The sequence below is a fragment of the Oncorhynchus masou genome, chromosome 24, assembly GCF_036934945.1.
Source record: "Oncorhynchus masou masou isolate Uvic2021 chromosome 24, UVic_Omas_1.1, whole genome shotgun sequence".
NCBI lineage: Eukaryota > Metazoa > Chordata > Actinopteri > Salmoniformes > Salmonidae > Oncorhynchus > Oncorhynchus masou.
This window is the reverse complement of record NC_088235.1, coordinates 20,846,383-20,907,330: the sequence shown is the minus strand read 5'-3', so window position 1 is coordinate 20,907,330 and position 60,948 is coordinate 20,846,383. Positions and strand designations below refer to the sequence as shown.

General features: G+C 41.3%; 1 protein-coding gene across 1 annotated transcript; it reads left to right on the top strand.

Moving 5' to 3' along the window:
- The first annotated feature begins 3,600 nt into the window (after nt 1–3,600).
- On the top strand, nt 3,601–41,051 carry LOC135511888 (mitogen-activated protein kinase kinase kinase 21-like). The gene is given in 12 exon segments (XM_064933396.1): nt 3,601–5,374; nt 17,503–17,683; nt 22,536–22,684; nt 22,922–22,933; nt 22,936–23,096; nt 25,182–25,422; nt 32,942–33,052; nt 35,530–35,634; nt 36,356–36,506; nt 36,609–36,706; nt 36,809–37,558; nt 37,696–41,051. Coding segments are annotated over 12 exon segments (3,132 nt in total). The 5' UTR covers nt 3,601–4,599; the 3' UTR covers nt 38,094–41,051.
- The last annotated feature ends 19,897 nt before the right edge of the window (nt 41,052–60,948 follow it).

Here is a 60,948-nt window from a genome sequence, read left to right as displayed (position 1 = left end):
AGCCTTGTTAAAATCCCCAGCAACAATGAATGCAGCCTCCGGATAAATGGTTTCCAGTTTGCAAAGAGTTAAATAAAGTTTGTTCAGAGCCATCAATGTGTCTGCTTGGGGGGGGATATATACGGCTGTGATTATAATCGAAGAGAATTCTCTTGGTAGATAATGCGGTCTACATTTGATTGTGAGGAATTCTAAATCAGGTGAACAGAAGGATTTGAGTTCCTGTATGTTTCTTTCATCGCACCATGCCTCGTTAGCCATAAGGCATGCACCCCCACCCCTCTTCTTACCAGAAAGGTGTTTGTTTCTGTCGGCGCGACGCGTGGAGAAACCCGTTGGCTGCACCGCTTCGGATAGCGTCACTCCAGTGAGCCATGTTTCCGTGAAGCACAGAACGTTACAGTCTCTGATGTCCCTCTAGAATGCTACCCTATCACTCCAGTGTTAATCTGCAAAATTGTAATTATTCGCCTACCTCCTCATGCCTTTTGCACACAATGTATATAGACTCTCTTTTTTTTCTGTGTTATTGACTTGTTAATTGTTTACTCCATGTGTAACTCTTTGTTGTCTGTTCACACTGCTATGCTTTATCTTGGCCAGGTCGCAGTTGCAAATGAGAACTTGTTCTCAACTAGCCTACCTGGTTAAATAAAGGTGAAAAAAAGGTAAATAGTCCATTGTTCAGCAGTCTTGTGGCTTGGGGGTAGAACCTGTTAAGGAGCTATCACGACTTCTACCGAAGTCGAAGCCTATCCTTGTTCAGGCGGTGCTCGGCGGTCGACATCACCGGTCTTCTAGCCATCATTGATCCATTTTTCATTTTCCATTGGTTTTGTCTTGTCTTCCTATACACCTGGTTTCAATCCCATTCATTACCTGTTGTGTATTTAATCCTTTGTTTCCCCTCATGTCTTTGTCAGAGATTGTTTGTATTTCAGTGTTGTGTTGGTGCGTGACGGGTCCTCGTACCCACTTTATTTTTTGTTACATTTAGTGTTTGGAGTATGTTTTTTTTATTTGTTTATTAAAAACTCAATTTCACTCAGTTTGATTCTCTTGCGCCTGACTTCCCTGCCACCTATACACACGACTATGACAAGAGCCTTTTGGACCTTGACGGTACCGCTTGCTGTGCAGTAGCCGAGAGAACAGTCTATGACTTGGGTGACTGGAGTCTTTGACAAGTCACCCAAATCCCATGAGATATGCCTAAAATATATAATTGTATGTATGCTGTTTTGAAGCCATTTGTAGGTATGATTGTCTAGGTTAAACTCCAGGTACAGTATGTCAAATAAAATTGTATTTGTCACATGCTTCATAAACAACAGTTGTAGACTAGTGAAATGCTTACTTATGGGTCCTTTTCCAATAATGCATTTTTATTTTATTTTGTACTTTTACCACTTTTTTTCTCTCCAATTGGTAGTTAGAGTCTTGTCCCATCCCTGCCACTCCCCTACGGACTTGGGAAAGGTGAAGGTCGAGAACCAATCGTCCTTTGAAACACGACCGCAGTGCTTCTTGACACACTGCTCACTTAACCCAGAAGCCAGCCGCACCAATGTGTCGGAGGAAACACCTTCCAGCTGGCGACCGAAATCAGCTTGCAGGCACCCGACCAGCCACAAGGAGTCACTAGAGCGCAATGTGACAAGGAAATTTCGCCCCTTTATGTGTTTCTGGAAACGGCCGGTTGTGACACAGCCTGGGATCAAACCCGGGTCTGTAGTGACGTCTTTAAGCGCTGCGATGCAGTGTCTTAGACCACTGCGTCACTCGGGTGGCCCCCAACAATGCATGGTTAAGATAAAGATATAAAATAGAAATGTGCACGAGGAATAAATACACAGTGAATAATGAATAATTGAGGGAGCTATGTACATATGGAGAGAGGTAAAATGGCTCGGCAACAGGATAGATAATAGAGAGTAGCAGTAGCATATGTGATGAGTGGGAATGTGTCTGTGGTGCGTGTGCGTGAGTATGGCGTCAGTATACATGTCTGCACGTGCTGGGCATATGTAGTGTATGTGTATGTTGGGGTGTCAGTGTAACTATGTGTGAGTGTGTGGGTAGAGTCCAGTGTGTGTTAATAGAGGCAGTACAAGAGAGAGAGAGTGCAAAAAAGGTCAATACAGGTAGTCCGGGTATCCATTTGTTGATTAGCTCTTTAGCAGTCTTGTTAGTAGTTTTATGGCTTGGGGGTAGAAGCTGTTCAGGGTCCGGTTGGTTCCAGATTTGGTGCACCGGTAATGCTTGCTGTGCAGTAGTGGAGAGAACAGTCTATGGGAAACAGTCTATGGTTGGGTGGCTGGAGTCTTTGACAATTTGGGCCTTCCTCTGACATCGCCTGGTGTAGAGGTCTTGGATGGCAGGGAGATTGGCCCCAGTGATGGGGCGGCAGGGTAGCCTAGTGGTTAGAGCGTTGGACTAGTAAAGGTTGCAAGTTCTTATCCCCGAGTTGACAAGGTACAAATCTGTCTCCTGCCCCTGAACAGGCATTTAACCCACTGTTCCTAGGCCGTCATTGAAAATAAGATTTTTTTAAAACTCATTTGCCTCGTTCTTAACTGACTTGCCTCGTTAAATAAAGGTAAAATAAAAATGTACTGGGCCGTACTCACCACCCTCTGTGGCGCCTTGTGGATAGGTGCCTTGCAGTTGCCGTACCAAGCGGTGATGCAGCCAGTCAAAATGCTCTCAATGGTGCAGCTATAGAACTTATAGAATATCTGAGGACCCATGCCAAATATTTTCGGAAAAGAGGAACTGACGTGCCCGCTTCACAACTGTGTGGGTGTACAGTGTATGCGGACCATGTTAATTCCTTAGTGATGTTGATACCGAGGAACTTGAAGCTCTCAATCCGCTCCACTACAGCCCCATCGATGTGGATGGGGACGTGCTCTCCCTTCCATTTCCTGTTGTCAACGATCAGGTCCTTTGTTTTGCTGATGTTGAGGGAGAGGTTGTCCTGGCACCACATTGCCTCATCGCCGTAGGTGATCAGTCCTACCACCACTGTGTTGTCAGCAAATGTGTGCCACAGGCCTGTGTTAGCTTTCTGAGCTAAAGCCTAGCTCTTGGCCCTACTTATAACTGGTCATTTTTGGTGGTTATAAAACACTAATATATAAATACTTGATATTCAATGTATTTTTTTACAAGGCTATTAGAACCAACTAAGCTATTTCAGGTCTTAGCCATATTCTTTAAAACCCACGAAAAAAACTTCTTACTGACCCTAAAAAGTACATGCAATTGCTGAAAAGTATAGTCTAAAATGGTTAATAAATAGGCCTAGACAGTTAATTACTGGCCTAAATTATAGGCCAATTAATGTAGGCGAGTTTATGAATCATTAAACAGTTATTACTCGTTGGTTTATGATGTGATTGTCGTGTTGGTGCTTGTCAAATAATGAGTTTACGCACGGCTGCACAGTAATTAATTATTAGCCTACTATTGCTATCATCGATAATATTGCATAATTGTCCATCACAGCGCGCCCTCTTCTGCACACGGAGGCTACTCTCCCAACTGCTCCTCCTCGTTTTCCTATAGGGACAGGCATGTCACGTCAGGCTGAATTCACCAATCTGCGTGTAGTACAGAACAGCTCGAGCAGCGTTCGCAAACTTCCCAGGACCTGCCAGACGCTGAATAGTGTGTCAGACAGTTCGGACGAGTCTAGTTGGAGCGATGGCGGTGCCGTACGGGTTGTTTTGAGGGAAGTTGCTGAAACGTTTGATATCTTTCGGATCCGAGCGAATCATTTCAGCGCAACAAAACGTTCCATTGTTTGTTACACGACAATACATTAGCAGAATGTATGCTCCAAATGTTCAAGTGTCAGTGCAGTCAATGGGCTGACCTAACGTTAGCTAGCTACTATAGTAGTACAGCGAATGGGTTAGCTATCCAGCTAAAGGTTTTGGAGAGCGATTCAACTAACGTTAGCTAAACTTGCCAGCTAAAAGCTAACTGAAACGTAGCTTGGCAATAGCATAGTTACCAACAATAATATAGCTAATCCTGATGTTGGTGTGTGTTTCTGGTGTTTAACCCAAGTTTATTTCGATAATGTGACTGCAGGTACTGTTTTGGCACTTGATAAACGTCAGCCTGAAAATTCAGGAGCTAACGTTTGCACGTTCAGCTATGCCCTTTTTTGCTAGCTACTAAATTAGGTAGTTGCTAACGTTAGCACATTTAGCTATGCACCTTTTGCTAGCTATTAAGTTAAGTAGATGTAATGGGCTTATTTTTCACTCTGTCCGAGTTGGGACTGGGTAAACTTTCATGTACACTTTCTGATAAGTAGCTCGTTAGCTACATAAATATGCATTGTTTTTTCCAACTAGCGTAACTTTATCAAAAGTTGACCCACAAAGAAACTCCCTGTGGCAACGCGGAGAGATGAAAGTAGCAAACGCGTTTTACCAGGACTTTGGAATACCATGCTGGAACCGTCTTGCCCATTTGTGATATCGTTCTGAACGATTCACGAGCATTCCAGTTAGAGGTCCTTTGATCGTTTGCTTTTTCGTCAACAGTTTGCACCCTATATGGTACGGCTACAGCCACCGAGAAATGGATGTTTCCAAGGGCGGTTTCCCAAACGGTGAGGGGCAACCGAAAGACACGGGAGAGCATGCCTGGACAGATTCCCCCACTGCAAGAGCTTGGGCTCATTCCGCTCCCCTGTCCCGATCGCTGTGGACGGCAGTGTTTGACTATGGAAGTACTGGAGAAGACGAACTTAGTCTGCGGCGGGGGGACGTTGTTGAGGTCCTCTCGAAGGATGCTGCCATCTCGGGAGATGAAGGATGGTGGACGGGTAAAATTAACCATCGAGTCGGGATTTTCCCTGCAAATTATGTTACCTATCAACCTGCCATTTACAGACTTCCAGGCGGTAGCACGGTAGGGGTGAGGGAGCGTCCGAGTACTCCCATCCAAATAGATTTTAGCGAACTCGTTTTAGAGGAAATAATCGGTGTCGGGGGATTTGGTAAAGTTTACCGAGGGACATGGAAAGACCAAGAGGTCGCTGTGAAGGCAGCGCGACAGGATCCTGACGAAGACATCACTGCAACTTCGGATGGTGTTAAGCAAGAGGCCAAGCTCTTCTCTATGCTACAACATCCCAATATAATAAAACTTGAAGGTGTTTGTCTTGAGGAGCCAAACCTGTGCTTGGTGATGGAATATGCTCGTGGAGGGACTCTTACCCGGGCTTTGACTGGTCGGAGGATACCCCCACACATTCTTGTCAACTGGGCTGTTCAAATCGCCAGGGGCATGCACTACCTACACGAGGAGGCTGTTGTGCCTATTATTCACCGGGACCTGAAATCCTGCAACAGTAAGAAACATTAATATTACCATCTGCTACAAAATAACCTTGCTTCACTTTTAGAACAGATTAAAACAGAGCATGGCCATAGGTGCACTTGTTTCCAAAAATGCACCTGTGCATGCACTTATTACCTTTGAGCACACCCCTCTTGAAACAGTGTGAAGGATGCCGGATCTAGAATGGTCCACAATGTCCTCTACCAACTAAAAACTAATCCTAAAGCTTATTAATACACTTTTACTATTACTAAACTAATGCATGAGGATACAGTTGATATTCTACACAACTGAAACATCCATCACTAAGTAATGTGTTCTGCACATTGGGTAAGCTGCCATATATTAGCCTAGAATGCAAGTGCAGGATAGTGGGTTCAATTCCCGGGACTACCCATATATAAAATGTATGCACCTATGACTAAGTTGCTTTCAACAGAAGCATCTACTAAATGGCATCTATTATATGACATTGCATGCATGTTGTTGATAGGCCCACTAGCAACTGAGTGTTGAGGTTGGCATTTGAAGGAATGATTAAGAGTGAGGGCTTCTCTGCCATGATTTTTAAACTATCACTGAAACCCTCTTGGGCTAGCCTCACATTAGTGATATGCTATATATATTCATCAGTCACCTGGCCCAGTGGCATGTTGAAAGAGAACTACTTCATTTAACTAGGCAAGTCAGTAAAGAACAAATTCTTATTTTAAATGATGGCCTAGGAACAGTGGGTTAACGACCTTGTTCAGGGGCAGAACTACTCTTTTTTTAAATTTATTTTTTATAAATATAAACCTCGTCAGCTCTGGGACTCGATCTTGCAAATTTCAGTTAGTAGTCCAACGCTCTAACCACTAGGCTGCTGCTGCCTAGGTATTGTTGACATATCTGTCCCATCTTGCCTGATTGCGTGACAGTACATTTAAGTTTGCAAAGCAGTGATGTTTGACATTTTGGGAAGTGAGGATTCAATTTTGAGAAGTGCAGATTCATTGTGACTGAGATGAAATTGCACCATCTGCATTCCGTTCCTTTCCACAGTCATTCAGCACAGACAACATTCCCTCTTTCAACTCTGTTGTTTTTCGGTCTCCCGTATAAACTCCAGAGGCCTGTACAAGCAGCTGAGACTGAGCTCTCCTCCATCTGTTTGTCGGTCTGTTTGGCATGTGGCTGATCCCCACAAACACAGATCCCCTTCAGGGTATTTGAAAACCAGGCAGGACCCTAGAGAAGGATCTGTGTATGCAGGGGGGACCCTCGAAAGGATGTGAAATAAGGTCTATGTTTGCTCAGCTGGGTTCCATAACCCCCACCACCCTGAAATGTTGTCTCAAATATAGCCCCTGCTTTACTAAACACTCAACTTCAAACCATGTCATCAGTGTAGGCTATGTGCTCCTGAATTTCCCAAAGCATCTCATATTAGGCCTATATGGCCCATGTGGAAATCAAGCCCACAATGTCGGTGTTGCAAGAACCAACCGAATGGGCCACTGGAAAAAATCCTTACGATTTTAGAACTGAAACATGCTACAGTTAACTTTTAGGCCTGTTTCAATAGGTGATAAGATTTCCGGACTCAAATTTTTATGTGGCGTTGTTTACTGCCTTGGAGTCGTCCCTCTGAATAATGCATGAGAAGGTTTCAGAGTGGACTATGACTGTGGCTACATACTTCAAAGTGTGACCTTTGTGTTGTGTGAAACATGATTTTGGCGACTGTCTGTTCTCTGGTGTGTCTCATCAGGCTCTGCTTTCACCGAAGGTGAACCTTGTTCGGCAATCCATCTGGCTGCATTTTATTTTTCACCAGGGAATCGTTCACATGTCTACATAATCACTGTCAGATGGGGGTGTGGGCTAACCAAACAAACCCAGCCTCTTTTTATTGAACAGGGTAATTCCATGGTAAGTTTTTTTTTTTTTTCCCTCACTTTATAATGTATGCCAAATAAAACCATTAATTTCAAAGTTTAACAAACCATGCAACTCTATGTACAAGGACTACTTTGAACAATTCACACAGAATATTTCTCAAAAACACATTTACTGGTAGAACTGTGCAGGTGCAATGTTTGGTAACAGAATTATGGTCAAATCTTCCTCTGTTTTTTCATGCGACCACTCGTTCCAAAAACGGTTAAATATTAAGATTCAAAGATGTCTGCAGAAAGAATGGGGTGTCAGCTATGACATGACACCTTGAGTTAGAAATTATATTTTTTGGTTATTGAACTACAGTAGGTGAAGTGGATTTATATCCGGTAACATAATTAGCGTAACTGCACTGCTAACACAATGTAGTGTGTTTTATTTTTCCACATTGAGTCAAATAACACTTGTAGCTGACTTTAATTGGAAAATATAACATGTTTTTTTTAGGTGTGCACTGAATTGACTGACCTCCCCCACCCACCGGGAACTATACACTTTCTCTTGTTTCATACTTTTAAACCAGTTACTCAGGACACCAGCCACAAATAAGGCAGCCTAAAGGGCAATTCATCTGTGGGATATTATTGTGAAGGTTTCTCTGGAGCATGCATTGTGAGAGGAGGGCTAATGCAGTGCACAAACTTTCACAACCGACGGACTACCTATTATACCTTCAGAAGTGATCAACCCACAATTGACTTAGTGTAGTATAACACACACTGATTTGGTCAATGATTATCTTAAGGGAATATCAAAAAGTCAGTGAAATTGTGTCTTTGTGTTCCCGAATCTTTTAATACCTCGCGGTCGAATGAGGAATGCTGCTAATGAGGGGCAAAAGCTTAACATAAGTTTGCACAATGGAGTGGTCAAGCACTAGTTGCTAGGTGATGGCAGCCACAAGAATGCCCAGACTCCTGGGTCTGAAAGGCTTATTTTGATTAGATTTAATCTCCACAACAGCCTCAACTCTCTATTTTTATTTTAACACAATAGCTTGTTCCTTCCTGCTGATTGGAGCTGTAGAGTCGGGAGGTATTGTAGGTGGAAGCAATGTTCATTTGACAGACAGGGCACAGCACATTGAAACGTGGCCTCTTGCCAGCCCTCCTAACACTTTCATTTTGTAGTTTCGGCTACAGAGATGTGAAGGTTAAAGAATTTCAAGATTCTCGCTCCAGAAGGTATGCACTTGAAATGAAACCAGGGAACCATAGTGCTATCCTGTGGATCCAAGTCATGGTTATTGTGTCTAGCTCTCATGTTTACACCCCAACCGATAAAATGGGTAGTGAAAATATATAGGCCCATTCAGAGGAGGGCATAACCATAGATTGCAAGGCAACATTTTCTGTCCCTTCATTGAAATGAACCACATTAATGCGTAGTTAGCCTACTACAGGTGTTTTCTGAAAGGAGAACTGGAAATGCTTTGAATATTAGTTTTATTATGGCCACTTAGGAACCGCCTATTGTCAGGCACCTTGCATAGCCCAACAGTTGGTGAAAACCTGACTGACTCAACCCAGTATTCTGTCTGCAAATGAGGCATTATCACCTTAAGCTGGTACTTTTACGGCTAACTTTTTGTATATAATGTGGTAGAAACACACAAGATTAAGCGAAGGGAAATGGAGATGAACTTAAACTGCTGTATTTTATAGGCTCATTAAACCAGTGAAACATGTTTGAAATGGAATAGGCCTTGTTTCTTCCTAAAAGCTTGTTTTGGATATTGCACCACTGGGGCGTATTTGTTTTAATCTAAGTGAAGGTAGATGCTATGTCTGTTACAATATAATGTTTATCTACTATAAATAACAACAGACGACACATAGTCCTCCTACACTGCCATAGCTCTCCACAATATTGTTGCTGTTCTGCTCTAGTGATTCTGTTACATTACCCTCCTCCAGATGTAGCCTATTTGCTACATTACCCTCCGCCAGATGTAGCCTATTTGCTACATTAGCCTCCACCAGATGTAGCCTATTTGCTACACTACCTTCCACCCGATGTAGCCTATTTCTACATTACCCTCCACCAGATGTAACCTTTTTTCTACATTACCCTTCCCCACAGATATAACCTATTTGCTACATTACCCTTCCCCACAGATGTAAACTATTTGCTACATTACCCTTCCCCACAGATGTAACACATTTGCTATATTACCCCCACCGGATGTAGCCCATTTGCTACATTACCATTCTCCAGATGTCGCCTATGTTTGAGTTTTGTTGTCACCCTCCCATTTGTCAAGTTCGTGACTGACCTGGCAGTAGAGTCAAGCCTGCCCACAAGACCGTATCTACTGTAGGCTCTATTCTGGAGTAGATGATTATTAAATATCAACACTAAGGACATGGGAAAGTTTAAGGTCTCCCCTGTAAAAATGAAATTGTGTTTAGTCTTTGGATAATGGCTTTTTGTTAGTTTGGCCAAGTTGGCTATGGTGTTGATATGGAGTAGTGATGCACCGATATTACATTTTTGTCCGATATCCGATGTTTTCCTTGCCAAAAAAAAACTATACCAATAAGCGACATACAATTTTTTTATTGGCCTTTTAAGTATTCTAGTACAGTTAAATAGTTAACACACACATGGATGCAGCGGTCAAAGGCACTGCATCTCAGTGCAAGAGGCGTCACTACAGTCCCTGGTTCGAATCCAGGCTGTATCACATCCGGCCTAGATTGGGAGTCCCATAGGGAAGCGCTCAATTGGCCCAGGGTCGTCCGGTTTTGGCTGTCATTTTAAATAAGAATTTGTTCTTCGCTGTCTTGCCTAGTTAAATAAAGGTTATACACACACACACACACTGACCAAGAAGTTATTTTGTTGGCATTTACATATGTCCCCATTACCAGTAAAACATATTCCAAACCTATTTCTTTCACTTACATGCTGTGCTGTTTTGTTGTTCATTTGTTCGGTCATTTCATTCTCAACCAGGATTTCTCATACTATGGGACACTATTTGACGTGTCAAATAAGCTTGTTGACCAATCAGGACCTGCATATGACTGCGCATCACATAATAAATGAACGCGTTCATACATTTTTACATAGTTATTACACATTGATTACACTTTCACTCGTATTTCATATGTCACAATGATTAATCGATACATATGCTATGAACTGGTAAAGTTGTCTCGCTCACATACAGTGGTGGTCATAAAAAATAGCTAGCTCATGGATGCAAACTATGTTCTTCCCCAAAAACATAGCAAAACGACATCTGTTTCAGTAGCTATAGTTAGCTAGCTAACTATATAGTTGCGTATCATCTAAAATAAACTCTGCTTTATAAGACAGTTCTTATTTGATTAATGGTGGTTGGATCCGTCTGTGAAGCTAGCCACAATAAGGATTAGCCACAATAGTGGACTTTGCGGTTAGCCTTCAAAATAAAAGAATGTCATTGACAGTGATACAAATGAATACACATAGTAGAATTGTGCCATAATTGAATAGATCATGCTAAACGAGGTTGGAATGTTGTTATATAAAATCAACAAAATACAATAATTTGTTAATTTGACAAATCTGTTGAAATCACACGATGTATTTTACTTTAGAATTGCGCTGGGGGCATACTTACAGTGCCTTGCAAAATTATTCATCCCCCTTGGTGTTTTTCCTTTTGTTGCATTGCAACCTGTAATTGAAATGGATTTTTATTTGGATTTCATGTAATGGACATACACAAAATAGTCCAAATTGGTGAGAAAAAAAAACTTGTTTCAAAATATTCAAATAAATAAATACATGGAAAAATGGTGCGTGCATAATTATTCACCCCCTTTGCTATGAAGCCCCTAAATAAGATCTGGCAACCAATTACCTTCAGAAGTCACATAATTAGTTAGATTGCACACAGGTGGACTTTAGTTAAGTGTCACATGATCTGTCTGGGATGCATGCTCAAGTTCTGTTTTATTGTCTTGTTTCTTGTTTATTTTACAATAAAAAAAATATTTGTCATCTTCAAAGTGGTAGACAAGTTGTGTAAATCAATGATACATACACCCCAAAAATCAAATTTAGTTCCAGGTTGTAAGGCAACATAATAGGAAAAATGCAAAGGGGGGTGAATACTTTTGCAAGCCACTATATGGATTGTGGATCAATGACATGGGGTATCAGTCTTCTCAGTTTGCATCTCGATGTGAAAAAAAACTGTTTGCATGTTCTTCACAAAGAGGGCAACAGATGCTACTGAGCCAGATGACTGTGTGTCAGGGGAGAAGCTCCAGGTGGTATCTGATTTTAAGTACCTTGGCATCATACTTGATTCCAACCTCTTGTTTAAAAAGCATGTGAAAAAGGTTATTCAGATAACCAAATTCAACCTAGCTAATTTCCAATTTATACAAAATTGTTTGACTACAGAGGTAGCAAAACTGTACGTCAAATCTATGATACTCCCCCACTTAACATACTGCTTGACTAGTTGGGCCCAATCTTGCTGTACAACATAAAAAACCTATTCAGTCTGTCTCCAAACAGGCTCTCAAAGTGCTTGATAGGAAGCACAATAGCCATCATCACTGTTACATCCTCAGAAAGCATGAGCTCCTGAGTTGGGAAACTCTTGTGCAATACACCGACGCATGTCTTGTATTCAAGATCCTAAATGGCCTGGCTCCCCCTCCACTCAGTATTTTTGTTAAACAGAAAACCCAAACATATGGCAGCAGATCCACAAGGTCTGCCATGAGAGGTGACTGTATAGTTCCCTTAAGGATAAGCACCTTTAGTAAATCTGCTTTTTCTGTGAGAGCTTCCCATGTCTGGAATACACTGCCATCAGACACACATAACTGCACCACATATCACAATTTCACAAAACGTATCAATACATCGCTAAAGGTCAATCATATTTGTGATCATAATCCCTAGCTGTGTATTGCCACTTTCCATGTTGTCTGTAGCTTGTGAGGTGTGGAAACACTTTGTTGCTTTTATGAATTTTGTCTGTTTATGAATGTTGCTCTGTCTGTATGCTACGTCTTGCTTGTCCTATGTTGCTCTGTCTGTATGCTATGTCTTGCTTGTCCTATGTTGCTCTGCGTGTGCTCACTGCTCAATGATTGTCTATATTGTAATTATTTTCAATAACCTGCTTAGGGACTGAGGTTGAAAATTAGCCGGCTGGCTAAAACCGGCATTTTTACTGAAACGTTGATTAATGTGCACTGTCCCTGTAAAAATAAAATAAACTCAAACTCATTATCTAGTCGAAATATGGCATGATTCCACCAATTGAAACCTTCTGCATCACTTTCAAAGAGGTACTTTTATTTTAAAGGCAAACCGCAAATTCCACTATTGTGCCTAATCCTTATTGTGGCTAGCTTCACAACACATTACCCAGTCTGGTCGAGCCTCACTAGCCAGATGAAGCTAGCTGGCTGCTCATAACATTAGCTTTGGGCAACAGGGTTAAGTAGCTGGCTAGCTATTTATTTCCATGAACTGAAGTTCAATTTCATAGCTAATACTTACTCACAAGGATTCCTAAATCTTTGCTAAGAATAATGAAAATGACTGCAGTTTCTGCTGGTCATTGTTTTCAGGCTGGTTGTATTGGTGCTAGCTAGGTACCAAGCTAAAGCTAGCTACTCCAGAAGTTGTGGTCGAAAAAATAATGCTATATTACCAACTCGGTATTGTAAACCGCATCGTTCGTGTCCGGTGTTTGCTTTTTTGCAGACTTTTTTGTTCAGCTTTGACCAGTGATACTGATCGTAGTGGTGGCGTTTGGCTTGCACGTGCAAATTCAGAACACACAACATTCTATAATAGAACTGTGTTATTTGACGTGTCAAATTAAAAGCTTAACTAACATGTCAAATAGTGTTATTTGAGTCGTCAAATAGTGTTATTTCACATGTATCTTTTTTGACATTCCATTGTATGTCGTGAAGCTAATAGCAGAGACGCTGTTACTGTGTAACTCCGGTAGGACAACATGTGTACCGGTGCTCGACCAGTCGGCGAAAGCCAGCATCACCCACGACAGAGAACGGTTGATAGTCAAGGGCAATGAATTCCATTATCTTGGCATTAATGGGTTTCGCCTTTGAGTTGTCTCGCTGAAATGTTTTTAATCTTTCAAGTGACTGCTCGACATGTTGACTGCTCGGTCCACACAGCCGACATTGTGGGCTAGGTTAGGAATGCTGTGTTGCAAGTGTAGCGCAAAATTTACGTGGCGTCATCATGTCATGTACCTATGTTATGTGGTGGCCTAAGGCATTGCATCTCAGCACATGAGACGTCACTACAGACACCCTGGTTCGAATCCAGGCTGTATCACAACCGGCCGTGATTGGGAGTCCGATAGGGCGGCGCACAATTGGCCCAGTGGCCGGTGTAGGCCGTCATTGCAAATAAGAATTAGTTCTTAAAACCTTTCTGGTGCAGGCGTTCCGCTAGCCACCCACCTTGACAACCTCCGGTGAAATTGCAGAGCGCCAAATTCAAAATACAGAAATAGGAGTGTTATACATCGGTTTAAAGATTAACTTCTTGTTAATCCAGCCGCTTTGTCAGATTTCAAAAAGGTTTTATGGCGAAAGCATACCATGCAATTATCTGAGGACAGCGCACCGCTTACAAACATTTTACAACCAAGTAAAGGAATTAAAAAGTCAGAAATAGCGATAAAATTAATCACTTACCTTTGAAGATCTTCATATGGTTGCAGTCACAAGAGTCCCAGCTATACAATAAATGTTTGTTTTGTTCAATAAAGTCCCTCTTTATATCCCAAAAACTCAGTTTTGTTGGCGCGTTTTGTTCAGTAATCCACTGGCTCAAAGGCGGTCAAAGCATGCAGACGAATACATCCTAGTTGTACAGGTAAAGTTTGTCGAAACATGTCAAACGATGTTTATAATTAATCCTTAGGTTGTCAGTTGTCTAAATAATTGATAATATTTGAACCGGACAATAGCGTATTCAATGGAAAGGAAAAACAACGAAGGGTGCTCACTCGCGCAAACCAGCACTGCATGATTTTACAGTCCACTGACAGAAAGGTCTCATTCTTCTTCATTTTTCAGAAAACAAGCCTGAAGCAATGTCTAAAGACTATTGACATCTAGTGGAAGCCATAGGAACTGCAATCTGGGTCCTAACACATAGATACTCTATAGGCATTCAATTGAAAACTACCCACATCAAAAACATCCCACTTCCTGGATGGATTTTCCTCAGGTTTTCGCCTGCCATATCAGTTTTGATATACACAGACATTATTTTAACAGTTTTGGAAACTTGAGAGTGTTTTCTATCAAACTCTACCAGTTATATGCATATCTTAGCATCTGGGCCTGAGTAACAGGCAGTTTACTTTGGGCACACATCTCATCCAGACGTTGAATAAAGTATAGGTATGCACGTCAGTTTTGACATCGGTTTTGCACATCGGTATTAAACTAAACATCGGGCCGATACCGATGTTGGAATCTTTAGCTAATAACGGACGATACCGATATGTCCACCGATATATTGTGCGTCCCTAATTGTTAGCATTGTTAAGTATCTTGCTAGCCGTATTGTTAGCTAGTCAGGGAAATGTTGAGCAACATTAGCCAACTTAATTGATCTAATAATTGAGTTTATGGTGTGAAAATTAGCAGGCTAATAAAGTCAGACAGCTAACGTTAACGTTACAACATCCAATGAGCTGACGTTTGTAACATAACCAATTCTTTGAAGACATCCTCTTCCCTCATGTGGTACCCTTCCTGCAGGCTCATCCTGACATGACCCTCCAGGATGACAATGCCACCAGCCATACTGCTTGTTCTGTGCGTGATTTCCTGCAAGACAGGAATGTCATTGTTCTGCCATGGCCAGCGAAGAGCCCGGATCTCAATCCCGTTGATCACGTCTGGGACCTGTTGGATCGGCGGGTGAGGGCTAGGGCCATTCCCCCCCAGAAATATCTGGGAACTTGCAGGTGCCTTGGTGGAATAGTGGGGTAACATCTCACAGCAAGAACGGGCAAATCTGGTGCAGTCCATGAGGAGGAGATGCACTGCAGTACTTAATGCAGCTGGTGGCCACACCAGATACTGACTGTTACTTTTGATTTAGACCGCCCCCCTTTCATCAGGGAAATATTATTCTATTTCTGTTAGTCACATGTCTGTGGACCTTGTTCAGTTTATGTCTCAGTTGTTGAATCTAGTTATTTTCATGCAAATATTTACACAGTTGACAGTGAAAGGATGTTTCTTTTTTTGCTGAGTTTACATGTACAGATTACCTCAACTAGCCTCTTCCCCAGCACACTGACTCGGTACCGGTGCCCCTTGTATATAGCCTCGTTATTGTGTTACTTTTAATTGTTACTTTTTATTTTAGCCTACTTGGCAAATATTTTCTTATTCTTGAACTGCACTGTTGGTTAAGGGCTTTTAAGTAAGCATTTCACGCTTATGTCTGCACTTATATTCTGTGCATGTGGCAAATAAAGTTTGATTTGATTTGCACAATCTATAAATGCTTCAAGCTCTGTGAAGTTGATTGTTGATCATTGCTAAACAGACATTTTCCAGTCTTGCCATTTAATTCAAAACTGTAACTAGACCACTCAAGAACATTCAATGTCGTCTTGGTAAGCAATTCCAGTATATATTTGGCCTTGTGTTTTAAGTTATTGTCCTGCTGAAAGGTGAAATTTCTCCCAGTGTCTGTTGGAAAGCAGTCTGAACCAGGTTTTCCTGTAGGATTTTGCCTGTACTTAGCTCTATTCCATTTCTTTTTATCCTAAATCCAATTGTCCTTGCGGATGACATACCCATGATATGCTTGAAAACATGAAAATGGTACTCAGTTAAGTGTTGTATATGCCCCAAATATGGCACTTTTTATTCAGGACATAAGGTACATTTATTTGACACATTTTTTTGCAGTTTTACTCTCGTGCCTTATTGCAAACAGGATGCATGTTTTGGAATATTTTTATTCTGTACAGGCCTCCTTCTTTTTATTCTGTCATTTTGGTTAATTGTGGAGTAACTACAATGTTGTTAATCTAGGGCTGACCCCGACCAAAAGTTTTGAAACGTTCTTTAATTTTAAAAGTGTATTTTTCCATATATAGACACACCCTGTGTGTTTTAATAAAATCTACTATATGCATTGAGCTTGTCTGATGCTTTAAGCTCACTGTTAGATGAAATAAGACACAAATGATTCCAGAGGGAGCCAGAGATCTCAGACCCGACCATTCTCCTTCCACTCCTACTGGCTTTTGCAGATTCTGCCGTTACTCTCCTAAAGTTGCCAGTAATAGCCTACATGACGAGTCTGCATTGCAACTTTTCTCATGTGGAATGCCAATTTATCATACAATTTCTACTGATATGCATGTCAGTTATGGTTTTCATATGCACACTTTCCTGTAACAGTTTTATTTAATTTATAATAATGTTTTTTATCTCAAAATCATTGTTGTGGTTAATCAAAATTCTATCGAAATGAAAATGATACAAACCTAAAAAGTTGCTTCTGTTGCCATTGCCAATTATGTAAAAATAGCTAATAATCCAACAAATAAAACATTGCATCCTGCAATGTCCATTAAATAGTACCTGCAAAACACCAGTCTCAACGTCAACAGTGAAGAGCTGACTCTGGCATGCTGGCCTTCTAGGCAGAGAAAAAGCCATATCTCAGACTGGCCAATAAAAAGAAAATATTAAGATGGGCAAAATAACACAGACACTGGACAGAGGAACTTTGCCTAAAAATCCATGACTTTTTCTTTGCAACTCTGCCTAGAAGGCCAGCATCCCGGAGTTGCCTCTTCACTGTTGACGTTGAGACTGGTGTTTTGCAGTTACTATTTAATGAACATTGCAGGATGCAATGTTTTATTTGTTGGATGTATTAGCTATTTTTACATAATTGGCAATGGCAACATAAGTAACTTTTTAGGTTTGTATCATTTTAATATTGATAGAATTTTTGATGTGTCAAGGGGGATGAATACTTTCTGAAAGCACTAGGTATACAGCATGTAGACCTGGGGACAGATCTATTATAATGCTGTCATTTTCCCCATTTGATCATCATGAAAGATATTAATTTTTATTTTGTTTTCTATACTTTGAAGATATCCCATTGTGGTTCACCAAATACCTAACCAACCCACTCCTCTCCTTCTAGTTTTATTACTTGAAAAAATTGCGAACGATGACATTGGAAGGAAGACCTTGAAGATCACAGACTTTGGCCTGGCCAGAGAGTGGCACAACACCACCAAGATGAGTGCTGCTGGCACGTACTCATGGATGGCCCCTGAAGTCATCAAGTCCTCTCTCTTCTCCAAAGGCAGCGATGTCTGGAGGTAAAACTAACAGCACGCTCCTGGGAAATTCCATGGTAACGGAATTACGCTGAGACTTATTCACTTTAAAATGTATGTCAAACAAAAACCATTGATTTCAAAGTTTAACTAACCATAGAATTCTATGCACAATAACTACTTTGAACAATTTACAAAAACACATTTCCAGGAAGAGCTGTGCAGATGCAAAGTTTGGTTACAGAATAAAACTGAGGTCAATTTTACTGTGATTCGGTTACCAAACATTGCATCTGCACAATTTTTCCAGTAATTCCTTTTTTGTGTTACTGTGTAAATTGTTAAAAGTATTCATTGTGCATAGAGTTCTCTGCGTAATTATGTTACCATGGTTTGCTCTTCCTCTAGTCTCTGTTCCAAACAGGTCCATGTCAGACTGGAATCAATAGGCTTTTAGGAGATGAGGATTTGGAAATGTGGCACCATGATACTCCTTTTATTTCAGACATTTAGAAACATTTGTCCTGACTTATTTCTGATAATAAGTGCTTTCGTTCTTATTTTGTTCAAACCAAAACTGTTTTTATCAGATCACAACTGTCGGTACATTCTGTGCTACTAAAATGTGCAATATAGCCTACAGTAGCCTTGAACACCCTCCACTGGTAACTACAATCTGCTGCATCCAGAGCTTACATGAATTACATGATAAATGATGACTGTAGGCTTGGTGCTTAATCAAAACAGGATCATTGTTTGCATTGTACTGGTAAACAACATTTTACTGCCATTATTTAGCATTCAACACGTCCATTATTCAAGACCAAGGTCTTCTAAATGGCAGCCCTAGGCACAACAAAGGTTTAGGCAATGTGAATTTGAGTGTTATCATGTGTTATAATAGTGGGAATGTATAGTATACTATCACTGTACTATCACAATGGTGTAATATCACCATGCTGTACTATCTAGGGCTGGGCGATATGGCCAAAATATTATATCATGATATTAAAAAATATATGTAATAATTAAATAACGGTATTTTTAGTTTTTGAATAATCAAAGTTCTACGTTTGCTTTATGAGTTGTGAGTGATCCTAGGGTGGCAACACATACATTATTAGTGATTTCAATGAGTTTCTCTATTCTGATTGTTTTATACTGTTCAATTCAACTTCAACCAGAACAAATTTCAGCACTTTTATCATTTCTGCATTTTCTGCAATCAATTGCAGTGGTGGAAAAAGTATAGCAAAAAAGTGCAAATCAATCCCAGAAGAACAGCAAAGGACCTTGTGAAGATGCTGGAGGAAACATGTTCAAATGTGTCTATATCCACAGTAAAACGAGTCCTATATCGACATAACCGGAGAGGCCGCTCAGCAAGGAAGAAGCCACTGCTCCAAAACCGCCATAAAAAAGCCAGATTACGGTTTGCAACTGCACATGGGGACAAAGATCGTACTTTTTGGAGAAATGTCCTCTGGTTTGATGAAACAAAAATAATGACCATAATTTTTGTTTGGAGGAAAAAGGAAGACCTTGAAGCCGAAGAACACCATCCCAACCGTGAAGCACAGGGGTGGCAGCATCTTGTTGTGTGGATTCTTTGCTGAAGAAGGGACTGGTGCACTTCACAAAATTGATGGCATCATCTGGAAGGATTATGTGGATATATTTAAGTTTTTTTTTAACGAGGATTAAAAAACTGAGTTTAAAATGTATTTGGCTAAACTTCTGACTTCAACTGTATAAATATATATATATTTTTACCCCTTTTTATCCCCAATTTCGTGATATCCAATTGCTAGTTACAGTCTTGTCTCATCGCTGCAACTCCCGTACCGACTCTGGAGAGGCAAAGGTAGAGAGCCGTCTGTCCTCCGAAACACAACCCAACCAAGCCGCAATGCTTCTTGACACAGTGCCCACTTAACCCGGAAGCCAGCCACACCAATGTGGTGGAGGAAACACTGTACACCTGGCAACCGTGCTCGGCCCGCCACAGGAGTTGCTCGTGTGCCATGGGACAAGAACATCCCTGCCAGCCAAACCCTCCCCTAACCCAGACGACGCTGGGCCAATTGTGCAGAGCCCCATGGGTCTCCCGGTCATGGTCGGCTGCAACAAAGCCTGGATTCGAACCCAGAATCTCTAGTGGCGCAGTTACTACTGAGATGCAGTGTCTTAGACCACTGCATCTCTCGGGAGGCCTACTATCACCATCCTATACTGTCACCATGCTATACTAGCACCATACTATACTATCACCATGCTATACTACCACCATGCTATACTATCACCATGCTATACTATCACCATGCTATACTATCACCATACTATACTATAACCATGCTATACTGTCACCATGCTATACTGTCACCATGCTATACTATCACCATGCTATACTATCACCATACTATACTATAACCATGCTATACTATCACCATGCTATACTATCACCATGCTATACTATAACCATGCTATACTATCACCATGCTATACTACCACCATGCTATACTACCACCATGCTATACTGTCACCATGCTATACTATAACCATGCTATACTATCACCATGCTATACTACCACCATGCTATATTACCACCATGCTATACTACCACCATGCTATACTGTCACCATGCTATACTGTCACCATGCTATACTATCACCATGCTATACTATAACCATGCTATACTATCACCATGCTATACTGTCACCATGCTATACTATCACCATGCTATACTATCACCATGCTATACTATCACCATGCTATACTATCACCATGCTATACTATCACCATGCTATACTACCACCATGCTATACTATCACCATACTATACTATAACCATGCTATACTGTCACCATGCTATACTGTCACCATGCTATACTATCACCATGCTATACTATCACCATGCTATACTATAACCATACTATACTATAACCATGCTATACTATCACCATGCTATACTATCACCATGCTATACTATCACCATGCTATACTACCACCATGCTATACTGTCACCATGCTATACTATAACCATGCTATACTATCACCATGCTATATTACCACCATGCTATATTACCACCATGCTATACTACCACCATGCTATACTGTCACCATGCTATACTGTCACCATGCTATACTGTCACCATGCTATACTGCTATCACCATGCTATACTATCACCATGCTATACTGTCACCATGCATACCATGCTATACTATCACCATGTCACCATGCTATACTATCACCATGCTATACTATCACCATGCTATACTACCACCATGCTATACTATCACCATGCTATACTATCACCATGCTATACTACCACCATGCTATACTATAACCATGCTATACTATCACCATGCTATACTACCACCATGCTATACTATCACCATGCTATACTATCACCATGCTATACTACATCACCATGCTATACTATCACCATGCTATACTATCACCATGCTATACTATCACCCATGCTATCACCATGCTATACACACCATGCTATACTACACCATGCTATACTGTCACCATGCTATACTGTCACCATGCTATACTGTCACCATGCTATACTACCATGCTATACACCATGCTATACTGTCACCATGCTATACTATCACCATGCTATACTATCACCATGCTATACTACCACCATGCTATGCTGTCACCATGCTATACTATCACCATGCTATACTACCACCATGCTATACTATCACCATGCTATACTATCACCATGCTATACTGTCACCATGCTATACTGTCACCATGCTATACTATCACCATGCTATACTACCACCATGCTATACTGTCACCATGCTATACTATCACCATGCTATACTACTGTCACCATGCTATACTGTGCTACTACATGCTATACTGTCACCATGCTATACTATCACCATGCTATACTACCACCATGCTATACTATCACCATGCTATACTATCACCATGCTATACTATCACCATGCTATACTATCACCATGCTATACTATCACCATGCTATACTATCGTGCATACTACATGCTATACTGTCACCATGCTATACTATCACCATGCTATACTACACCATGCTATACTGTCACCATGCTATACTGTCACCATGCTATACTATCACCATGCTATACTACCACCATGCTATACTATCACCATGCTATACACCACCATGCTATACTATCACCATGCTATACTACCACCATGCTATACTATCACCATGCTATACTATCACCATGCTATACTGTCACCATGCTATACTACCACCATGCTATACTATCACCATGCTATACTACCATGCTATACTATCTATACTATCACCATGCTATACTGTCACCATACTGCTATACTATCACCATGCTATACAATGCTATACTGTCATCACCATTCAATACTATCACTATACTATACTATCACCATACTTAAGAACCTCACCATACTATACTATCACCATTCAATACTTTCACCATTCAATACTGTCACCATTCAATACTATCACTATACTATACTATCACCATACTTAAGGACCTCACCACCATACTATCACCATACCTAGGTGCCGATACGATATGTATTGCAATTCTCACAATTATATATGTATTGCGATTCGATACTGTGATTTTATTGTAATTAGATTTTTCAAAATGAGTTTTTATTAGTCATGGAAATTAAAGTGCTGAAAACAAATTGGCTCTCTATTTAAAAATAGATGGAGAATAAGTTATGAAGGAAAATACTGGCGTTTTGGTGCAGGTACAGCCAACTAGTACAAAAATGATATTGTCAAAACTATCACATTTTTATCAAACATAATATCCCGATATGTATCTATAGTTTTTTCCCCATCACTATAATAGTGCTGTTAGGACAGTGTACTCACTATATCTGTGTTCTCTTCTAGTTATGGTGTTCTTTTATGGGAGCTGCTGACAGGAGAGGTGCCTTACCGTGGGATTGATGGGCTGGCTGTGGCCTATGGTGTGGCTGTCAACAAGTTAACCCTCCCTATTCCATCCACCTGCCCAGAACCCTTCTCCAAGCTCATGGAAGGTGCAGTCAGACCATCCATCTGCAAGTCAGACCATCCATCGGCTGTTGCCATTCCTCAACCCACTTTTCAAGAACAATTAATGTTGCCTGAAGTAGCTGCATTCATTGGATGATATATTGTTGTTCAAGAATGTGTGTGTGTGTGTCAGTGTCACACAACTAGATACTGGTGATAATTTACTTGTCAAAGTTTCAGAACATTGATCTGTCTTGGTTCCACCTTGTTGTGTATCTCAGAGTGCTGGGAGCAGGACCCCACATCCGGCCGTCGTTTGCCTCCATCCTGGAGCAGCTAACAGCCATAGAGGAAGCAGTGATGGCCACCATGCCCCAGGACTCCTTCCACTCCATGCAGGAGAACTGGAGGGTGGAGATCCAGGAGATGTTTGATGAGCTCAGAACAAAAGAGAAGGTACAGATGTCGGATCTTAATTTGATCACTCGTTTGTTGCTGAGAATTTTCCTACACCGCAGAAAATACAGATGAGTTTCGTGATCTACATAAATTCACTGAAAATCCACACTAACACACAGTTATATTTACAGTATTGCACTTTTCATGTAACCCACTTTTGGCCAGCTAATAGCCTAACCACCGATCAAACAACATTATGGACTAAACATTCAAATCTTGTTGTTGCAAATGTCACCTCTCTCCCTGTATGTCTTTGTTCAGTTGATCAGCGTAGGGGGATGTATTCCCAAACACGGCTCTCACCATTCACATGGCATTTTCAGTACTCAGGACACATTGAGAGAAATTGTGCAATGTATTTTTTATTTTGCTCAAGTACATTTGTCCTGTTCATACCTTAGACTCATCCTTTGTGACTCATTAAGTAGATACGTTGTATAGGTAAACCTCCAATATGTGGGAACAAGACCTTTCCACTGTGTAAAGTACAAGGTTAGAAGCGTGTGGTAGGCAGCGGTGCAATAAACCTGTAGTTAAGGGATTGCTTTGATTTTAATTGGTTACTTTCTGTAGGCGAGCTAATCGTATCTTTTTTTTAAAACAAGCTATTAGCGTTGATGGTTTTAAGTATTTCCCCTTGGTAATGCGATAAGCTGCTTTCCGTGGTCCCTCCTCGTTAAATCAAATGGGATTTGTAATTGCTGTATTGAGAATGCCCTTTCCTGCAACTTCAGCTGAATCGTTAAGCATCAAACTTGGCAAATGGTGCAATATACCAAAGCTCTCCCAGGGATTGTCGAGTATGTCAATTCTTCATGTTGTTTCCCCATATGACACTGGTTAATTGAATTACCTCTAAAAGGATAACGATATAACGGAAGCACAGATAGCCACACACTGTTCTTACTGAGTGTGAGTTTCTACATTTCATTGTTAGGGGTTGCATATGATCTGAAACACTTATCCATATATATTTTTGAGGGGCTTTAAGTCTGACCCTAGGCTTGTAGGTATGTAGTGAGTTTCAGGTAGAGTGAGTTTCTTGCTTCATGTATATTTCTGAGGGGCTTTAAGTCTGAGAGTGAGTTTCAGCTTGCTTCATGTACCTAACTAGGCTTGTAGGTAGAGTGAGTTTCAGCTTGCTTCATGTATATTTCTGAGGGGCTTTAAGTCTGACCCTAGGCTTGTAGGTAGAGTGAGTTTCAGCTTGCTTCATGTATATTTCTGAGGGGCTGAAGTCTAACCCTAGGCTTGTAGGTAGAGTGAGTTTCAGCTTGCTTCATGTATATTTCTGAGGGGCTTTAAGTCTGACCCTAGGCTTGTAGGTAGAGTGAGTTTCAGCTTGCTTCATGTATATTTCTGAGGGGCTGAAGTCTGACCCTAGGTCTGTAGGTAAGTTTCAGCTGAGGAGGGGCTTTACTGACCCTAGTTGAGATTTTCAACTTGATCATGTATATTTCTGAGGGGCTGGCCAGCCTCTCTTAAAGGAGCTTTCCTAGGCTTGTAGGTAGAGTGGTTACAGTAAGGGCTAACTTCAGGGCCATGCAGCACTACAATGGGCCCACCTTGCTGTTACTGCAGACAGAGGGCCTGTGACAGCTTGCTGTGGACTGAGTGGCTAGGGAGTCACAGGCCACTATTTCTAGCCTAAAGCTAATGCTTTGTTTTTCCACCACCCAGAGTAAGTTCACTGATTGTGAAGGTTGCTGGGGAGGGCCTGTGAAGAGCACTGATCACTGCTAATGTTTGTTTGCAGAGAACTTTCACTGTTTCTTATCATTTACAAAGAGTTCAATCTGATAAAATATGTGCACAATGAAGGTATGCAAGTTATTTTTAGTAGAAATAACAGACAGAAGGGCTAAGGAAATAATGCACTGCCTAGAACCTGTGTGTGGATCATTATGGTAGTGTTTCCCCTACTATTGTATGGCAGGGGCGGGCACACCTGTCTGATAGGTAAAATACCTATCCAGGCGTTGTAAGATCTGGCATGCGTCAGCAACGCCTGGGCAGAGGAATGTGGCCCTTATCATACAGAGTTGTCCATCTATTCGTCTGACCCTCCATGTGTTCCTGTAGGAGCTGCGTTCGCGGGAGGAGGAGCTGACGCATGCGGCGCTGCAGCAGAAGTCCCACGAGGAGCTGCTGAAGAGGAGGGAGCAGCAGCTGGCGGAGCGGGAGATCAATGTGCTGGAGAGGGAACTCAACATCCTCATCTTTCAGCTCAACAAGGACAAGCCCAACGTCAAGAAGAGGAAGGGCAAGTTCAAACGCAGCCGCCTCAAACTCAAGGATGGCAACCGCATCAGCCTGCCCTCAGGTGGGTGCTTCTGTCTGTCTGTTTCTTACTCTCTTTCTGTCTTGTCGGGTTGGTTGATAAACTGTCTTTCTGTTTGTCAAAGTCAGTGTTACCTTCGAGTTGACAAACATTTCAATAGATTTACACCAATCTTTATTTGTTTAGAAAGTCCGTTAGAATCATAGACGTATGACAGCATACTAACAAGACATCATGTAGGACAGCATACTAACAAGACATAATGGAGGACAGCATACTAACAAGACATAATGGAGGACAGCATACTAACAAGACATCATGTAGAACAGCATACTAACAAGACATAATGGAGGACAGCATACTAACAAGACATCATGGAGGACAGCATACTAACAAGACATCATGTAGAGCATACTAACAAGACAGCATACTAACAAGACATCATGGAGGACAGCATACTAACAAGACATCATGGAGGACAGCATACTAACAAGACATGGAGAACAGCATACTAACAAGACATCTGAGGACAGCATACTAACAAGACATCATGGAGGACAGCATACTAACAAGACATCATGGAGGACAGCATACTAACAAGACATAATGGAGGACAGCTTATACTAACAAGACATAATGGAGGACAGCATACTAACAAGACATCATGTAGGACAGCATACTAACAAGACATCATGTAGGACAGCATACTAACAAGACATCATGGAGAACAGCATACTAACAAGACATTAGGGAGGACAGCATACTAACAAGACATAATGTAGGACAGCATACTAACAAGACATAATGGAGGACAGCATACTAACAAGACATCATGTAGAACAGCATACTAACAAGACATGGAGGACAGCATACTAACAAGACATCATGGAGGACAGCATACTAACAAGACATCATGTAGAACAGCATACTAACAAGACATGGAGGACAGCATACTAACAAGACATCACGTATGACAGCATACTAACAAGACATCATGTAGGACAGCATACTGACAAGACATAATGTAGGACCGCATACTAACAAGACATGGAGGACAGCATACTGACAAGACATAATGTAGGACAGCATACTAACAAGACATAATGGAAGACAGCATGCTAACAAGACATCATGGAGGACAGCATACTAACTAGACATCATTGAGGACAGCATACTGACAAGACATAATGGAGGACAGCATACTAACAAGACATAATGGAGAACAGCATACTAACAAGACATAATGGAGGACATCATGCTAACAAGACATCATGGAGGACAGCATACTAACAAGACATCATGTACTAGGACTACCAAGACATCATGTAGAGCATACTAACAAGACATCACGTATGACAGCATACTAACAAGACATCATGTAGGACAGCATACTGACAAGACATAATGTAGGACCGCATACTAACAAGACATGGAGGACAGCATACTGACAAGACATAATGTAGGACAGCATACTAACAAGACATGTAGGACAGCATACTAACAAGACATAATGGAAGACAGCATGCTAACAAGACATCATGGAGGACAGCATACTAACTAGACATCATTGAGGACAGCATACTGACAAGACATAATGGAAGACAGCATACTAACTAAACATCATGGAGAACAGCATACGAACAAGACATCATGTAGGACAGCATACTAACAAGACATAATGGAGGACAGCATACTAACAAGACATAATGGAGGACAGCATACTAACAAGACATAATGGAGGACAGCATGCTAACAAGACATCATGGAGGACAGCATACTAACTAGACATCATTGAGGACAGCATACTGACAAGACATAATGGAGGACAGCATACTAACAAGACATAATGGAAGACAGCATACTAACTAAACATCAAGGAGAACAGCATACTAACAAGACATAATGGAGGACAGCATACTAACAAGACATAATGGAGGACAGCATACTAACAAGACATAATGGAGGACAGCATACTAACAAGACATAATGTAGGACCGCATACTAACAAGACATCACGTATGACAGCATACTAACAAGACATGGAGGACAGCATACTGACAAGACATAATGTAGGACCGCATACTAACAAGACATGGAGGACAGCATACTAACAAGACATAATGGAAGACAGCATGCTAACAAGACATGCGTCAGCAACGCCTCATGGAGGACAGCATACTAACTAGACATCATTGAGGACAGCATACTGACAAGACATAATGGAGGACAGCATACTAACAAGACATAATGGAAGACAGCATACTAACTAAACATCATGGAGAACAGCATACGAACAAGACATCATGTAGGACAGCATACTAACAAGACATAATGGAGGACAGCATACTAACAAGACATCATGTAGAACAGCATACTACCAAGACATGGAGGACAGCATACTAACAAGACATCATGTAGGACAGCATACTAACAAGACATCACGTATGACAGCATACTAACAAGACATCATGTAGGACAGCATACTGACAAGACATAATGTAGGACCGCATACTAACAAGACATGGAGGACAGCATACTGACAAGACATAATGTAGGACAGCATACTAACAAGACATGTAGGACAGCATACTAACAAGACATAATGGAAGACAGCATGCTAACAAGACATCATGGAGGACAGCATACTAACTAGACATCATTGAGGACAGCATACTGACAAGACATAATGGAAGACAGCATACTAACTAAACATCATGGAGAACAGCATACCAACAAGACATCATGTAGGACAGCATACTAACAAGACATAATGGAGGACAGCATACTAACAAGACATAATGGAGGACAGCATACTGACAAGGACATACTGACAAGACATGGAGGACAGCATACTGACAAGACATAATGTAGACAGGACATAATGGAAGACAGCATGCTAACAAGACATCATGGAGGACAGCATACTAACTAGACATGATTGAGTACAGCATACTGACAAGACATAATGGAGGACAGCATACTGACAAGACATAATGGAAGACAGCATACTAACAAACATCATGGAGAACAGCATACGAACAAGACATCTCAGGTGGACAGCATACTAACAAGACATAATGGAGGACAGCATACTAACAAGACATAATGGAGGACAGTTACTAACAAGACATAATGGAGGACAGCATACTAACAAGACATCATGGAGGACAGCATACTAACAAGACATCATTACAGTTTAACAAGACATCATTAGAACAGCATACTACCAAGACATGACAGCATACTAACAAGACATCATGTAGGACAGCATACTAACAAGACATAATGGAGGACAGCATACTAACAAGACATAATGGAGGACAGCATACTAACAAGACATCATGGAGGACAGCATACTAACAAGACATCATTGAGGACAGCATACTAACAAGACATCATGGAGGACAGCATACTAACAAGACATCATGGAGGACAGCATACTAACAAGACATCATGGAGGACAGCATACTAACAAGACATAATGGAGGACAGCATACTAACAAGACATAATGGAGGACAGCATACTAACAAGACATAATGGAGGACAGCATACTAACAAGACATCATGGAGGACAGCATACTAACAAGACATAATGGAGGACAGCATACTAACAAGACATAATGGAGGACAGCATACTAACAAGACATAATGGAGGACAGCATACTAACAAGACATCATGTAGGACAGCATACTAACAAGACATCATGTAGGACAGCATACTAACAAGACATCATGGAGAACAGCATACTAACAAGACATAATGGAGGACAGCATACTAACAAGACATAATGGAGGACAGCATACTAACAAGACATAATGGAGGACAGCATACTAACAAGACATCATGTAGAACAGCATACTAACAAGACATGGAGGACAGCATACTAACAAGACATCATGGAGGACAGCATACTAACAAGACATCATGTAGAACAGCATACTAACAAGACATGGAGGACAGCATACTAACAAGACATCACGTATGACAGCATACTAACAAGACATCATGTAGGACAGCATACTGACAAGACATAATGTAGGACCGCATACTAACAAGACATGGAGGACAGCATACTGACAAGACATAATGTAGGACAGCATACTAACAAGACATAATGGAAGACAGCATGCTAACAAGACATCATGGAGGACAGCATACTAACTAGACATCATTGAGGACAGCATACTGACAAGACATAATGGAGGACAGCATACTAACAAGACATAATGGAGAACAGCATACTAACAAGACATAATGGAGGACATCATGCTAACAAGACATCATGGAGGACAGCATACTAACAAGACATCATGTAGAACAGCATACTACCAAGACATGGAGGACAGCATACTAACAAGACATCATGTAGGACAGCATACTAACAAGACATCACGTATGACAGCATACTAACAAGACATCATGTAGGACAGCATACTGACAAGACATAATGTAGGACCGCATACTAACAAGACATGGAGGACAGCATACTGACAAGACATAATGTAGGACAGCATACTAACAAGACATGTAGGACAGCATACTAACAAGACATAATGGAAGACAGCATGCTAACAAGACATCATGGAGGACAGCATACTAACTAGACATCATTGAGGACAGCATACTGACAAGACATAATGGAAGACAGCATACTAACTAAACATCATGGAGAACAGCATACGAACAAGACATCATGTAGGACAGCATACTAACAAGACATAATGGAGGACAGCATACTAACAAGACATAATGGAGGACAGCATACTAACAAGACATAATGGAGGACAGCATGCTAACAAGACATCATGGAGGACAGCATACTAACTAGACATCATTGAGGACAGCATACTGACAAGACATAATGGAGGACAGCATACTAACAAGACATAATGGAAGACAGCATACTAACTAAACATCAAGGAGAACAGCATACTAACAAGACATAATGGAGGACAGCATACTAACAAGACATAATGGAGGACAGCATACTAACAAGACATAATGGAGGACAGCATACTAACAAGACATAATGGAGGACAGCATACTGACAAGACATAATGTAGGACCGCATACTAACAAGACATCACGTATGACAGCATACTAACAAGACATGGAGGACAGCATACTGACAAGACATAATGTAGGACCGCATACTAACAAGACATGGAGGACAGCATACTAACAAGACATAATGGAAGACAGCATGCTAACAAGACATCATGGAGGACAGCATACTAACTAGACATCATTGAGGACAGCATACTGACAAGACATAATGGAGGACAGCATACTAACAAGACATAATGGAAGACAGCATACTAACTAAACATCATGGAGAACAGCATACGAACAAGACATCATGTAGGACAGCATACTAACAAGACATCATGAAGGACAGCATACTAACAAGACATCATGTAGAACAGCATACTACCAAGACATGGAGGACAGCATACTAACAAGACATCATGTAGGACAGCATTCTAACAAGACATCACGTATGACAGCATACTAACAAGACATCATGTAGGACAGCATACTGACAAGACATAATGTAGGACCGCATACTAACAAGACATGGAGGACAGCATACTGACAAGACATAATGTAGGACAGCATACTAACAAGACATGTAGGACAGCATACTAACAAGACATAATGGAAGACAGCATGCTAACAAGACATCATGGAGGACAGCATACTAACTAGACATCATTGAGGACAGCATACTGACAAGACATAATGGAAGACAGCATACTAACTAAACATCATGGAGAACAGCATACGAACAAGACATCATGTAGGACAGCATACTAACAAGACATAATGGAGGACAGCATACTAACAAGACATAATGGAGGACAGCATACTGACAAGACATAATGTAGGACCGCATACTAACAAGACATAATGGAAGACAGCATGCTAACAAGACATCATGGAGGACAGCATACTAACTAGACATGATTGAGTACAGCATACTGACAAGACATAATGGAGGACAGCATACTGACAAGACATAATGGAAGACAGCATACTAACTAAACATCATGGAGAACAGCATACGAACAAGACATCTCGTAGGACAGCATACTAACAAGACATAATGGAGGACAGCATACTAACAAGACATAATGGAGGACAGCATACTAACAAGACATAATGGAGGACAGCATACTAACAAGACATCATGGAGGACAGCATACTAACAAGACATCATGGAGGACAGCATTCTAACAAGACATCATGTAGAACAGCATACTACCAAGACATGGAGGACAGCATACTAACAAGACATCATGTAGGACAGCATACTAACAAGACATCACGTATGACAGCATACTAACAAGACATCATGTAGGACAGCATACTAACAAGACATCACATATGGCAGCATACTAACAAGACATCATGTAGGACAGCATACTGACAAGACATAATGTAGGACCGCATACTAACAAGACATCATGGAGGACAGCATACTGACAAGACATGGAGGACAGCATACTAACAAGACATGTAGGACAGCATACTAACAAGACATAATGGAAGACAGCATGCTAACAAGACATCATGGAGGACAGCATACTAACTAGACATCATTGAGGACAGCATACTGACAAGACATAATGGAAGACAGCATACTAACTAAACATCATGGAGAACAGCATACGAACAAGACATCATGTAGGACAGCATACTAACAAGACATAATGGAGGACAGCATACTAACAAGACATAATGGAGGACAGCATACTAACAAGACATAATGGAGGACAGCATACTAACAAGACATAATGGAGGACAGCATACTAACAAGACATAATGGAGAACAGCATATTAACAAGACATCATGGAGAACAGCATACTAACAAGACATAATGGAGGACAGCATACTAACAAGACATAATGGAGGACAGCATACTAACAAGACATCATGGAGAACAGCATATTAACAAGACATCATGGAGAACAGCATACTAACAAGACATAATGGAGGACAGCATACTAACAAGACATAATGGAGGACAGCATACTAACAAGACATAATGGAGGACAGCATACTAACAAGACATCATGGAGAACAGCATACTAACAAGACATAATGGAGAACAGCATACTAACAAGACATAATGGAGGACAGCATACTAACAAGACATAATAGAGGACAGCATGCTAACAAGACATCATGGAGGACAGCATACTAACTAGACATCATGGAGGACAGCATACTAGCAAGACATAACAGAGGACAGCATACTAACAAGACATAATGGAAGACAGCATACTAACAAGACATAATGGAAGACAGCATACTGACAAGACATCATGGAGCACCGCATACTAACAAGACATCATGTAGAACAGCATATTAACTAGACAGCATACTAGCTTTGACTAAGACTAGTCAAAGCGGAACTACTTTCGCTCATTGGTCGTTGTATCCCAGTCTTTTGACAGATGTTACAATACCTTTTTATGTTACGTAGTCTGTCAATGAGATATTACACCAATGGTCAAAGTGACCAACCACCCTTACCTGTGTCTCTGTTTCCTAGATTTCCAGCACAAGATCACGGTGCAGGCGTCACCCTCCATGGACAGTAGGAGTCTGAACACCAGCCCCCCCAGCAGCCCCACACTCATACCCCGCCTCCGGGCCATCCAGTGTAAGTACACCTCAGACAATCCAACATACTGCAACACGACAGACCTGGGTCAGATACATAAGTATCAAATCAGGTGTGCCCAAGTGTGCTGTGAAACAAAGCTTTGTACGTGTTCTTTATCATGGCATCCAGTGCCTTCAGAAAGTATTCATACCCCTTGATTTATTCCGCTTTTTGTTTTGTTACAGCCTGAATTCAAAAATTAATTAAATATATTATTTTCCCCATCTACACACAATACCCCTTCATGACAAAGTAAAAACATGTTTTATATAATTTACATAAGTATACACACCCTTGAGTCAATACATGATAGAATCACCTGTGGCAGCAATTACAGCTGTGAGTCTTTCTGGGTAAGTTTCTAAGAGCTTTTGTACACCTGGATTGTACAATATTTGCACATTATTCTTTATAAAGTTGGTTGTTGATCATTGCTAGACAGCCATCGTCAAATCTTGCCATAGATTTTCAAGACGATTTTAAGTCAAAAGTCTATCTCGGCCACTCAGGAACATTCAATGTCATCTTGGTAAGCAACTCCAGTGTATATTTTGGCGTTGTGTTTTAGGTTAAAAAAGGTGAAAGGTGAATTTGTCTCCCAGTGTCTGTTGGATATAGGGCTGTTCCCGTCCCCAAAAAATTTTGGTTGACCAAATGTTGTCTGTTCTTTCAACCAATTGATTGGTTTACATTTTTATATGTGTATTTTTCCATATATAGACACACCCTATGTGTTTTATTAAAATCAACTATAAGCATAGAGTTTGTCTGATGCTTTAAGCTTATATTTTGAGGCCTCACGAGGGCACCAGACAGCTAGATAACCAGAAGGAAAAAAATTAACCTGACCCAACTATTCTCCAACCGTTCCTGCTTGCTTTCACAGATTCTGCCATTACTCTCCTGAAGTTGCCGGTAATAGGCTGCACGAGGAGTCGGCAACCTTTCTCATGTTGAATGTTTAATTAATATTACCATTTCTACCGATATGCATACCGGTTATGGTTTTCATATGCACATTTTCGTGAAAGTTTAATTTTAATTTATAATAACGTCTTCATATTTCAAAATCATTGTCATGTGGTTAATCAAGATTCTATCCAAATTTAAATTAACATGATACAAACTTAAAAAGTAACTTCTATTGCCATTGCAAACTATGTAAAAGTAGCCTACATAAAGCCAACAAATAAAAACATTCCAGAGTTGCAGGTAGAACATATCCTGATAAAAATAAATATCCTATAAATCACTTTGGATACACATGGCCTGTCTGCAACGAACTTGAATAATTCTATCAACTATTAAATTGGATCCAGCACTGAAGCTTGCACTAACTTACAACATTGTATAAAATATTCTGGGCCCTAAGAGTTTCCCCAGGCCAGTGAGCTTGGGACAGACACAGCTGTAGGCTATTTCCGCAAGGGATAAGAAACAGGGCAGGAGCTCACCGGAGCTGAGTACCAGAACCTTAAATTTTCTACTCCTTTAGCTCCCGTTCCTCTTTATAGAATATTAAATCCTGCACCTAAATAGAAACAGTACTAGCACCCAAAATGAGTACTGGAACCTATTTCAGTCCAAGTGGAGCACTGTTAAGAAGTAATCACGTAGGCCTATTTTATGACGTTTCCACTGGCATTTTTCGCTTTCACGCTGAGTGGTTATCGAAAGGGAGAGAGCTGGAAAGATTTGTCAGGTAGCCTATAGGCCTACTTCTATGCCTGTGCGTCGTTACTCAACATTGACAGGAGTGCTCCAAACAAAAGACAATGACTAAATTGACAAAACAAATCAAAAACATGTTACTCACAAGTGTAGCATAGCTTCAATGTGTCCACTCAAATAATGAGATCAGGAAGACTGGAATAATAATATTGAATGCATTAAAATAAATTACCTTAACCAAAGTAACAAACATTGTAGATTAGAAATTATAGGAATTAACTGTAAATGTAATGCTGGTGATTTATGTAATGGGGAATTGATATACACTAACAATCAAATGCAAACAATTCACATAAAGAAGTTATGAAACTGAGTGACCTTACAGATAATTTTGTGTGTGGGGTACAGAGATGAGGTAGTCATTCAAAAATCAGGTTAAACACTATTATTGCACACAGAATGAGTCCATGCAACTTATTTTGTGACTTTAAGCACATTTTTACTCATGACCTTATTTAGGCTTGCCATAACAAAGAGGTTGAATACTTGCTTGACTCAAGACATTTCAGCTTTACATTTTTTATTAGTTTGTAAACATTTCTAAAAGCATAATTCCACTTTCGGATTATTGTGTATTGTGTGTAGGCCAGTGACACAATCTTAATTTAATACATGTTATATTCAGACTGTGATCAAATTCAAGGGGTGTGAATACATTCTGAAGGCACTGTAGCTGTTATGACTGGGTAAGCTTCCCTCTCTAACCTCTGTTCTGGTTCTGCATTAATGTTTTCTCCCTCTAGTGTGCGCCCGAATTGACAGTATCCGAAGGGACAGTATGTATGTGTATCACCAAGATGTGGATATCACCAGCGAGTGCCAGCCCTATACTGGGGTTAGGAAGAAAGGCAAGCAACTGGCATTGTTGGAATGTGGCCGTTCTGTCTGCTGTGGGTGCACCGGCTAACGTGTCTCTCAACGGCTAGGGTTCTAACGGTTGCCTGTGCTTCTGGCTTCTAAGACAATTTGATGGACTATCATCATCTCTGATTTCAGAAAATGTACTTGGGTTTATCCTCTGAAAAGCCCAGGATGTTTCAGGGTTTTTATTACTACTAATAATAATATAGGTTTGCTTTGAAATGAAGGACACGTTGGGATGCATCCGAGGACATTTGTAACCTGTAATGTTTATCACCTGATCACAGGTGTTCTCTTCATTTGCAACCCAACGTGTTCTTGAAATGTTCACAGATCTATATACAGAGTATTTTTGATTTCCTAACCAGTGTTCAGCTGCAGTGATTATATGAATTTTCTCAAATAATCCAGTCCTCTAAATTCTACTCAAGTGGTTGAAGACTAAAATATATTGGCAGCCTTGTACTTTTCTTAAATAATTCCCTATTTCTTCTAAAATAAGTTTAATTTTAAAAGTATTTGTCACCACACCTTGTTATTGGATTTTCAACTTATTCTAGGAGAAATAGGGAATTATTTAAGAAAGTGCAAAGGTGCCAATATATTTGGCTGCAACTGTATCTGCTGTGGTCCTGGACACTCAGATTTGTCACTGGTGTATTGGAGTACTCTGCCAGTTGTTGACTGATGTTCTCTCCTTCGTCACAGTGACTCTGGATGAGAGCAACAGGACATGGGGACGAAGCACCATCTACAAGCCGGAGGAGTTTGATGACGTCAAGAAGGGGATTAAGAAGAAGGGGCGAACGTGGGGACCGAGCTCCGTTCAGACCAAGGAGCGGGGAAACTGTGCTGAAAGGTACAGGACATCAGTGTTTCTTTCCATCTCCGTTCAGTATTTCTTCTGTCGTCTTCATGGTGTCTGTGTGGGTTGTTTTTTGAAACTGACTTGTCCTGGCAGACTGAGGCCACTGTCTGATGGAAACAACCCCTGGTCCACCAGTCTGGGGAAGTCCCAGAAGTCCGTTCCGTTGGCTGCGTTGTTTGCAGAGCAGCAAGGTGAGGGGAAATGTGTCTTCTAATATAATCAGATGGAACACAACAAGACCATTTCTTAGTCCCTGTCAACAGCCTGTCTTTGTCCTCGTCCTTCATGTTCAGGGACCAGTAAAGAAGAGATGTGCTCGCCAGATGGATCGGACAACACCAAAGCAAAGCAACTGAAGTTCCCCAATCAGGTGTACATCGATCTCCCTCTGTGGAAAGATGAGAAGCAGCAGGGGGGCGAGGGGACGGCAGGAAGCTGCCCTGGGGAAAGCCTGGAGGACTCCAGTACCACTTCAGCCAGTTCCACCAGCACCACCCCCCAGCACACCCCCACCAACAGCCTGAAGAGAACCTCCGCTCGTCGCCGGACAGACACCGTACTCTACGGCTGTGCCTCTATGCTGGCCTCGGTAGCATTGGGCTTTGACCTGCGTAACGTGCTCAATGCCCCACCGGCAGATGACCCTGAGCCTCAGCCCAGTATGGAGAAGAAAAAGAAAGAGGGTCTGTTCCAGCGCGCCACACGCTTCCCTGGTGGACGTTCTTCTCATAAGGAGGAGGCAGCCTCCCAAGTCCCCATCAACCTCATCTCCATGTCTTCCATCTCAGAGTATAACTCCACCAAGAGCCTCCTGCGGTCAGCCTCGGAGGGGCCAGAGCCCAGCCCTGTGAAGGAAGTGGCCCCTATCAGCCTGTCGCACCCCACGCCACAGCCCAGAAGTGGCTCCCAGCCCCAGGTTCCAGAGGCGCCCGGCCGCAGGACTCCGGCCTCCCCCCTCTCCCAGCCTGCTGCCCCAGAGAAGACTCACAGTCAAAGCATGGGCTCTCACCTCCGGAGGAAGAAGTCGGCCAACGTTCAGGACAGTGAGTGAACGTGACATCAGAACTGTGGGTGACACAGAGAGACTGTATATATTTAATGCAGTAGTGTTTGATTGTGAGGTGACACCACTGTATCCGTGAACAATGAAACAGTCTCTCTTTCTCCTTTCTGTCCCCAGCTAACGGTACATCTGGCTCTCTCACAACTTCATCGGGACTGTCTTCCACCACAACCTCTCAGAAGAAGAAGTCTGACAGGGAGGACACCCCTAAGAGAGCAGCCCGTGGGGAGACTGTCACCTCCAGGTCCCGGCCTTTGTCCCTCCGGGGCAAACCCCACTCCTGGGGTCTCCTGAGGGGCCGCAACAAAAGCTACTCCCTGGGCCACTATTCTGGAGAGAAGAGCGCCAGGAGCCTCAACATCGTCCTCTCCTCCGCCGAGGTCAAGATGGACTGCTCTCTGCTGGATATGGACATGGAGGGGCAGAAACGTGACTGCACCGTGCCCCTCTGCCGAATTCAGAGCGGCCCCAGTCGCCCCTCCGTCTTCGAACTAGAGAAAAAATTATTGTCATAGCAGAAATAAGCTGCCTTATTACCAGGATCCAATCTCTAAGTAACGTTTATGAGTTGGATCTTATTTGACATCCCAGGGCATTCCACTGCCCTCCTGTGGTTTTTACCTGAATATAGGCCACTGCTGCTGAACAGTTTATTTATTCTGTAATATTTTTATAGGTAATTTAATATTGGAAAAATGTGTTTCAATAGCATCAGGTTGATTGAACAACGAAGGAACACATTTAATTTTTTGTTGTTGCAGAAATGTTTACATTTTTGTGCGCACATACTGGTTAGGACCATGGCATCTTAAGTTACAAAATGATGTTTACGTTAAAATGTTAATTTGCTTGTGTCTGTGGATCTTTTATTCTCTGTTTTGACTTAATGCTGGTAATTATTTTGTATTGTATTGATTTTGTTTTTATATTGACAGATACAACAGTGTTTCTTTTAGGATGAGTTCTGTCCAATGTCTGAGAGGTAATATTGAAGTCAACATGTGGCGCAACTGACAGATTTACAAATGTAGGATCTTAATTTGAGCCAGTTTGCTACAGCAGGAAAATAATCCTGCAGCAGGACAGTTCTTCTGCAACAGGGTGATCAAATTAAGATCCTACATCTGTAACAGTGCATCAAACAACACTGGAAAACCTAGTCTCAACTAGAGGTCGACCGATTATGATTTTTCAATACCGAAACCGATTATTGGAGGACCAAAAAAGCCGATACCGATTAATCGGCCGATTGTTTTATTTTATTTGTAATAATGACAATTACAACAATACTGAATGAACACTTATTTTAACTTAATATAATACATCATTAAAATATATTTAGCCTCAAGTAAATAATAAAACATGTTCAATTTGGTTTAAATAATGCAAAAACAAAGTGTTGGAGAAGAAAGTAAAAGTGCAATATGTGCTATGTAAGAAAGCTAACGTTTAAGTTCCTTGCTCAGAATATGAGAACATATGAAAACTGGTGGTTCCTTTTAACATGAGTCCCCAGGTAAGACATTTTAGGTTGTAGTTATTATAGGAATCATAGAACTATTTCCCTCTATACCATTTGCATTTCATTAACCTTTGACTATTTGATGTTCTTATAGGCACTTTAGTATTGCCAGTGAAACAGTATAGCTTCCGTCCCTCTAGTTAGCGTGCGCTAACAAGCTAGCCATTTCACTTCGGTTACACCAGCCTCATCTCGGGAGTTGATAGGCTTGAAGTCATAAACAGCGCAATGCTTGACGCACAACGAAGAGCTGCTGGCAAAACGCATGAAAGTGCTGTTTGAATGAATGTTTACGCGCCTGCTTCTGCCTACCACCGCTCAGTCAGATGCTTGTATGCTCAGTCTCATCAACCATGAGTAGGTAACTAGTGATTATGATTGATTGTTTTTTATAAGATAAGTTTAATGCTAGCTAGCAATTTACCTTGGTTTACTGCATTTGTCTAGCAGGCAGTCTCCTTGTGGAGTGCAAGGAGAGAGAGGCAGGTTGTTATTGCGTTGGACTAGTTAACTGTAAGGTTGCAAGATTGAATCCCCCGAGCTGACAAGGTGAAAATCTGTCGTTCTGCCTCTGAACAACGCAGTTAACCCACCGTTCTAGGCCGTCATTGAAAATAAGAATGTGTTCTTAACTGACTTGCCTAGTTAAATAAAGATATACATATTTATTTTTATCGGCAAATCGGGGCTCAAAAATACCAATTTCCGATTGTTATGAAAACCCGAAATCGGCCCTAATTAATCGGCCATTCCGATTAATCGGTCGACCTCTCGTCTCAACACTAAACCAGGTCAGCTTTTACTTTACCACTATACGACAAGCCTTACCAGCAGCTGGACCAGTACCAGTACTGTACATAAAGACTATTCTGCATTAATAGCTGCTATGGTTTATGTGGAATATGACCATTTGGCTCGAAATCAGTTCACATGTGGGTTAGTCTACCTAGGTTCCTGTGAAAACACTATTTTGAAGAACAAAGAGATGGGAATTAAATATATTTCAATACTTGTTTGAGTAACAGTTAAAAGCTGTATTCCTTAGCAATCATTTTCATATTAACATAAAAAGCTGACAGGAACTGTCTCTGATGCCACTAGACTACACAAATTTGTATCATCTGAATATTCTGTCCCCATTTAAGTACCATGCAAGTCATTAGTACCGAGCAACAAGTAAAACTGTCCATAAATATCCAATGTATTGTTGTTCGTCCCCGTTTACAAAGAATACTGAATGTTAAATCTCTGTTTTTGTAGTTCTGTTTAAATCGTGAGCACTTTCTCTTTATTTAAATCGACATTCCTAACAGTACATCCCAGACAGCTGTTGAAGTCAGTACAACTGGAAGAATACCTTTTTTTAACACTGCCTTTGAGATCAAATCTCATCACTGTCTAAGCTGGAGTCCTTGCTATATCCTGACATGTTAAGCATTCCATTAATAGAACGACAACTGAAGTTTTTTTGTTGCCTTATCTTCCTTTTTATTAGCATTGGGTTTGCTCTGTGTGTGAGGAAACTGGTTCAAGTGATTGAGACGACAACATACAGTACATACTGATCAAACCTGTTTATCAGTGTTTTTGTTCGCACCACAGAATCAGAGTTGTTTATCTTCATGTATCCCCATGTTAACAAATACGTCAGTTGACCTCAACCTTCTTACTTTTATACTCGCAGCATACTTAAACCACTTCAAGAATGGCCGTCTGATTAGAATGATAGGTCTTTGAACCAGTGTGAATCCTCAAACCCTCCATGTTCTTTCTGGAAATGCAAATCAACTCAAGATCATACCAAACAAATGTGAATCCATACCCTCTTTACCTTGTGTAGTGTCAATACCTGGAAATCAAGACCAAAATGCCTATTTTTGTTGTCTTAGTATCTTGGAATGAAAATGGTCTGCAATGCAGTAATTATAATGAAATAGTATTCTCTGAAATATTTCATGTTGGGTCTCAAATCAATTAATTCATTATGCTGCAAGTAGTCTCACTGTGGGAGGCAAGTAGTCTCACTGTGGGAGGCAAGTAGTCTCACTGTGGGAGGCAAGTAGTCTCACTGTGGGAGGCAAGTAGTCTCACTGTGGGAGGCAAATATGATTTTGCAGACATGCAGTATGACATGTCTTCTCAATAACCTGCATGGACCAACAGCTGTAATAGTGCTGTGTAGATGTTATGAGGACAAGGTGAAAGAAACTCTGGTGACATGACCACTTTTCGGACTCCTCTCTGAGCGTAATAACCTGTAGTAGGGTGACTAAGTGATGATGATATCCAGCCTCTGGAGGACCATGTAAGCCAATAGTTTAGTCTTATACAGTATGGCTCATGGTTATGATAGAGTTTGCTACAGCACATATAGTATGAGACTAGGCTAGCAGGGTGATTGACAAAGCACAATCATTCAGACTTCCTGTGCACTGCGCTTGTGTAGTTGGAGTGGTGTTGCACTCAACAAGCTGCAAGATACACAGGAAGGAGCTCTGCTGTTGATCTGCAGACAGTCTCTGTTGAGGGACAAAATAATGTAATGTCTCCTGTTCCCAAAACTTTCACCAAAGCTCAAAGTTCATAAGACAGATTTGTTATACTGTATTTTTAATCAGCCATTTGATTTGAAATTATTTAAGTCAAATTGACAAATGTATTTTATTTAAAAAAAAGTTTTAGTTACATAGTACCCATCTACATACTTTTATTTGGGGCCTAGTGTAAGTATTCTAGTTTTATGGTCTCAGAATAAATCACCTGTATGGTGTTTTAAGAAACAATGTTTACCCCTCAGGAGTGGCTAGGTATCCCCTATTTCCCTTTATTTTATGGTTATATGGTTAGAAAAAAACATGGTCTGAGAACATTGGCATTCTGTTACAAATCAATTCAAAACTAAGTCTGAGAGTTTAATTTCCCTAAATTGTGTGGGGTTAAAACTACTGATGTTGCATGTGTGACACTAAATAATGAAATATATTGTTTAAGTCTATCCCATGTCATGCTCCATATAGGTTGGTGAAAACGGAACCAAATCTACACTCGTAGAAAAAATGGTTCTGGATAGAATCAAAAAGGGTTCTATGCTTGCTTCATATGTGGCACCCCTAAAGGTTCTATATTGAACCCTCTTGTAGGGTTCTTTGGTCAGAACCCTAGGGGTTCTTCACTGAACCACAACTGGTACCATATAGAACTCTTGGGTTCTATATAGAACCTTTAGGGGTGCCATATGAAGCAAGCATAGAACCCCTTTTGGTTCTATCCAGAACCTTCTGTTCTAAGATGGTATAGTGATGTTTAAGATACAGTATGAGGTAGAATGTAAAGAGATCAAATTCTCCATCTTACACAAAATTATTTATTGTAAGATCTAATGTTTCAATTTAGGAATTGTAGATTTGAATAGTTTTTCTTGACACATGTCCCTTGTGTAAATAAAGATCTCAAGGATATGTTGATCAATGCAAAATGAGTAGACTATTTGAATACAGAATTACAGAATACAGAATTAGTCATTTACATTTTATTTTTTACATTTTGGACATTTAGCAGACACTTATCCAAAGTGACTTAGTCAGTGCATTCAACTAAGGTAGGTAAAACAACCACATATCAGTCAACTAAGGTAGGTAAATCAACCACATATCAGTCAACTAAGCTAGGTAAAACAACCACATATCAGTCAACTAAACTAAGTAAAACAACCACATATCAGTCAACTAAACTAGGTAAAACAACCACATATCAGTCAACTAAGGTAGGTAAAACAATCATATCAGTCAACTAAGGTAGGTAAAACAACCACATATCAGTCAACTAAGCTAGGTAAAACAACCACATATCAGTCAACTAAGGTAGGTAAAACAACCACATATCAGTCAACTAAACTAGGTAAAACAACCACATATCAGTCAACTAAGGTAGGTAGAACAACCACATATATATCAACTAAGGTAGGTAAAACAACCACATATCAGTCAACTAAGGTAGGTAAAACAACCACATATATATCAACTAAGGTAGATAAAACAACCACATATATATCAACTAAGGTAGATAAAACAACCACATATATATCAACTAAGGTAGATAAAACAACCACATATCAGTCAACTAAGGTAGGTAAAACAACCACATATATATCAACTAAGGTAGATAAAACAACCACATATATATCAACTAAGGTAGGTAAAACAACCACATATATATCAACTAAGGTAGATAAAACAACCACATCAATCAACTAAGGTAGATAAAACAACCACATATCAGTCAACTAAGGTAGGTAAAACAACCACATATCAGTCAACTAAGGTAGGCAAAACAACCACATATCAGTCAACTAAGGTAGGTAAAACAACCACATATCAGTCAACTAAGGTAGGTAAAACAACCACATATCAGTCAACTAAGGTAGGTAAAACAACCACATATCAGTCAACTAAGGTAGGTAAAACAACCACATATATATTAACTAAGGTAGGTAAAACAACCACATATATATCAACTAAGGTAGATAAAACAACCACATCAATCAACTAAGGTAGATAAAACAACCACATATCAGTCAACTAAGGTAGGTAAAACAACCACATATCAGTCAACTAAGGTAGGTAAAACAACCACATATCAGTCAACTAAGGTAGGTAAAACAACCACATATCAGTCAACTAAGGTAGGTAAAACAACCACATATCAGTCAACTAAGGTAGGTAAAACAACCACATATCAGTCAACTAAGGTAGATAAAACAACCATCAGTCATTTCAAGTAAAAACAATTCAGTAAAGCAGCTATGAAAGGTAGTAAGACAAGTGCAAGAAAAATATTGATTGACAAATTTGAATTATTGGTTCATTACATTCATTGATTACATATCAATGTAATCGGAACACAGGAGACTGCACATGAATCTCATTAAATTTCTGTAATTTACTGGTATTCTATTTAATTCTATGGGAGACTAGGTTGTTCTTTCCCTCAACACAGAGACTGCAGATCAACAGCAGAAGTCATTCCCGTGTATCTTCCTGTGTAGCCTGTTGAGTGCAACACCACTCCAACTACACAAGACCTTTAGGCTATTAGATAGATATATATACCTTTATACTTCCCGTACACTAAGTGCTTGTGTAGTTGGAGTGGTGTTGCACTCAACAAGCTGCAAGATACAGGGGAAGGAGCTCTGCAGTTGATCTGCAGACAGTCTCTGTGTTGAGGGTCTCCCCACCTAATCTCATACTGTGCAGTCATTGGTGTTTACTCATGGTTTTATGTACAACATCTGGCACCAAAGCAATTAGTGAAGGATCCTAAAGTGCATCCCTGTGCAGTACCTGAGATAATAGTGGATATTTCAGTGTATACTTCCGGACCGGTTAGGTTGTCACAGTATCATGGGGCTACATTTGACCCTGCAGGAGGAAATAACACAGAGGAGAGAAACTTTCAAATGTCCCAAAGCTAAACCCGAAAACAAATCCGTTTGGCTTTACACGTGTCAGTGATCTAAAAATAACGAAGAAGGTAGTTCTTAATTCAAAGGGAAGATTTTACAAAGCTAGGGCACAGCTCACGACTCACCCCATCTGACTTTCTCTGGGGAGAGATTTCTCTCCCTGATGACAGTCAATACTTTCCGCTCAGTTTATCACCTTTTGTCCTGGCCGACAGCCTTTTTTAACAGCCTTTCTCCCCTGACTCCCTGGGGTCAACACTGACTACAACCGGTCTACACACTAAGGCCAGACTCCTGTTTTGGTACTCACACTTTCCATTGGACAAAGTATTGTTGGTCGTTGGTAGAGTTGGCATGTTGCTTCCAGTACAAGACACTTCTGTCGTCCTGGGAGTGGAATTTCACCTTCTGTGGAGCGAAGACATCTAGAGGAGTCCCTGTTACGCACGCCTCTGTGAAGAGGGAATGCAACACCCTGCTACAACTCAACTCCCCGTGAATTGAAAGAGGTATGGGACTGTAGGTGCGAGTAAGGATGACAAAGGCAGAGAGTGGTACAGTTTACAACATCTAGAGAAGTATACTTTGCCTGAAATGGAGACCAGTGTCATGAAGCAAGACTTTTTCACCTAACTGTAAGAGAGATATACATTTAAGGCATTTGATATTCATTCAACATGCATCATGTTGAATATTAAGACAGGACTTACTCTGTGAGCAGCTACTGAGGAAGAACTGAAGTAGAACAGGGATCAGGATGAATGCATTGTGTGTATTGTTGTGAAGTTGTTAGATATTCATTGTTAGATATTACTGCACTGTTGGAGCTAGAAACACAAGCATTTCGCAACACCAGCAATAACATTGCTAAACATGTATCTGACCAATAAAATTAGATTTTGATTTGATTCCATGTTAGCTGTAGTAAGGTATAATGAAATACAGACCTGGCTCAGCACTGTACCTGACATACAGACCTGGCTCAGCACTGTACCTGAAATACAGACCTGGCTCAGCACTGTACCTGAAATACAGACCTGGCTCAGCACTGTACCTGACATACAGACCTGGCTCAGCACTGTACCTGACATACAGACCTGGCTCAGCACTGTACCTGACATACAGACCTGGCTCAGCACTGTACCTGACATACAGACCTGGCTCAGCACTGTACCTGACATACAGACCTGGCTCAGCAATGTACCTGACATACATACCTGGCTCAGCACTGTACCTGACATACAGACCTGGCTCAGCACTGTACCTGACATACAGACCTGGCTCAGCACTGTACCTGACATACAGACCTGGCTCAGCACTGTACCTGACATACAGACCTGGCTCAGCACTGTACCTGACATACAGACCTGGCTCAGCACTGTACCTGACATACAGACCTGGCTCAGCACTGTACCTGACAGCTCTGTGCCTGGCAAGAAACTGACATTGATTTTGTAGTTCATATTTACAATAAATAGTCCCACTTATGAAGATAGAGAAGAAACTTTGTGATAATATACATTAGCAATATGCATGTATGTAAGCCCTACTGCACTATCATATGTATATACTCAATGCTACTGCACTGTCATATGCATATACTTAATGCTACTGCACTGTCATATGTATATACTCAATGCTACTGCACTGTCATATGTATATACTCAATGCTACTACACTGTCATATGTATATACTCAATGCTACTGCACTGTCATATGTATATACTCAATGCTACTACACTGTCATATGCATATACTCAATGCTACTGCACTGTCATATGTATATACTCAATGCTACTGCACTGTCATATGTATATACTCAATGCTACTGCACTGTCATATGTATATACTCAATACTACTGCACTGTCATATGTATATACTCAATGCGACTGCACTGTCATATGTATATACTCAATGCTATTGCACTGTCATATGTATATACTCAATACTACTGCACTGTCATATGTATATACTCAATGCGACTGCACTGTCATATGTATATACTTAATGCTACTGCACTGTCATATGTATATACTCAATACTACTGCACTGTCATATGTATATACTCAATGCGACTGCACTGTCATATGTATATACTCAATGCTACTGCACTGTCATATGCATATACTCAATGCTATTGCACTGTCATATGTGTATACTCAATGCTACTTCACTGTCATATGCATATACTCAATGCTACTGCACTGTCATATGCATATACTCAATGCTACTGCACTGTCATATGCATATACTCAATGCTACTGCACTGCCATATGTATATACTCATTGCTACTGCACTGTCATATGTATATACTCAATTCTACTGCACTGTCATATGCATATACTCAATGCTACTACACTGTCATATGTATATACTGAATACTACTGAATACTATATGCTATATATGCAAAAGCATGTGGACACCCCTTCAAATGAGTGGATTCAGATATTTAAGCCACACCCTTTGCAGACAGGTGTATAAAATCGAGCACACAGCCATGCATTCTCCGTAGACAAATATTGGCAGTAGAATGGCACGTACTGAAGAGCTCAGTGACTTCCAACACGGCACCGTCATAGGATGCCACCTTTCCAACAAGTCAGTTCGCCACATTTCTGCCCTGCTGTAGTTGCCCCGGCCAACTGTAAGTGCTGCTTCTGGAATCAACGTCAGCACAAGAACTGTTTGTCAGGAGCTTCATGAAATGGGTTTCCATGGCCGAGCAGCCGCACACAGCCTAACATCACCATGTGCAATGCCAAGCTGGAGTGGTGTAAAGCCCACCGTCATGGGACTCTGGAGCAATGGAAACGCATTCTCTGGAGTGATGAATCATGCTTCGCCATCTGGCTGTCTGACAAATCTTGGTTTGGCAGAAGCCAGGAGAATGCTACCTGCCCGAATGCATAGTGCCAACTGTAAAGTTTGGTGGAGGAGGAATAATGGTCTGGGGCTGTTTATCATGGTTTGGGGAAGGGCCCTTAGTTCCAGTGAAGGGATTTTTTACACTACAGCATAAAATGACATTCTATACAATTCTGCTTCCAATTTTGTGGCAACCAGGCCTAATCGAGTCAGGCCTAATCGCCCAACATCAGTGCCCGACCTCACTAATGCTCGTGGCTTGAGCACAGGGCCTGGAACAGATGAAAAGCTGACCTTTACCATACTTCCTCACTCCACACTTCAACTTTGTAGTAATTACCATTTATGGCAATTTGTCCATACCAGTGACAAAGTATAAATGAATTAAGCCCAATGACCTTCAGAGTCAAAGGAGACTTTGCAGTTGATCAAAACGTACTACCTTTTGCATTATCATAAAAATACCAATGATTATATATAAGATGTGCTATGATTCGTTTTATGAAAGTATATAATATCCCATTCTGTTCTATATTATGAATATCCTTGTGTGAAAACGATAATGATTCAGAAGTTTTCAAGAATAATCAAAGATTGTTAAGTTAAGAAGAATTCTTTTGTTGAAGAATCCTGACAACCTTTGACCTGGTTGCCTTGGAGCCATTTTGGAGCGTCCCCAGCTGTTCTGTCCCACCACGGTTTCACGGCGGCCATCCTTTCTACTCCTGCTTCCCCTGAGAGCCAAGCTTTCGTAGCGGCCCACTTCACATTGATTCTCAGAGCTAGAACAATGGGAATATCTGATTTACTTTTTCACGGGTAGGAATTAAAGGCATTGCAATTGGCTCCTCTTACTGGAAGCTATTCTAGAGGCCTCTTCTCCTGATGCACAGTAAGGCCATCCCATTTAGAGAAAACAGGTAGTGCTTGCTTAAATTGTAAAACAAAAGCAAACAGACATCCAGCATTTCTTCCTTATTTAGTAGTTGTGAGGTACTTTGTGAGGTAGCGAGAGACTGAAAAACAGCTTCTATCTCAAGGCCATCAGACTGTTAAACAGCCATCACTAACATTGCGTGGCTGCTGCCAACATACTGACTCAACTCTCGCCACTTTAATAATAGAGAAATTGATGTAATAAATGTATCACTAGCCACTTTAAACAATGGCACTTATATGTTTACATACACTACATTACTCATCTCATACAGTGGGGAGAACAAGTATTTGATACACCGCCGATTTTGCAGGTTTTCCTACTTACAAAGCATGTAGAGGTCTGTAATTTTTTATCATAGGTACACTTCAACTGTGAGAGACGGAATCTAAAACAAAAATCCAGAAAATCACATTGTATGATTTTTAAGTAATTCATTTGCATTTTATTGCATGACATAAGTATTTGATACATCAGAAAAGCAGAACCTAATTTTTGGTACAGAAACCTTTGTTTGCAATTACAGAGATCATACGTTTCCTGTAGTTCTTGACCAGGTTTGCACACACTGCAGCAGGGATTTTGGCCCACTCCTCCATACAGACCTTCTCCAGGTCCTTCAGGTTTCGGGGCTGTCGCTGGGCAATACGGACTTTCAGCCCCCTCCAAATATTTTCTATTGGGTTCAGGTCTGGAGACTGGCTAGGCCACTCCAGGACCTTGAGATGCTTCTTACAGAGCCACTCCTTAGTTGCCCTGGCTGTGTGTTTTGGGTCGTTGTCATCCCAAAAGAACCAGCCACGACCCATCCTCAATGCTCTTACTGAGGGAAGGAAGTTGTTGGCCAAGATCTCGTGATACATGACCCCATCCATCCTCCCCTCAATACAGTGCAGTCGTCCTGTCCCATTTGCAGAAAAGCATCCCCAAAGAATTATGTTTCCACCTCCCTGCTTCATGGTTGGGATGGTGATCTTGGGGTTGTACTCATCCTTCTTCTTCCTCCAAACACGACGAGTGGAGTTTAGACCAAAAAGCTCTATTTTTGTCTCATCAGACCACATGACCTTCTACCATTCCTCATCTGGATCATCCATATGGTCATTGGCAAACCCCAGATGGGCCTGGACATGCGCTGGCTTGAACAGGGGGACCTTGCGTGCGCTGCAGGATTTTAATCCATGACGGCATAGTGTGTTACTAATGGTTTTCTTTGAGACTGTGGTCCCAGCTCTCTTCAGGTCATTGACCAGGTCCTGCCATGTAGTTCTGGGATGATGCCTCACCTTCCTTATGATCATTGATGCCCCACGAGGTGAGATCTTGCACGGAGCCCCAGACCGAGGGTGATTGACCGTCATCTTGAACTTCTTCCATTTTCTAATAATTGCAGTTGTTGCCTTCTCACCAAGCTGCTTGCCTATTGTCCTGTGGCCCATCCCAGCCTTGTGCAGGTCTACAATTGTATCCCTGATGTCCTTACACAGCTCTCTGGTCTTGGCGATTGTGGAGAGGTTGGAGTCTATTTGATTGAGTGTGTGGACAGGTAACGAGTTCAAACGGGTGCAGTTAATACAGGTCATGAGTGGAGAACAGGAGGGCTTCTTAAAGATAAACTAACAGGTCTGTGAGAGCCGGAATTCTTACTGGTTGGTAGGTGATCAAATACTTATGTCATGCAATGAAATGTAAATTAATTACTTAAAAATCATACAATGTGATTTTCTGGATTTTGGTTTTAGATTCCGTCTCTCACAGTTGAATTGTACCTATGATAAAAATTACAGACCTCTACATGCTTTGTAAGTAGGAAAACCTGCAAAATCGGCAGTGTATCCAATACTTGTTCTCCCCACTGCATGTTAGCACTTGTTGTGAACAAAAATATAGTTTAAAAGTCATCATGTATTAACCTATTACAACTGGAGCAGGCCAACCCTGCTGGGTGTGTAGGCCTCTGTTCCAGCCCAGCATTCAATTTATCAAAACTTAGATTAACCTTTTTGTTCACCTGAAATTATGCTTTAATAATAATGGCCTACTTGTTACTAAGATTTCTAACGTTTTCATATGAGTTAGCTTACTTGTACACTTTGAAGTGTTGATTCTTTGAAGTGAAGTGTTTAAACTTGTTTTAATTGTTAACTTAAAACTCTTATTCAAGATGAACTATTGTCAATGTTGATTAATCACAGCTCACAATCCTACAATAAAGAGGGGAATTGAATCTGTTTTAATAAAAAGGGGAAGGGAATCTGTCTCAATAAAGAGGGGAATTGAATCTGTTTTAATAAAAAGGGGAAGGGAATCTGTCTCAATAAAGAGGGGAATTGAATCTGTTTTAATAAAAAGGGGAAGGGAATCTGTCTCAATAAAGAGGGGAATTGAATCTGTTTTAATAAAAAGGGGAAGGGAATCTGTCTCAATAAAGAGGGGAATTGAATCTGTTTTAATAAAAAGGGGAAGGGAATCTGTCTCAATAAAGAGGGGAAAGGAATCTGTCACTAATTTGTTTGTGTTTTATTCTCAAATGAACATTGCCTTTTTATTCAGTCATAAGCTCTCCAATTAGTTTTATTTGTTTATTTTTTAGGATTATAGCCATGTGAACTCATTTCGCGGATGAAAATGGCATGTATTATGCCAATGCAGCCATAGGCCTACACTTAGCAGTGTTTCCCAACTCCAGTCCTTGAGTACCTCCAACAGCACACATTTTTGTTGCAGCCCCAGACAAGCATGCCTGATTCAACTCATTGAGGTCATGATGATTAGTTGACATGTTGAATCAGGTGTGCTTGTCCGGGGCTACAATAAAACTGTCTACTGTTAGGGGTACTCGAGGATCGGAGTTGGGAACCACTGGCCTACAGTATGACGACATTAGCCTTTGACATTAGCCCCCCCTTGACATTGTGTATCTGAATCAGAGAATGGCTTAAGTCACGCATTGTTTACATGTTGTTGACCTACAGTATGATATTGCATTGTGCCGTGGTGAAGTTTACCACGGTACAGATCAGCTTCTCTCAGGCCCTCCCCCAATCCTAACCTTAACTATTAGTGGGAAAATACAAAATTGACCCAAGATCAGTGCCAAGGGGCAACTTCGCCCGGTCTACACCCACCACATTAGCTAGGTGAGTTTTATTTATCTTGGCCAGTGTGCAGCTAGGCAGGTCCACACATTACGCAGGACAGGCAAGCTACCTACACACACAACAAACCTAATAAAAACTTCAAGTACCATGCATATATCACCTCTACTGAAAGTGTGGGTTTATGGCATAAGAAATTCCCTAATCCTGACATCAGGAAAAGTTTATTCCAACTCCTTTTCCAGTTCTGTAAAAGCTGTCCAGTGGTGATTACACGCAAGTCTGGTAAGTTATCTCATTTTTATTATAAACTGTGTGGTTCGAGCACTGAATGGTGATTGGCTGACAGCCGTGGTATATTAGACCGTATACCATGGGTATGACTGCTCTAATTACCTTGGTAACCAGTTTATAATAGCAATAAGGCACCAAAGGGGGTTTGTGGTATATGGCCAATAGACCACGGCTAAATCCAGGCACTCCACGTTGCGTTGTGCATAAGAACAGCCCTTATCCGTGGTATTTTGGCCAAATGCCACACACGCTCGGCTCTTGCCGCTTAATTATGCAGGCTTATGAATGTAATGTATAAATAAAAGTTATTTTTCACAAAGAAATGCACCACACCCCAAACAGCTGTTTTCCCTGTTAATAGGCTATTACTCAATTTAAATTAGGTTACCATGTCTGGGAAAAGAGGGTGCATTTTCCTGTATCTCTTTTGTAGCCCTACCAGCAGCACTGACTTGTTCTAGGCCTAATACATTCTGACATTTCAGACATAAGTATGATTTTATCAGATTATTAACGTCCTCCTGATGAGCAAGGCACTTAACCCTAATTTGCTCCAGGGGCATCAGACTACTATAGCTAACCCTGAAAACAACACATTTCACTACACCTATCCGGTGTGTGACAATAAAACATTTTTAATTTATTTGATTTTATTATTATTGATAATTAAATATACTTTTCAATTGTAATTGAAATGTTGGTGAAATTCTTGCTTTTTGCTGTAACAAAATGGCGAAGGCCCTAGAATTGATTTTCAAGCTGGTGTCCTGGTGTCCTTCTCATCCCATTTACAGGAAACTTGCCCTTCCTGGCTCCATTACTCCATTGGAGGTATTGAATCTTCCATTTGATCAGCTGAGGGTAATTGGCCAAAGCGTGAAATGCTCCAAATAAAAACAATTGATCCTTTTTGAAACCTTAAACACTCAACTTAATTATCATCCAAAAATAACTTTCCAAATACAAAATATACATGTACTGTAAACGGTAGTTATTGTTATTTCATTTTTTTGATTTTATACTGAACAAAAATATAAACGCAACATGCAGCAATTTGATTTTTGATTTTACTGATTTTACTAATATGAGGAAATCAGTCAATTGAAATTAATTCAGGTTCAGGTCTGCGTTTGTGAGGCTGGTTGGACGTACTGCCAAATTTTCTAAAACGATGTCGGAGGCGGCTTATGGTAGAGAAAGGAACATTAAATCATCTGGCAAAAGCACTGGTGGGCATTCCTACAGTCAGTATGCCAATTGCATGCTCCCTCAAAATTTGGGACATCTGTGGCATTGGGTTGTGTGACAAAACTGCGAGAAACACTCACTAACAGGGATGTGAAAAAAATTGTGCACAGAATTTGAGAGAAATAAGCTTTTTGTGCACATGGAAAATATCTGGGATATTTTATTTCAACTCAAGAAACATACCAAGATGGCGTAGCAGTGAAGACGTGTGTTTGTCCTCTCGTGTACTTTTGCATTTTTCGTATTTTTTTGTATATATTTCAATTTATTTTCAATCTCTTTTCGATTTTTAATTTGATTATACCTTCCGGTAACCTGCCTCACCCAATGTGACACGGAATCGCTATTATTTTACATTTTTGAACACATTAAAGAACCTCCAGAAGCTAACCAGTGAATTAGCTACAAGCTATTTAGTAATTGTTAGCCACTGCTAGCGGCTTTTACCTTCTGCACAGATACCAGCCCTGTTTTTAGCCTGGATAATACTCGCTAATCTACCAGTATCGGACTGTCTCTCCACAACAACGCCGGATTTCTGCCGTAATCCCTGGACCACTACTTCTGATCTTCACAGCTAGCTTGCCGATAGCTAGCTCACAGCTTTCCGGTGTTCTACACCTGGGATTACTTTATGCCTCGCTGTATGTCTCTCTCAAATGTCAATATGCCTTGTATATTGTTGTTCAGGTTAGTTATCATTCTTTTAGTTTACAATGGAGCCCCTAGTTCCACTCTTCATACCTCTGATACCTCCTTTGTCCCACCTCCCACACATGCGGTGACCTCACCCATTACAACCAGCATGTCCAGAGATACAACCTCTCTTATCATCACCCAGTGCCTGAGCTTACCTCCGCTGTACCTGCACCCCACCATACCCCTGTCTGCGCATTATACCCTGAATATATTCTACCACGCCCAGAAATCTGCTCCTTTTATTCTTTGTCCCCAATGCTCTAGGCGACCAGTTTTGATAGCCTTTAGCCGCACCCTCATCCTACTCCTCCTCTGTTCCGTGGGTGGTGTGGAGGTAAACCCAGGCCCTGCATGTCCCCAGGCACCCTCATTTGTTGACTTCTGTGATCGAAAAAGCCTTGGTTTCATGCATGTCAACATCAGAAGCCTCCTCCCTAAGTTTTCTTTACTGACTGCTTTAGCACACTCTGCCAACCCTGATGTCCTTGCTGTGTCTGAATTCTGGCTTAGGAAAGCCACCAAAAATTCTGAGATTTCCATACCCAACTATAACATTTTCCGTCAAGATAGAACTGCTAAAGGGGGGGAGTTGCAGTCTACTGCAGAGATAGCCTGCAAAGTAATGTCATACTTCCCAGGTCCATGCCCAAACAGTTTGAACTTCTAATTTTAAAAATGAATCTCAGAAATAAGTCTCTCACTGATGCCGCCTGCCGCCCCCCCCCCCCCCCTCAGCTCCCAGCTGTGCCCTGGACACCATTTGTGAATTGATCGCCCCCCCATCTAGCTCCAGAGTTTGTTCTGTTAGGTGACCTAAACTGGGATATGCTTAACACCCCGGCAGTCCTACAATCTAAGATATATGCCCTCAATCTCACACAAATCATCAAGGAACCCACCAGGTACAACCCTAAATCTGTAAACATGGGCACCCTCATAGACATTATCCTGACCAACTGGCCCTCCACACCTCCACTGTCTTCAATCAGGATCTCAGCGATCACTGCCTCATTGCCTGTATCCGCTATGGGGCCGCAGTCAAACGACCACCCCTCATCACTGTCAAACGCTAGGATATTGACCTCATCCCGTCAGTTGAGGATGCCTGGTCATTCTTTCAAAGTAACTTCCTCACCATCTTAGATAAGCATGCTCCGTTCAAAAAATACAGAACTAAGAACAGATATAGCCCCTGGTTCACTCCAGACCTGACTGCCCTCAACCAGCACAAAAACATCCTGTGGCGGACTGCAATAGCATCGAATAGTCCCCGCGATATACAACTGTTCAGGGAAGTCAGGAACCGATACACGAAGTCAGTCAGGAAAGCAAAGGCCAGCTTTTTCAAGCAGAAATCTGCATCATGTAGCTCTAACTCCAAAAAGACAGAGTTCAGTGTGTCAAATTGGAGGGCATGTTGTCCGATCCTCTGGCAGTCTCTATGGGGGTGCCACAGGGTTAAATTCTCAGGCCAACTCTTTTCTCTGTATATATCAATGATGTTGCTCTTGCTGCGGGCGATTCCCTGATCCACCTCTACACAGACGACACCATTCTGTATACTTCTGGCCCTTCCTTGGACACTGTGCTATCTAACCTCCAAACGAGCTTCAATGCCATACAACACTCCTTCCGTGGCCTCCAACTGCTCTTAAATGCTAGTAAAACCAAATGCATGCTTTTCAACCGTTCGCTGCCTGCACCCGCACACCCGACTAGCATCACCACCCTGGATGGTTCCGACCTAGAATATGTGGACATCTATAAGTACCTAGGTGTCTGGCTAGACTGTAAACTCTCCTTCCAGACTCATATCAAACATCTCCAATCCAAAATCATATCTAGAAACGGCTTTCTATTTCGCAACAAAGCCTCCTTCACTCACGCCGCCAAACTTACACTAGTAAAACTGACTATCCTACCGATCCTCGACTTTGGCGATGTCATCTACAAAATAGCTTCCAATACTCTACTCAGCAAATTGGATGCAGTTTATCACAGTGCCATCCGTTTTGTTACTAAAGCACCTTTTACCACCCACCACTGCGACCCGTATGCTTTAGTCGGCTGGCCCTTGCTACATATTTGTCGCCAGACCCACTGGCTCCAGGTTATCTACAAGTCCATGCTAGGTAAAGCTCCGCCTTATCTCAGTTCACGGGTCACAATGGCAACACCCACCCGTAGCACGCACTCCAGCAGGTGTATCTCACTGATCATCTCTAAAGCCAACACCTCATTTGGCCGCCTTTCCTTCTAGTTCTCTGCTGCCTGGAACGAATTGCAAAAATCGTTGAAGTTGGAGACTTTTATCTCCCTCACCAACTTTAAACATTTGCTATCTGAGCAGCTAACCGATCGCTGCAGCTGTACATAGTCCATCGGTAAATAGCCAACCCAATTTACCTACCTCACCCCCATACTGTTTTTATTTATTTACTTTTCTGCTCTTTTGCACACCAGTATCTCTACTTGCACATGACCATCTGATAATTTATCACTCCAGTGTTAATCTGCTAAATTGTAATTATTCGCCTACCTCCTCATGCCTTTTGCACACAATGTATATATACTTTTTTTTTAATACTGTGTTATTGACTTGTTTACTCCGTGTGTAACTCTGTGTTGTTGTCTGTTCACACTGATATGCTTTATCTTGGCCAGGTCGCAGTTGTAAATGAGAACTTGTTCTCAACTAGCCTACCTGGTTAAATAATGGTGAAATAAAAAAATATATGGCTTCATGAAAACAATCCTGATTGTGTGGGACCAAACACATCCTGATTGTATACGGCTTTACAGGGAACACATCCTTTATATACGTTTATGACAGGGAATACATCATTGTATACATGACAGGGAACACATCCTGATTGTGTACAGACCCATCCTGATTGTATACGGCTTATGACAGGGAACACATCCATGCCTGCACCATCCTGACTTCTCCGGGAACTCCTGATTGTCTTCAGGGAACACATCCATTTTATGACAGGGAACTCCTGATTGTATACGGCTTTATGACAGTGAACACATCCTGATTGTATACGGCCACATCCTGATTTATGACAGGGAACAATCCTGATTGTATATGATCTTTGACCATTGTACTTTATGACAGGGAACACATCCTGATTGTATTTCATGACAGGGAACACATCCTGATTATATTACAGTTCCTGATTGTATACGGCTTTATGACAGGGAACACATCCTGATTGTGTACGGCTTTATGACAGATTGTATACGGCTTTATGACAGGGAACACATCCTGATTGTACTTTATGACAGGGAACACATCCTGATCTTCATGACAGGGAACACATCCTGATTGTGTACGGCTTCATGACGGGAACACATCCTGATTGTATACGGCTTCATGACAGGGAACACATCCTGATTGTCTGGATTAAAAGTGAACACATCCTGATTGTATACGGCTTCATGACAGGGAACACATCATTGTATACGGCTTTCTAACTTTATGACAGGGAACACATCCATAAATCCACATCCTGATTGTGTACGGCTTCATGACAGGGAACACATCCTAATTGACAGCAATCTGTCTTTCAATTTATGACAAGGAACACATCCTGATTGTTTTCGGCTTTTTGACAGGGAACACATCCTGATTGTGTATCCCTCATGACAGGGAACACATCCAGACAATCAGGCAATTATGACAGGGAACATCCTGGTATGAGACAGGGAACACATCCTGATTGTATCTGCCAATATGTCACCATCCTGGTGGCCTGAAAAAACAATCCTGATGTGGAGAGACACAGGGAATGCTACAAATCCTGTATACCTGATATAGATAAATTAACACATCCTGATGTACTGTGGGAGTCATCTTTGAGTTCCAGGAACACATCCTGATTGTATTTATGCTCCTGATTGTCTGTTGTTGACAGAACACATTTGACCTGATTGTATACGGCTTTATGACAAGGCACATCCTGGAGCCACATCCATCCCTTCCATCTGGTCCTGGACAGCCTCATGACAGGGAACACATCCTGATTGAGCAGCTCAGTCTGGACGGATGACAGTAACAATCATTGTATACAAACAGGGAACATCTGATTGATTGACAGGGAACACATCCTGATTGTATACATCAGCCAAAATACTGCTTTATGACAGGGAACACATCCTATTGTATACGGCTTCAGATTCCACATCCTGATTGTGGCTTCATGACAGGGAACACATCCATTTATACCTTTAACAGGGAACACATCCTGATTGAGGCACCATCTTGGCCAGGGACTCCTCATTGTATGATGACAGGTGTGCCTTTATGACCACATCCTGATTGGAGATGGAGACACATCCTGATTGTATACGGCTTCAGGGAACACATCCTGATTGTGTAGGCTTCACAGGGAACACATCCTGATGTCGGCTTCAAGCTTGATATGGATGGGGAACACATCCTGATTGTATACGTTCCAGGGAACCATCCTGATTGTATACGGGGCAGAGTTTAACTGACATCCTGATTGTGACTGACAGGGAACACATCCTGTTATACTGTGCTTGTGTCCATCCTGAGGTGACAGGGAACCTCCTGATTGGTGTCATGACAAACCATCCTGATTGTGTACCTGTAGACAGAACCATCCTGATTGTCTCTGACAGGGAACACATCCTGCACCAGGGAACACATCCTGAGCTAATGACAGGGAACACATCCTGGCGCAGACTCATTGATGGCACTGACAGGGAACACATCCTGATTGTATACGGCTTCTGACAGGGAACACATCCTAGTCTTTAGGAAACTTTGCAGTATTTTGTACACGGCTTCATTTTTCCTATTGTATTATATATTATGTATTAATCTTAAGTGTTATTACAGGGAACATTCCTGATTGTATACGCTTTACAAGCATTTATACGGCTTTATGACAGGCAATAATCCTGATTTGCTGACCATGTTGTATGTGACCATCCTGAACATTTGATTGATAGTGCAACAAGACTCCTTGACCGTCTGACAGGGAACACATCCTGATTGCCCGCTTCATGACAGGGCACATCCTGATTGAACAATGACAGGGAACACATCCTCATTGTGTACGGATTCACAGTGCACATCCTGATAGTTTAGACAAGCCAGCCTTCTAGGGAACACATCCTTTCACAGTACAGCATCTGCAGAGGGAACTCCTGACTGTGTCATACAGGGAACACATCCTGATTGTATACGTGGCTGCTTTACAGGGAACACATCTGGCCAGGGACACATGACATCATAACTCCTGATTGGGCTTCAAGGACGATTGGGTGCACCTTACTTGTATACGGCTTCACAAAGATTGGCCAGGCTTTAGGGGATCATCCACAGCTCAGTGCTGCTGGGAGAATCCAATGTGAAGGCCTATACCATTCAAACCAATATAGACAGCAATGAGTCAGGGAACACATCCTTTGTGTACCCAGATCTCCTAAAGTCAAGCTACCAGACAGGGAACACATCCTGATTGTATATTTGTAGGGAACACATCCTTTATATACTAATGCAGAACACATCCTTTTCTTTGACAGGGAACACATCCTGATTGTACGGCTTTACATTGCAGGGAACACATCCTGATTGTTGGCAGACATAGGTAGTGGCAATCTTCATAATCATCCTGTTGAGGCTTCATGACAGAATCCTGTTTCTCCTTTTGACAGGGAACACATCCTTCATATTCATGATAAGGAACACATCCTGATTGTATCATTGCAGATGGTGTATTTTCACAATTTCCATCTAGGAGTGGGTTTGATTTGCACAGCACAATGTCTCACATGGTGTTATTACTTCTTGTTATTTTCAGGGAACACATCCTGATTGTAAGGAAATCAGACAGGAAAACATCCTGATTGTGGAAGAAACCTGATTGTGGGACAGGCTGATTGACACAGGGATCCTGAACCTTTATGACAGGGAACACATCCTGTTACCACGACACCACATCCTGATTGTATACTTCTGACAGGGAACCATCCTGATTGTACTTTAAAGACAGTCCTGATTGTATCTTTATGACAGGGAACACATCCTATTCCTCTAAACATCAACAGACTTGAAGATGGGAGAACTGAGTTGGCCAACACTGGCTCACTGCCATGACAGGGAACCATCCTGATTGTGTACTTTCCACTGGTGCCAAAAACACCTGTTGTATACGGCAACAGGGAACACATCCTGATTGTAGGCTTCTGACAGGGAACACATCCTGATCTTTTCTCCTGCTTGACAGGGAACTTCCTGATTGTATACTTTCTGACTTGACACTTCATCTTTCTGACAGGGAACACATCCTGATTGTGTACGGTTATGACAGGGAACACATCCTTTTCTACGGCAGACAAAACATCCTGATTGTGGCCTGAACACATCCTGATTGTATACAGTGACAAGGAACACATCCTGATTGGGTAATATGAACATGGTTTGATGACAGGGAAAACATCCTGATTGTAGGCAATAGAAATCCTGATTGGCCATTATGACAGGGAACACATCCTGATTGTATACGGCTTCATGACAGGGAACACATCCTGATTGTATACGGCTTCATGACAGGGAACACATCCTGATTGTATACGGCTTCATGACAGGGAACACATCCTGATTGTATACGGCTTGATTGTATGACAGGGAACACATCCTGATTGTATACGGCTTCATGACAGGGAACACATCCTGATTGTATACGGCTTCATGACAGGGAACACATCCTGATTGTATACGGCTTCATGACAGGGAACACATCCTGATTGTATACGGCTTCATGACAGGGAACACATCCTGATTGTATACGGCTTCATGACAGGGAACACATCCTGATTGTATATGGCTTCATGACAGGGAACACATCCTGATTGTATACGGCTTCATGACAGGGAACACATCCTGATTGTATACGGCTTCATGACAGGGAACACATCCTGATTGTATACGGCTTTATGATAGGGAACACATCCTGATTGTATACGGCTTCATGATAGGGAACACATCCTGATGTATACGGCTTTATGACAGGGAACACATCCTGATTGTATACGGCTTTATGACAGGGAACACATCCTGATTGTATACGGCTTCATGACAGGGAACACATCCTGATTGTGTACAGCTTCATGACAGGGAACACATCCTGATTGTATACGGCTTCATGACAGGGAACACATCCTGATTGTATATGGCTTCATGACAGGGAACACATCCTGATTG